A 72,089-nucleotide genomic window follows, 5' to 3' on the forward strand; every position below is an offset into this window, starting at 1 on the left:
ACCTCGCCCATGAGAGTGTCGCGGAAAATGACTGCACCCGTTTCTCACTAGTATCCGCTAAAGCGCATACCGCTCTTCTGACAGGCTGGAAAGTGGTGAAATCTCCGCGACGACGGGGTCGCGCTTATACCGGCACGGCGCCTTTCTCACATGCAGGCATTAGACCACGTACCGGTCATTTTGCGGTACAAAGCGCATGTGGGAAAAGGGCTTCTGTGTGTGTCTCTCTCTCTCTCACACACACACACACACTAGTGCTGCACGATTTGGGGGAAAGGTGCGATTAGCGAGTATGGTGGACAATATTGCGATTTGCGATTGTGATTGCGATATAATAAACAAGAGGTATCTAGGGATGTGCCGGCATGAGTTTTTGACGGTATGATAACCTTGGACAAAAATACCACGGTTTCACGTATCACACACTAAAATACATGAAATATGTTACAATTTAAAATATATTAAAACGGAATAAATAAAAGAATTTGAAATAAAATTATCTTTACAAAAAAATAAAACATTTTGAGACATTTGCCTGTCCCAAACATGTAAAAAAGAAACACCAGAAAAATAGAAACTGCACTGTGTAACAGCACATAGAAGATGGCTCAGACTAATACAATGATACACCCCGTTTTATTTATTTTGTAGCGACAGATGGCCTTAAACGCCACACTCACGTGACGCTTCTTGAGAGAGAGGCGAGGTAACGTGCATCTGCAGACTATCGAGGGACCATGAAGGCGTCATGTGACAGGCTAGTTGAAGCCTGGAGGTGCTGCTGATGGTAGCTGCGACAGTGTTTTGCTGCTATCAACCTTGTTAATCTCGCTATATTCTTCATCACAGCGGGTCATTACCCACTGTGCACTTAATCGTACACTAGTTCTGCATAAGCACCTGCAGCTCTCTCCTTATTTTACTGACGTTCTCACTAATCACACGGCTGTTTACATGCGTTTCTGAACGGCTAGCTAGTTATTAGCATAGCTCGCTGTTAGCGATCATGGATGTTCTCTCTCTCTGCCTCTCGGTAAGATGTAACCTTGCTGCGCATAACATTACTTATTTGTGGGAGTGCATGGGAGAAGTCTCCCGCTAGTGTTGATGCCCAGTGTGATGGCAGAGAAACGTGTGTTTGCTGCGTCGCGTGCAACGTTAGTTTAGAGGAGGCTCACACACACACACACACTCAAAAAGACGTGAAAAAATAATAATAATCGCACACTTTTGCCGTTATGTAATCGCACGTGCTGACATCGCGATTGCGATTAGATTAATCGTGCAGCACTAACACACACACACACACACACACGTCACACACACATTCTAACTCTCCCTATCTCTGTCTCTCTCTCTCTCTCTCACACACACACACACACACACACACACACATACACACACACACACACACATACACACACACACACACACACACACATTCTCTCTGTCTCTCTGTCTCTCTCACACACACATTATCTCTCTCTCTGTCTCTCTCACACACACAGACACACGCATTCTCTCTCTCTCTGTCTCTCTCTCTCACACACACACACACACACACACACACACACACACACGAGTTGGCAATATTACAGAATATGCTGATCTGGATACAGCCCATGTAAGCTCTATGCATACTGAGCCTCATACATGTGAATATCTCATGTTAGAACCATTCACACTGGATCATTTATTCATACATGTGAATATCTCATGTTAGAACCATTCACACTGGATCATTTATTCATACATGTGAATATCTCATGTTAGAACCATTCACACTGGATCATTTATTCATACATGTGAATATCTCATGTTAGAACCATTCACACTGGATCATTTATTCATACATGTGAATATCTCATGTTAGAACCATTCACACTGGATCATTTATTCATACATGTGAATATCTCATGTTAGAACCATTCACACTGGATCATTTATTCATACATGTGAATATCTCATGTTAGAACCATTCACACTGGATCATTTATTCATACATGTGAATATCTCATGTTAGAACCATTCACACTGGATCATTTATTCCATCACCCTGATTTCCCAGCTTTCTAGTCCAGCGTGATAATAGGTATAACTGATCCCCAAACAATTGCAATTGTGCACGACGTCCACAAGGGAGACGTGGGAATCATTGAAAGAGAGTGAAGAAAACCCTCCTTGAATGGATATATATTACATACTCTAATGTATCCCAGTGGATCAACTCATTTCCTGTACAGTGACTTGTCTCTCTTCCACCGCAGACGCTCTCTGTGTCTCAGCACTGGGCGAGGGCACACTGCTACCCGTGTGACAACGCCCCCTGCACCGGCGTGGTCTGCAACAGTCCCGACATCGTCTCCGTGGGCGAAGACGGGAGGATCGTCCTCTTCAGAGCCGACCAGGAAGGAGTGAGTCCAATCATAGGTGAGCAAGAATTATCGGCCATTAGTCGACCTGTACCGGCGCATGAAAGTTCCAGGCGTGTGACTGCTCTTCTGGAATGATTTGAAGAGTATCATTGGATGAACGTGTTTTTATCTTCGTTAGAGAACGCTGACAGCAGCACCATTCATGCCGTCACTTTCCTGCGGACGACGGAGATTCTGACGGTCAACTCCATCGGCCAACTCAAGCTGTGGGATTTCAGACAGCAGAGCAATTCAGCCTCACAGATCCTCTCCCTGTAAGATCCTCTTCACTTCTTACCAAATAAGTTGCATCCAAGTTTGTTTTTTGTTTTTTTACGTACACTGAGTCAATGTTTGTTTTGCACACCGCACTTTGAAAACGGCACAGTAGCACTGGTACTGCTCGCTAACAGGTCCAGAATTACTTCCGCATTCAGGGCGCCCAAAACTGGTGGCTCGTTAGTGCAGTGGTCAATTAAATTACATTGCGCTCAATTGAATCAGACAGGAGTAGACGATCAAATTGTCCATCGTCACATTAGTTTAGAAATCTCAGTTTAATTTGACACTGCTGATAGCTAAATGGATGTATGTGATTGTGATCAGTGTTTCCCCTAGAACATTTTTCAGGCCTGGAGGGATTTCGTAAACGTACCCTGACCGCAACGGTGGGGGCCGTCGCTGGCGACGCTAAACTTTTAGCTAACCTGTTCGCATTTATGTTGGCAATGGCATCCCAAGTATCATCATACTATTATGGGATGCGATGCGAACAGTTGTATTATGGCATGTGCGTTTCCCAGGCAACGACACACGTTGACACGTTTTGGAACAGCGCTGCACGCTGGCACAATGCTCCTAAAAGCTAAATGCTTATTGTTTTGAATGATTTGGCATCTTCTATTACTGTCAACACCAGTATTGTTGTATTGTAATAATATGCCATAAAGGTTTATTGACATTTTGGGGAGAGCAGGATTTTTTTTCTCTTTTCTTTTCCTGTAGAATGGTAGGGGAAACACTGGTGATATTGCTGCTGCTAGCAGCTCTAGGCCATCTGGCAAAACAGAGAATCACCAAACTGAGCATCCCTGACTGCATCTGAACCAGCTGTTCAGTATGAAAGACAAGACAGACCTTTGGTAACACTGCAAATAATTAAAATGTAAAACATTTTTAAAGTAATGCAAATGTCCTTTTATTTGAGTACTTTTAAATAGGCTACTTTTTTACTCTTGAGTAATTTCCTGGACTATTACTTTTACTTGTACTTGAGTTATTTTCACTAAAGTAACTAAACTTGGACATGAGTAGGATTCCACCTCTGGCTGTATTGAATCATGAGCCCCATATGGAATCGTATCGTGAAATAAGGCGATCGTCCCATAAGGCGATGGTCCCATCCCGAGTACATTTAGATGACAAGCGGTCCTCCTAATAAGTGGTTCCTCTCTGCTCTGAACAGGTACACTACATAGCCCCAGAGGGGCTGCTCTGAACAGGTACACTACATAGTCCCAGAGGGGCTGCTCTGAACAGGTACACTACATAGTCCCAGAGGTGCTGCTCTGAACAGGTACACTACATAGCCCCAGAGGGGCTGCTCTGAACAGGTACACTACATAGCCCCAGAGGTGCTGCTCTGAACAGGTACACTACATAGTCCCAGAGGTGCTGCTCCGAACAGGTACACTACATAGCCCCAGAGGGGCTAAAAATATATATATTGTGATATTTGATTTTGTCCATATTGCCCAGACCTACCTTGTTAGCGTCTTTAGCATTCGTAGCATGCATAATTTGAAAGCAAGGGGATGAAGTGATAAACACTACATTCTGAAGTGGAAAGCAGACAGATTACACAGTTTAAACATCAGGAAAACTAATGATAAATACATAATCGTGCATATCTGACCCGGATTAACACAGTGCACAGTGTGGTGCCCCTGGATGACCACACTTGAAGTGCACCCCTCCTTCCACAAAAAGTCAAATTTACTATAGAGAGGCAAAGTGACCGCTACTTCCTGCTTCAGCACTGTACCAGAGATTTTCATCCGCCATTTATTTTCACATACACATTTTGTAAAATGCGTATAAAAATAGTTGTACTTGTTCAAACCAAACAATTCAGATATATGTACAAACAGGGGAGACCATATAACATTTCACTCAGACAAAACGTAAAGAAATTGCGGATTTGAAGAAAATATTTTTTTCAATGTTTTTGTTTGTTGGTCCGAGTGAAATGTTCTACTGTATGGTCTTTCTCAATTCTAAATATAGCTGAACCGTTTGGTTTGATGAAGTAAAACTATTTTCTATAATCATTTTATGAAATGTAGGGATGTTGTCATCTGTCATATCAAATGCTGAACTACTTTAAAACTGTTTTTCTGTGATGTGTAAATGTTTTCCTTAAGGATACACCCAGCTCTGTGATTGGTGGAGTGTTGGCGTCATCCTGTATGAAATGGTTGTCGGACAGCCTCCCTTCTTAGCAACCACGCCCCTGGAAACCCAGCTGAAGGTATGTTAAACACTTCCAGTGGAAGGTTAGACAGACACATACCACACTGTCTCTCTGCCAGTGGAAGGTTAGACAGACACAGACCACACTGTCTCTCTGCCAGTGGAAGGTTAGACAGACACAGACCACACTGTCTCTCTGCCAGTGGAAGGTTAGTACCAGACTGTCTCTCTGCCAGTGGAAGGTTAGACAGACACAGACCACACTGTCTCTCTGCACATTGTCTCTAATGCTTTTGCACGTTTGGGCCCAGGTGATCAACTGGCAGAGCACGCTGCACATCCCCCCTCAAGCCAAGCTGAGCGCGGAGGCGTCGGACCTCATCGTCAAACTGTGCCGCGGCCCCGAGGACCGTCTGGGCAAGGACGGGGCGGACGAGATCAAGGCGCAGCCCTTCTTCCGCGACATCGACTTCTCCAGCGACCTGCGCCAACAGGGGGCGCCCTACGTCCCCACCATCGCCCACTGCACCGACACCTCCAACTTCGACCCCGTGGACCCAGAGAAGCTGTGGAGCAACGACAGCGAGGGCGAGGGCAACCACAACGACACGCTGAGCGGCTGGTTCCGTAACGGCAAGCACCCCGAGCACGCCTTCTACGAGTTCACCTTCCGCCGCTTCTTCGACGACAATGGCCACCCGTACAGCTGCCCCAAGCCCATCGAGTACGAGGGCTACGAGGGGGACGAGGCAGAGGACGGCCCGGGACAGGAGGAGGCCTCCAGCACCGCCACGCAGGGTCGAGACCTGGTCTACGTCTAGCGCCTCCTGGCTGCCCAGCTGCATTATGGGACGATGCAAGGGCAAGACCTGGTCTACGTCTAGCGCCTCCTGGCTGCCCAGCTGCATTATGGGACGACGCAGGGCCGAGACCTGGTCTACGTCTAGCGCCCCCTGGCCTCGAGTCTGGGGTCTAATTTATCCAACTGTGCTTAGGATCCCTACTGAGGATGAACTAAAATAATGACTAACCTATCCAGTGACTGCACGCACACCTGCAATGCAATTTCCCTGTTCAATTGATAATCAGGCTCATTTATATGAGTCATGTGGTTAATTGGCATTGACCATTTATGGTTGGATTGGGGCGGATCCACATGTTGAATGTCCCAGTTGGACTGTGATTGGTTGGTTACAGGGGGAAATTGCCTGCAGCAGGTGTTCGCACTGTCAGAATTTAGTTGACTTAAATTATTGGCCCTAAGTTGTCTTGTTTACGTTAGAACTGTTATTATATATTTTACAACACTACTTTATGCGGGGAATACCTTTGCTGACCTTTTGACACTAGATTGTGAAACACAGATTGATGGCGTGGACACTGGCAGTTACTGGACAGTCACTGGACAAGTTAGTCATAGTTTTTAGTCGGGATTCTACACACATATTGCTAAATGAGACCCCTGGAGGGGCAGGGGGTTGTTGTGGTGGTACAGCATTTGAAACCTAGCACATAGGAGAGCACGTCTTGAGGAGGCATCACTACATCTTAGGCTTTGAGAACACTGCAGCAGATGGTCACATCAACAGAGCGTTCTGTAGAGACCAGTGTGCTCTCAGAGAAGATGGAGACTATCAGGGTGCTCTCTTGGCAAAGCCCCCTTAAGCCTTTATTTATTGAAGAAAGTGTAACTGGTGATGCTAGTTTAGAGATGCCATTTGAGTCTGGGGGGTTTTGTTGTTGGAATGTTGCTTTTATCTGAAATGGTTTTAATTTATATTTGAATACGTCTGTTGCAATGGGGATTTAGTGAGGCGACTTGTAGACTATTGCAGGGATAAATGACTCTAATTATTCGTTGCTGTGCCTTTTGATCTTTTGCTGTCTTTCACCAAATATAAGAGGTTTAATAATAATCAGACTGGCATTACACAATGAGAATAGATGTAGTTGATTGGACTAGGTTTGTATTGTTTATTTTTCTAATTTATACCTAAAAATGTATTTATAAATCAAGTTGTACACAGCTGATGTAAATATTTCTCTTCCCTGTCACTCAGCAGATGTCTCTCTTAGGGCAGGCCCTGTCCTCTCTCTGCTGCTTCTGCCATTCCTTCTCTGTAGATATTTCCATGGGTGATTTGTTGTGTGCTTTCTCTGACATCTAGCCAAGCCAGAAACCTACATCACGTCTTCACAGGGACTCTACAGATGGAGCTGGTGGCTTCTTCACAACTCTCCTTGTTTCATTGTCATCCCAACTTCATGCTCGCCTCTCAACCAAAGCACTATATAGTTGTGTTCCCACTAGGGATGTAGGTACTACCGGTACTACCCCCGAACCGCGGTACTATTGCTGTAGAACAGGTTCTATACTAAGATTTAAAAAGACCCGGTACTTTTCCGACCGCTGCTATGACTGATAATGGTCAATATGAGCCTGTCTCTTTAAGAAATGCGCTGGAGTGAGTGACGTCATATCCACATGTCAAGCGGTGAGGAAAAGAGTTTGAGGAAAAAAAGCAGCTGAGCACTGAGCAGACCCGCGCACATTAAAAGCAAACTAGCAAAGTAGGCTATGGCTAAACACAAAGCCTCTCCCAGCCCAGTTAGTAGCAGCAGCTGTGCCCTTTCACAGTTTACATCTAACGTTATGTAGGCTACTTTCACGCATACTTCAGTCAGGGTTATCGACAGTCCATATTATTGCCTCTGCACGTTTCCCGACGCTACAGTGAGAAAATGCGCTCGTTAACTAACGTTAACTAACGTTACAGCGGACTCCGCTGTACTAACGTTACAGCGGACTCCGCTGTACTAACAGCGGACTCCGCAGTAACGTTAGTTAACGAGCGCTCACTGTAGCGTCGGGAAACGTGCAGAGGCAATAATATGGACTGTCGATAACCCTGACTGAAGTATGCGTGAAAGTAGCCTACATAACGTTAGATGTAAACTGTGAGTAATACTGCCTGAATGCCCCACCCATGACAAGAAGTGCTAAACTGGAAGTTGAGATTACTGAGTATAAACAATTTAGAGACATCAGCCCTGCAGAGGATCCCCTGGCATGGTGGAAGCAACACCAGACAGACCTGCCCATCTTAGCTCAGTTTGCTAGACAATATCTCTGTATTCCAGCATCAAGCTGTGCATCTGAACGTGTTTTCAGTACTTCTGGGAATATCTGCAGTCCAACAAGATCTAGACTGACCGAGGAACATGTTGACACCCTCGTTTTCTTGGCTAGGAACCTGAAGAAGACATTGGGATGGGAGGGACTGAGTGAGTAAACTGAGAGTCAGCCAAACAGTGAGTCTGTCTACCACCCATAGGAGAACTAGGGTTTAGACTGAGTAGGCTGGGGGACAGAATGGGAATATGAAGCCATGCTGCTTGTTGAAGAAAAAAAGATTTGAGTTTCTGCTGCTATAGTGTTTTATTATATTATTATTTATTTTATTTATTTTACTTATTCCCATTTCCCACTGTTCAAAAGATTTGTGTTATGTTACTGAGTGTGTACTTATTTGACAAGTAAAAGTTAGACAGAATTTAAATGCCACCAATTATTTATTTATTGTTGTTATTGGTGTTTCTCTGAGTTTTTGCTGCTATAGGCTAGTGTTTTATGGTCATTTTATTTTCACTGGCATTACTTTATTTTACTTACCGGTATTCTCACTGCTCAAAAGGTTTGTTTTGTTCAGCATTTAAATGCCACACCAATTTATTGGTGTAATTGTTCCCAAACTCTTAAAATAAAGCCAAATCTTGACATTGGACAGTTTCACTTTTTTTTTTACAAAAAGTATCGAAAAGTATCGAAAGTATCGAAATACAAATTGGTACCGGCACCGAAACAGAAATTTAGTACCGCTACAACCCTAGTTCCCACATGTGGCAGCCCTACAGCTCTACATGACATAAACACCCTGCGTTTAGGCTTCTAGTCCTGACCAGCCAAGCTTACATTGCAATGACCCGCGGAGGCTTTAGCATGCTAGTGATTAGCTCAAACTCCTTTTCCTTCCCTTATTTTTGGACCCGTTCTTCTCTTCCTGCGGCTTCCATCTTTGAGAAACTGTGTTGTGTTGTGCCTCTGCACTGAGAAAAGAAAGACCGGAGTGATGCTCTGTCACATACATGATCATATCGCGTCTGCTTGTACCTTGTGTTTAGAAAGCTCTCTGAATGTAGTTGCGTAATACAGTGACCACTGGCGTTGTGCACTGCTTTTGTGTCATGTAAAGGTGAGATCATTTGATTGTTGTGTACATGTTGTGCTCTGGGAGGATGGGTACAGGGAAGAGGGGGATCAATAAAGAATGTAAAGAACAACACCTGTTTTACATGCACACTAAGTGTGTTAGGAGTAGGTCTACCAGCTATGCATCACACCACTACATACAAGTCTTTGCTTATGGTTAGAGGAGCTGCAACGATTAATCAGTTGGCAACTATTAATTTGATTAATTAAAAAAGGGCAAAATTCTCTGACTCCAGATTCTTAAATGTGAATATTTTCCTTGTTTCTTTACTCCTCTGTGACAGTAAACTGAATATCTTTGGTTTGTGGACAAAACAAGACTTGTGAGGCCGTCATCTTGGGCTTTGGGAAACACTGATCGACATTTGTCACAATTGCTTTGTTCAGCATGTGGTTATTATCTGACTGGAACGTGAGGAAAGAGTCACAGGGAGAGTGGCTGTTATACATTGTAGTACTCACTATGCCTAGTGTTTATAAATGACTAACATTTATATATAATGATTCCTATCAAAATATCAATCAGTATAAAACAGGCAAATCTTTTGACATGCAGCAAGTGTCGATCCATACATGTAGCTAACTGTCCTTAGATTAGATTTAGATTCGGGGTGTCAGATTTATTAAGTAGTGGGTCGGATTTGTTCAACTGAGACCTCATGGGGGCTGGATTATTTTGTGCTAAAATCAATGTGACTATGGATATTTAGGCTACACCTGGATGTATTATTTGGAATCCTTCAAGAATGCCTGCTCTATAGATAGCCTACCAATCAATGAGAAATTGCATAAAGCAGAGAACTGCAACAAATGAAAGTCAAACAGCATTTTTCCTATCAATGCAACATTGACAATAATACATTTCAAGTATGAGATAATAGACAATAAGTGCCGTAGAAATGTTTCCTCTTCATACACACATCCAATAATAATTGTGTTAAGTAGCCTGTTATTCAGAATCATTCATTATAGCTACATTTGAAAGAATGCAGGCTAATAGCTGTAGCCTACTCCAGTAATTGAGAAATTGCATACTAGGCTACATTGAAAACAAAAATTAGGCTACAAAACGTAGAAAATGACTCATATTATGCATCTGTATCTTGGTTGCAGTACATTTATTTATCCAGCAGATGTCATACACCCGAGGCTTCGAGTAGTGAACCCATTTCCAACCAAATTAAATTAAACACATATTGACATCTTTCCAATCAAAACAAATCACCGATCAACAGTTTTAATGAATGCTACATATTATTATTATTATAATTATCATTATTTTTCGAAATGATATTGCCATTGGAGGCTCCTCGATTCGTCCAATCACAGTGGATCTGGTGGATGCGCGTCCAATCACATTGGCCGGATGATGCCGCAGCGGGTCATTTGAGTTTTGGACTCCTTCAGGTACAGTAGCTTACAGCAGCAGACAGCAGAAGCAAGACTCACTCAAAACGCCAAAAGCTAACGAACTACTCAACTATGGGGAAAGGAAAGGTAAGACATGTTTATTTACATTGCTTAACCCGTTAACCGTTATATTGTGCATCCCTTGCCATTGCCTGCCCTGCAGCCACCTGTTTTACCTCACTGCGGCCTGCGGGTGAAAAATTGACGTTAAGAGCAGAGCTGGAGCAGCACAGATGCATCGTTAACGTTTGTGAATTTGAGGGGGAAATCGAACGTTTTTCCAAACATGGGTCATTGAAAGTGCTGGAATGTAGGCTAGTTTACGGTTTGGCAAAGTCTTGAACGTGATTTTAACCGTCGTGTTTTCACGTTAGGATGGCTGCATTTGATATGCTCCGACCGCCTCCTCGAAAAGTGCGTTGATTTTCAGCATAATCTGTTGTTTCCGGTTAAACAGTCAGCCACTCATGTCAACCAAACAACTTTTAATAACTGAATTGAGACGATGCCGTGGTCATTTCGGTTAAACAGTCAGCCACTCGTGTCAACCAAACAACTTTTAATAACTGAATTGAGATGATGCCGTCGTCATTTCTATCGTTTCCTAGTGGCTCACGTAAGTAGGAGGCGGACCGGTGACTTCCATGCTAGTTGTGGCTCTCTTCTGGCTCATGGAAGCCGACTTTGGTGCTTAAAATCCGGGTACAGAGGACCTCGAGAGGGATCTCTCCTGGCTTTATGGAGGGGGGTGCACATCTCGGCGGTTTGTACCTGCCGAGATTTGCATCCCTGTTTTTAAGTTAAAACAGCCCCAAAATATGGTGGGGGTGCAATTCTCGGCGGGGGTGCAAAACTCGGCATGACACCTGGTCGGACTCGGAACGGAGCTGGCTTTAGTGACATCATCATCATGTCAATCATCCGGAGCCCATGATGTCAGTGTGTGACATGTAGCCTAGCTGCTAACCAGCCCCATTGAAGGCTTCATATGGAGTGCATGCAGGCGAAGTCAGTCAGTAGTTCTCAAAGTGGGGTCTGGGATCCTTGAGGCGGTTCCAGGGGGTCCCCAGCAAAAAGGGGGGGGCATTTATTTTCACTAATTCCATCCATAAAAGCTGTAAGAACCCTGAATGTAGGCTATATTTGTGCAAGAATCAATTCATTTTTTATGAGGTGTAACAACACAGTTGAGAAGTCTGCACCCCTCTCTTTTTTATAGCCTAGTCGTTGTCTGTGCTTCTGTAAAGCTGTTCTCATTTGTAACAGTAGGCTATAATGAACCTTGGTCCATGTCTCAAACTATGTCATGTCAGGTCCTTGAATTTGAGGGAATTGGGCCTGGAAAGTCCTTGAGAAGTCATTGAAGGTGTGGGAAGCCTGTATCAAGCAGTGACTGCTCAATGCATGACTTTAAGTGACTGCACTATATTTATGGATCTTATGTGCAATAATTGAATAGACATTTTCCAGCTGTATGAAGGAAATGAACCAGGGGATAATTCTCTAACCGTTGTTTTCCAGAAACCTCTCATCTTTGCACTCGGGGCCAAGTTAAAAGCCCATCGGCTGGCTGGAGGAAAGGACCTGCGCCCACGGTCCTGCCTTCTGGAAGACGATGTGGTGGTGATCCTAACAAAGGTAGGCACTGTTGTTGGATCTCAATATTAGCCTAGTAGGCCTATTAAAATGACTCATCACTTGCTGCTAGCTACTTTGAACTTTATCTCAGGTTTATATGATATCTTATTTATCATCATATTTATTCATCTTATACTGTGCAATCTTTCATTTCATAATGTGAAACTTTAGTGGCCACAAGTTTAGTGTTCGTATAGTATATAGTCTATATCTTGTTTATTTTTTCAACTTTAATTTTGTTGTCACTCTTTCACTCCTGTCTTGTAGGCCAATAATGTGTAATAACTAATTTTTAAATTGTATTTCACATATTCTGTAGTTCACACATTCTATAGGCTAATTTCACACATTCGGTGTCCCGACCCCCACTTTGGGAACCACTGTTGTAGGCTATACCTGTATATTGAGCTGCTGTAACAAGTGTGTGGGATTAATCAAGTCAATCTTATCTTATCTTATCTGATCATATCTTATCTTATCTGCTCGTATCTTATCTGATCGTATCTTATCTTATCTGATCATACCTTACCTTATCTGGTCATATGTTACCTTATCTGAGCTGATCTGATCTTATCTGATCTTATCTTATCTGATCATACCTTACCTTATCTGATCTGATCTTATCTTATCTTAGGTTCATTGGCCAACAGAGGCAGCTGCGTCCTGGCCCGGTGACAGAGCCAGTCAAGTGACAGGTGGGTAATACACATCAGTGGAGGATACCCCCCCCCCCTCTCTCTCTCTCTCTCTCTCACACACACACACACACACACACACACACACACACACACACACACACACACACACACACACACACACACACACCTCAATTACACACTCCTTTTTCTTTTCTTTTTTTATTATGCTATTACAGATACAGGCTTCATGAACAACATTGAGAGAGCCTAGCATTGATCTGCAGCTACTCATAAATATATGTGAGGCTGATTTAAGTATGATTGAACAAACACCTCCTCAGCACCGGACCCTAAAACTCAAGGACTTCTATCCGTCTCTTCTTGAAGGCATGAACACTGCTTGATGTAATGTCTCCAACAGCCGCGGGGGGAAGAAGGCTGTTCCATGTTGCTCTGGCAGAGTGGAGAAAGCTCCTTGTAGGACAATTGTAAAGTCATGTCATGTTTAACCCCTAAGTGTTTTCTCTCTCTCTCTCTCTCCACATTCTCTGCTCAACAACCAGCAGGCTCCGCCCCCCAATGCACCCATGGCTCCTCCCCCTGGCACCCTCCTCCCGAGCACCCCCGTCACCACCCGCTCCTCAAGATCCAACGGGCCAAACCAACCCTGGGTATGATGATTTAGATATTTCCAACATTTCCCATTCCCTCCCCACCTCATCACTTTCCTGCTCTCCCCTCTCTCACATTCCCCCTGCTCTCCCTCCCTTCTCCTGCTCTCTCCTCCGCTCTCTCCTATATTTCTATATTTTCTATATTTCTCTATCAATTGTTCAATGTGTTATCGTTACTACTGTAATTTGCTACTGTTGTGTCAGCTAGAATTAGCTAGACATATTTTCTGTGAAGCCCTCTGGGACATGCTTGTGAATTAGGGCTCTACAAATAAACTTGACTTGACCTTTTAACTAGCTATGTATTAAACCAACCCTGGGTATGATGATAATAGATATTTGACATTTGACCTTTTAACTAGCTATGTATTAGAGCAGGGCTTCCCAAACTTTTCACACTAAGTAGCCACTATATGTACCAAACCACGTTTGCTGACGTTTCCCGTTTTCTCCCCGCCTCCTCCCTCCCTCACACTCCCCCTGCTTCTCTACCCTGGCTCTCCCTCCCCTGCACCCTCATCTCTCCTTCTCTGTTCTCTCCTCCTCCACATTTCCTATTTTCTCCCCACCTCCCCCCTCTCCTCCCTCGCATCCCCCCGCTCTCCCTCCCTCCTCCACTCTCCTGCTTTCTCCTCTTCCCGGTGTTTCTTCCTCTTCCCCCCTTCCCCCACTACTCTAAAGCATAGTACACATTCTACTCCAAAGCATGGCACCCACTCTATCCCCTCCAATATTTCGCCACTACTTAAAGCATGGCACCTCACATTCCCCCTGCTCTTCTCCCTTCTCCTGCTCTCTCCTCTCCTCTCCCTTCATTTCTATATTTTCTATATTATCAATTGTTCAAATGTTATCTTTATTCTGTATATTCTTGTTACTGTTGTGTCAGCTAGAATTAGCTAGACATACTTTCTGTGAAGCCCTCTGAGACATGCCTGTGAATTAGGGCTATATAAATAAACTTGACTTGACTTGACTTGACTTAACCAGGCAATAGCATCAGAAAGGCTAAATAACAACATATGTCTACACACACACACACACACACACACACACACACACACACACACACACACACACACACACACACACACACACACACACACACACCATGATATGTAAAGCAATTTGGGTGCCTTGAAAAGCGCTCTATTAATAATCCAATCAATTATTTTATTCTTATTACAGTGAATAAGCCCAAGAGGACAAAAATGACAAGCAGGCCAACATGGATGCGCAAGGCCTACAACGACGCCAAGAAGATTGGAGAGATGCGGGGAGTCTGGCAGAAGAAGCGATGAGAAGATATATTATATTGTATTTAGATGTTGTTGTGTTTTTATATTTTATAAAATAAATGTTTGCATGAATTTAAAGCATTGTGTCGGTGACTCAACCTTTAACTTCATTGGGTTCTATGGCAAAGCGGTGTTTATGATTCAAAGCCAGTAATATCCGGCAGTTCTGCAGTAAATGAAATGCCATTCTGTTACAATAAGTAACTAGAATTGATAAAGGGGTAATATTCATACAGGAATATTTATTTGACCTTTTCTTTTCTTCATGGAACAGACTAAGCTAACGTTAATTTGACATTTTCTGATAACAATCAAAAGCTGGCATTGAGTAACTTGTGAACAAACACACTTGCAAGCGCCCACAACATTATAGAGAACTTCAGTTTGAAATGTTTAACAACTTCCCAACAAATGCATAACCTCATTGGCATCCATACAATTAGGAAATTGATGAGGGATGTATTTTTCCTGGCAGTTCATTTGGGGACATAGAATTCCCTACTTTCTTTCTAATGAGAGATTACTGTTCTCCTTTTTGTGTTCCTATGAGACAGTTAATTATTATTGAAAGTGATCCCTACAGATCATAAAGGATCAGTTTAGGTCTACACTAGGGGTGGGCCATTTTTTTCCCCTGAGGGCCAGACTGACTTACATCAAGTAAGCGAAGGGCCACACATTGGAGATTATACCTGCCAACACTCCTGATTTTTGCGGGAGTCTCCCTATTTTTAACCCTCTCTCCCGTTGTGATTGGTAATTTCTCGTTAAACTCTCGATATAATAGTGATGCAAATCCAATGGCTGTAGCAGATGAGATTTATTAACATAATTCTGCCTTTTATTGAGTTGATTGAGTTTTTCTTTGAGGACCTCGGGGGCCGGATTGAGATGGTCCAGGGGCCAGGTCCGGCCCTGGGGCCGCATTTTGCCCATGTGTGATCTACAGTGTTAACATCACTACTTCCTCTTCAAATGCACTTACCTTTCATGGATAAAGTTCAGAATGAGCTCCTGCAGCAACGGGCCAAATGTGACTTGGGTTTTCAATCCAAGCTATTGAAAAGCTGTCCTCATATTCCAGACTTTGAATGGTGTCTGTTAGAAATAGGAAGTAAATACCAGCCAAATAACCCGACTACATTACGTTAGTGTCCAGAATCGTTCATTTCCATCCATGTGTGCTGGGGTGTGTAACTCATTTTTGCATAATAACCTATCAATAACAACACCTACACATTTAGCGGTTTCTTTTAGTGTAAAGAATTACAGGTACATTATAAGAACATGTTTTCACCCAGGGTTATCTCAGTTACCACAGGCCTATCAAACAAATGATCAAATCTACTGTCTGTAACTGCATTAAATTGACTTCTGTGAAATCCTCTATAGTCAAGGGTAATGAAAATATTTGACCATTTAGTGATGAATACAGAAAACATGAATAGGCTACTTAATATTTAACTTGCTCCTGAAACCTGCTACCTCTTAGCCTTCACAAGTGCATCACACTGGAGAAGAAGAATCAGAAGAAGAAGAATCTGCTTTATTGGCCAAGTACATGTATGTACACATACAAGTACATGTATGCACACATACAAGTACATGTATGCACACGTACAAGTACATGTATGCACACACAAGTACATGTATGTACACACAAGTACATGTATGTACACACAAGTACATGTATGTACACACAAGTACATGTATGTACACACAAGTACATGTATGTACACACAAGTACATGTATGTACACACAAGTACATGTATGTACACACAAGTACATGTATGCACACATACAAGTACATGTATGTACACACAAGTACATGTATGCACACATACAAGTACATGTATGCACACATACAAGTACATGTATGTACACACAAGTACATGTATGCACACATACAAGTACATGTATGCACACACAAGTACATGTATGCACTAGGGATGTAGGTACTACCGGTACTACCCCCGAACCGCGGTACTATTGCTGTAGAACAGGTTCTATACTAAGATTTAAAAAGACCCGGTACTTTTCCGACCGCTGCTATGACTGATAATGGTCAATATGAGCCTGTCTCTTTAAGAAATGCGCTGGAGTGAGTGACGTCATATCCACATGTCAAGCGGTGAGGAAAAGAGTTTGAGGAAAAAAAGCAGCTGAGCACTGAGCAGACCCGCGCACATTAAAAGCAAACTAGCAAAGTAGGCTATGGCTAAACACAAAGCCTCTCCCAGCCCAGTTAGTAGCAGCAGCTGTGCCCTTTCACAGTTTACATCTAACGTTATGTAGGCTACTTTCACGCATACTTCAGTCAGGGTTATCGACAGTCCATATTATTGCCTCTGCACGTTTCCCGACGCTACAGTGAGAAAATGCGCTCGTTAACTAACGTTAACTAACGTTACAGCGGACTCCGCTGTACTAACGTTACAGCGGACTCCGCTGTACTAACAGCGGACTCCGCAGTAACGTTAGTTAACGAGCGCTCACTGTAGCGTCGGGAAACGTGCAGAGGCAATAATATGGACTGTCGATAACCCTGACTGAAGTATGCGTGAAAGTAGCCTACATAACGTTAGATGTAAACTGTGAGTAATACTGCCTGAATGCCCCACCCATGACAAGAAGTGCTAAACTGGAAGTTGAGATTACTGAGTATAAACAATTTAGAGACATCAGCCCTGCAGAGGATCCCCTGGCATGGTGGAAGCAACACCAGACAGACCTGCCCATCTTAGCTCAGTTTGCTAGACAATATCTCTGTATTCCAGCATCAAGCTGTGCATCTGAACGTGTTTTCAGTACTTCTGGGAATATCTGCAGTCCAACAAGATCTAGACTGACCGAGGAACATGTTGACACCCTCGTTTTCTTGGCTAGGAACCTGAAGAAGACATTGGGATGGGAGGGACTGAGTGAGTAAACTGAGAGTCAGCCAAACAGTGAGTCTGTCTACCACCCATAGGAGAACTAGGGTTTAGACTGAGTAGGCTGGGGGACAGAATGGGAATATGAAGCCATGCTGCTTGTTGAAGAAAAAAAGATTTGAGTTTCTGCTGCTATAGTGTTTTATTATATTATTATTTATTTTATTTATTTTACTTATTCCCATTTCCCACTGTTCAAAAGATTTGTGTTATGTTACTGAGTGTGTACTTATTTGACAAGTAAAAGTTAGACAGAATTTAAATGCCACCAATTATTTATTTATTGTTGTTATTGGTGTTTCTCTGAGTTTTTGCTGCTATAGGCTAGTGTTTTATGGTCATTTTATTTTCACTGGCATTACTTTATTTTACTTACCGGTATTCTCACTGCTCAAAAGGTTTGTTTTGTTCAGCATTTAAATGCCACACCAATTTATTGGTGTAATTGTTCCCAAACTCTTAAAATAAAGCCAAATCTTGACATTGGACAGTTTCACTTTTTTTTTTACAAAAAGTATCGAAAAGTATCGAAAGTATCGAAATACAAATTGGTACCGGCACCGAAACAGAAATTTAGTACCGCTACAACCCTAGTATGCACACATACAAGTACATGTATGCACACATACAAGGAATTGGGCTCTGGTTTTCTTTGCTCTCAAAGTATTCACATACAGAATGAAAGAAGAAAGATATGCACATGTCAAAAACAGGCAGACAAAAGGGTACATTTATTTTAGACTTTAGAAAAAAATTACAGTGCAAAGTGTCTGTCTAAATATGTATATATGAAGGGATGTACATTTATAGTAACTACTATACAATAAGTGTGGTGTAATGAGTCTATTTTAAATACATATATATGAAGGAATGTACATGTACAGTAAATGTAATGTACAGTAATGTGTCAATATGGAACATAGAATTGCAAACAAAGGCTTATACATGTTTCCAGATATTGCACGATTATATGCCGTTCACCATGAACAAAGTGGACATTGTAAAGAGGTTTAAATAGAGATGTTTCAGGAAAAAAAACGTTTTGAGTCAAAGGCTTTGAGTCAGGTATTGCACAGTTATTTCCCAGAAAAGCATACATCAAATAGAGAGCCAAAGTGAACGTCACTTCCTGCTTCAGCATGCGTACCAAGGGATTTCCTCCGCCATTTTATTTGCCATAGACATTTCATAAAATGCTTGTAAAAAATAGTTTTACTTGGTAAAACCAAACGGTTCAGCTATATTTAGAATCCGGAGAGACCATAGAACATTTCACTCGGATTAAAACAAACAAACATTGAAAAAATATTTCCTTTAAATCCGCTATTTGTTTACGTTTTGGTCTCAGTGAAATAGTCTGTGGTCTCTCCTGTTTCTAAATATAGCTGAACCGTTTGGTTTGAACAAGTAAAACTATTTTTATAAGCATTTTACGTAATGTCTATGGGAAAATAAATGTCGGATGAAAGTCTCTGGTACGCATGCTGAAGCAGGAAGTGACGTTCGCTTTGGCTCTCCACAGTGAGTGTGTGCACAGTAATTTAACACAGTAACAGTTAGTTATTCCACACTAAGCGTAAGCTAGGTGATCAAGTTGCTGGTTGAAGTGTTCATCAGAGTGATGGTTTGCGGGTAGAAGCTGTTTTTGTGTCTGGTGGTTTTGGCGTACACAGTGCTCTCTAGCGCCTGCCGGAGGAGAGGAGTTCAAACAGATCATGTCCATGGTGAGATGGGTCAGTGATGATCTTTCCTGCGCTTTTCTTGACTCTGGAGGAGTACAAGTCTGGGATGGAGGGCAGGTTGGCACCAATGATCTTCTCTGTGGTCCTGACTGTCCGTTGAAGTCTGCGCTTGTCCTGTTTGGTGGCAGAGCCAAACCAGACAGAGATGGAGTTGCAGAGAACAGACTGGATGATGGCAGTGTAGAACTGTATCAGCAGCTCCTGAGCCAGTTTGTACTTCCTGAGCTGGCGTCGGAAGTGAGCCTTCCTGATGACTGTGTCTATGTTGGCCTCCCACTTGAGGTCCTGGGAGATAGTGGTACCCAGGAACTTATAGGATTCCACCGTAGACAGTAGACACGGTGCTGTTGGATATGGTGGGGGGAAGGGGGGCAGTGCTGGAGAGCTCTTTCTGAAGTCCACTATCATCTCTACAGTTTTGAGCTTGTTCAGCTCCAGGTTGTTCTGACCGCACCAAAGGGCCAGCTGTTTAACCTCCCGAGATCTGTATGCAGACTTGTCGCCGTCTCAGATGAGGCTGATGACCGTTGTGTCATCTGCAAACTTCAGGAGTTTGACAGACGGGTCCCCTGAGGTAAAGTCATTCAACCAGGGTGAGAGCAGAGCATGCACCCCTGGGGAAGGACTTCTCAGTGCAATTTTTACACTTTGCAAAGTCATCCTGTGGGCCGGATTGGACCCTCTGGCGGGCCGGTTCTGTTCCCCGGCCGTATGTTTGACAGCCCTGACTGTATGGTAATAAACAGCTCAGTGTCTCTTCCTGCTGTTCTTCTCCCTGCTCTGTGTGACTGTCATCAGTAGGGGGCGCTCTGGGCGACTGGCCCTCTCCCCTCGGCTTGAAAAAGGACTCGTTCAGTCTCGTCTGGACCTGAAGTCAAAGAGAAATGCCAGATAAATACACTGCTGCAGTTCAGATAAATACACTGCTGCAGTTCAGATAAATACACTGCTGCAGTTCAGATAAATACACTGCTGGAGTTCAGATAAATACACTGCTGTAGTTCCTCATCAGGTACAATAGAATATAAGTGCAGTCAGATGTTTTGGAGCTTACGGTCGTTTATAGAGGGAACGGAAATTGACACTCCTTGCTTTCTCCTTGCAAGCCCTGAAGTTGTAAATGCTACCTTCAAGTGCTTCTTGCAAGCTCTGAAGTTGTAAATGCTACCTTCAAGTGCTCCTTGCAAGCTCTGAAGTTGTAAATGCTACCTTCAAGTGCTCCTCGCAGCACTTGAATTCTTCTCCAAGTGGGAAATGGTTTGCACTGAAGCGCTTACCCAAACTAAAGACGTTCTCATGTGACCTATCTGTAATTAGAGGTCATGTGACCTGTGACTAGAGGTTACCAGTGACCCAGGACGTTATCATGTGACCTGTGACTAGAGGTTACCAGTGACCCAGGACTTTATCATGTGGCCTGTGACTAGAGGTTACCAGTGACTCAGAACTTTATCCAGTGATATCTCTGTCAGTTGTACTGCTAATGAAAATGGAAAGCCATCTTGCTGTTCTATAGGACGAATCAGCGTGACGTCACTGCCACGCAAAAATACGAAACCCTGCGGCAGTTAACTGGTGTGAGTTGTGCCAAACAAACGTTAATATCTCAAAAAAGTATACATCACATCGCTTATATTTGGACATTCTGAGTGAGAGCAGAAGTAGCTCAAGAGTTTGATGTATAATGTTGTGTTAAAGTTGTGTGAACTGTCGCAGTTTTTAAATTGTAAACAACTCGTATACATGTGTAGAGCACGGCAGGAATTAATCGGGAAGTAGCACTTGGGTTCGTCAGGGGAAAAGTCTATGTGGATTTAACATGGGGATTTCACTTAAATGCATCAAATAAGGTCTGTGGTTAACAAAAGTTTATGGGCGTGACGGTCATTTGTGTTCAGCAGGATCACCTTCACACACGGGGGCCACTTTTATGACTTTTGACACTTTTACTGAAAAACACGTAAAAAAAACACTTACGTTTCAAAACAAAAGTCATAGAGACAGTCGGCATGTCTGGGAACGCCCATACAGGCTCTAGGAACGCCCACAATAGACGCTGGGTTAGCTGGTTCAGCCTGGCTGGGGGCGTGGTCAGGGTGGGGTAAATCCCCCGTTCTATCCATTCAGCAAAGTTAGAATTTAGCTGATGGCCCAGTCCAGGCAGACACGATCGGGGATTTAACCACCGCAGTAAACGCACATCTGAGCAGACGTCTTGTGTTCTGCTCTAGAACCCCCAAACCTGTAGTTTAGAGCCGCAGCACCGTCCTTTGGTGAGTCAGCCTATTGATATATGGGCGGTTTTACCCCACTCGCGCGCCAGCCGTATAACATTTTGTGGGCGTTCCCAGACATGCCGACTGTCTCTATGAGTGGCCCACGTGTCATGTGAAGATTATCTTGCTGAACACAAATTACCACACCCATAAACTTTTGTTAACCACAGACGATGCATTTAAGCGACATCGCCATTCTAAAACCGCATAGCCTTTTCCCCCTTAGAAGCAACATGGCGGCGATTTCTGGTTAAGCCTACAGAAATACCTCATCCCTGTGGTACTCTGTCTATTGCTTGTAATTCTAGCATGTGAAGTTTGACCCTAATGCCCGCTCCTTTTATTTGTTTTTTGTCAGGTTAAAAGCTTTAAAAAAAAAACACAACTTAGACCAAATAAAGACGGGAGGAAACATGTCTGTGGTCTTCTGACATCTGATTTAATCAGCTTGAACACAACTTTGCAACCATCAAGAGTCATAAAGTCAGTTTTCTACAACATACAAGATGTATCTATCTAGTCAGCTCTTCTGGTATGATGAAGTCTTCCTTTTATCTAGAGAAAGCGTGCCCTCTGCTGATCAAGTCTGAGAACAGATACTCTTGCTTCCCCCATCACTTACCTTGTAGCTGATCAGCATCAGTGAACTGGTGAAGTGGGAGTTTGACATATTGCTTTGTTGAGCAGTGGTTATCTGACTGGAAAGTGAGGAGACCGAGACAGTCACAGGGAAAGTGGGTGATATACACTGTAGTAGGCTACTCACTATCACTGTTGGGCAAGTTACTTTCAAAATGTAATATCCTACATATTACTAGTTACTTTCATTTGAAAGTAATAAGTTACTTTACAATATTATTGTCTGTGTAGAGTAACTTGTTACTTATTACACTACTTTTGCATTACTTTCACCAAAACAACAGCAGCAACAGAATGACATAGACGCCCCGGAACCATCCCGAAAAATAATTTCAACCATCTTGAAGTCAGTGTAAACAATCCAAAATTCTAAATGTTATTTTTTTCCTTTGTTATTGTCATCTATAGTGGTTATTTGCCTAAAAACACACAGTTTGATTAGGAAATGATTGTATGTTTTTTTTTATATATGCTTTGATAAAAAAAAAGTAACTCAATTTGTAACTTGAGTTACTTGACAAAGTAACTGGTATATTACTGAAATCCTATAAGTAATAAGTTATATTACTGAGTTACTGCTAAAAGTAATATATTACATGTAATATGTTACTTTTGTAATGAGTTACCCCCAACACTGCTCACTATGCCTAGTGTTATATAAACTGAGGAGACAGTGTTAATACTGGATAAATATTATAAGTAGTAATAACTAATATTTTACCAGAATCAACTTAGCCTCCTGAGGTTAGTTGCAGAGTAGAATGACTGATGAGTTTCGCGTTGAGGGGATGCAGAGTTGCCGACACATTCTTGATACAACTTCCGGTCTGAACAGTATCAGTGCTGTCCGTTTAATATTATGCTCCCCCTCTGCCCGCCTGCCCAAAGGTTCCTACTTGACTATTTCAATATCTCGCTTCTTTGACCTTTCGAGCGCAAATTGCTGCCAATAATAACGTGGAAACACTTAGTAAGAAACATATCCACGCCGCCACTGGACAGGTTGTAGCGTTAAATGTCATCAAAACAATTTGCTTCGAGAAGAAATGACGTTATTTGCAAGGGTCAGTAAAACGTGTGTTTAGAAAAAGGTGGTGGTGGCCGCTAGGCGGAGTGGAGAGCTAATTTTCGCTGTGGGAAAAGTCGAGTGGTGTGGTGGTGATTTGACTTCACTGGGCTGCCGTACTTGTGGCGAGTGGCGGCGGGTTTAGTGCTACTAGTGATGCTCATGTATGCTAAGCTAATGCTAAAAACGCCTTCTTGAAGTGAGAGAAAGTGTGTGTTTCCATGGAGGGCACAAATGCCAAATACGTGTCCCAGAAAATCAGCAAGACGAGATGGAGGCCAGTGTCGTCTGCCGCTCTGCAGCAAGCAGATGTCTTTGCTGCTGGTTCATGGGACAACGAGGTGAGCGAGTCAGGCTGGAGCCCAAAGAATCTGTCCAATTCTGACTCAATCTGCTGTTTGGCAAATGTAGCTACATGCTGTGTCAAAGTCTGAGACTGTGGGCCTCCTCCCCCCGAGGCAACGCTTGTAAAAAGGTGCCTCCCTCGCTCAATTCCTGGGTGCCTATGGGATTACGATTGTGTTATTTAGAGTCCATTTAGCATGCAGGAAGTAACACAGGTGCACGCAAAACAGTAACGAGGGCCCCGCGACTGGGTCACCAAAATGGATTGGAAGTTGGAAACCCTCATTAATGTTCTGCTGCCTTGCACCTGTGTTACTTCCTGCCGTTCAGCTAATCGAATTCAGACAGATAAGTTCTGTCTGAAGGCATTTGCTTCCGACTCTGGGAAAAACTGTCAAATTCCCTAAAACTATGATCTCTTTTACCAAATGACACACAGGCTATTCTATGTGCTCTCCCTTTGATGACTACTTTCATACACTGAGCCTTCCCTGAAACTGGGGTAGGATTTCAGTTCAATTCGGCATACATTCAATAACCAACTGCTTTCAGTAAAAGTTACACTTTTAAAATAGGCTCGCCTGTCATTCCAGAAGTGTTGCTTTGTGATTTGTGAATGCTGAATAAATATTATGTTAATGTTACCAGAAGATTCTAAATGTTTCATGAAATATCATACACAGAGTCTTCTTATGAGGTGTATACACGTTACGTTTGCTGATACACAGTTAAGTTAGTTTTCATTGTCAGTTTGGTGCAACCTCATGTAACAGTATAATGTTAGTGGAGTAGCACTGCTGGCTAAGTAAAATAGTCATCATCACCCACTTGACGTTTTCACTCAACGATAAGTCCCTGCATCTAATATTGTTTTACCATCAAAACCCCAAATCTGGTATAGCCACTACATTCCTGGTGACAAATTAGAGACTGACACAATAATATTTGGTCAATGTCATAAATCATTAGACCGAAGTCACCAAAAATATGCATTTCTCCAATACCAATAGAATAAGAAAGTCAGATTTGAGCTGACTTAAGCTCAGCTAAGGTACACCCTCCATACCCAGCTAGCTAACGCCCTTGTTTGACAGACGCTGTTAATATCAAAGACGATGGGATTCAAGCAAGACGGCCCAACTTCAACTCACTTCCTGTCATTTTGTCACGTGGGTTTTGCCCATGGTTTTCCACGGACACGCCCACTTAGGACCCTTTCGGGCAGGTCTGAGTCAATGGTTGACCACGCCCATTCAGGAGACTTGCTGCTACCATTTGTTAGAATTGGCGGCGCTTGCGGTGACCCATCTATAGTAATATAATATCTATGTTAATTAGGGATGTCAATTTTCGGTTAATTTCACTTTCGATTAACCGACGCTAATAATCGATTAACCTATCGGTTAATTCATAATTTTTTAATATTAAAAAAAAAAAAAAAAAAAAAAATTTTTTTTTTTTTGTGTGTCTATTTACTCAATGAACTCATGCCCAAACAAGGCGTGTCTATTTAGATGCTGAAATGTTAATGCTTTTTGTGTTAGAATTTCTAACACAAAAAGCATTAACAAGCATTAACAAAAAGCATCAACATTTCAACACAAATTCTTTTTGTGTTAGAATTTCTAACACAAAAAGCATTAACATTTCAGCATCTAAATAGACACGCCTTGTTTGGGCATGAGCTCATTGAGTAAATAGACCAAAAAAAAAAAAAAAAAAATTTTTTTTTAATTAATATTAACTGATAGACCGACAGCAATAACCGAACAACGACGTTAGCGACGGTTAATCGATTAACGGTTAACCGTTGACATCCCTAATGTTAATATCTCTTGCAGGACAACAAGATTTCCATTTGGTCCATCGGGGATCATGGGCTCTCTGGCATGGACGATGAATTTGAAGGCGATCTTCAGCTATTATGTGAGCACAAGCACGACGGAGATGTGCTCGATCTTCAAGTAAGACACTTATTGGAGTTGATGGAGTGAGATACTTATTGGAGTTGATGGAGTAAGATACTTCTTGGAGTTGATGGAGTGAGATTATTGGAGTTGATGGAGTAAGATACTTATTGGAGTTGATGGAGTGAGATACTTGGAGTTGATGGAGTAAGATACTTCTTGGAGTTGATGGAGTAAGATACTTCTTGGAGTTGATGGAGTAAGATACTTCTTGGAGTTGACAACATTATACTAGGTTTATTTTACTGTGCTTGGTGGCATGAAATTAGCACCTACTGCATCTATTGGTGACCTTATTTTTTTTGGGTGACAGAAAAAGAAGACTTTCTTTGATTTCTGAATTTGTCACGGTTGCATTGTTGCAGAGAAATAGTACATGTTCTATATCGGTATCGGCCTTGTTGACTGTAGTCGGCTATCGGCAAAAAAAGCGACTGTTCACCGATTGATATTTAGCCTATCAGTTGGGTCACACAATTTGTTGTTTGTTTCATAATTATATGACAGTATAACTGAATTTGTGCTCATTCAAAGATAGTGTGATGAAGGGATCACAAGACTTTAAAGCATGTCAGTTATTTGTTTATAATGAACATTTCTTTGTTTCCCTGTCAAAAAAGGCATAAAAAAAACGTTTCGGTATTGGCTATCGTTCAAATTGTTATTTTAAACATCGTTATGGGTATCAGCCCAGAATTTTGCGTCACTAATAAGCGTCACTCACACATGTGTTCGGGTGAGGCTTGTGGCAAATTAAATGTCCTTCAATCTTTCCTAGTTTCTGGACCGAGACAGAATCGTCACCGCATCATCAACTGGAGCAGTCACCATCTTCCACCATCACCAAAACAGTCAGGTACACTCATCTGCTTGCCTATAACCCTGCTCTCTCTCTCTCTCTCTCTCTCTCTTTCTCTCTCTGTGTGTGTGTGTGTGTGTCTCTCTCTCTCACACACACACACACACTCTGTCTCTCTCACACACACGACACACACATTCTCTCTCTCTGTGTGTCTCTCTCTCTCACACACACACACACTAGTGCTGCACGATTTGGGGGAAAGGTGCGATTAGCGAGTATGGTGGACAATATTGCGATTTGCGATTGTGATTGCGATATAATAAACAAGAGGTATCTAGGGATGTGCCGGCATGAGTTTTTGACGGTATGATAACCTTGGACAAAAATACCACGGTTTCACGTATCACAGACTAAAATACATGAAATATGTTACAATTTAAAATATATTAAAACGGAATAAATAAAACAATTTGAAATAAAATTATCTTGACAAAAAAATAAAAAAAATTGAGACATTTGCCTGTCCCAAACATGTAAAAAAAAAACACCAGAAAAATAGAAACTGCACTGTGTTACAGCACATAGAAGATGGCTCAGACTAATACAATGATACACCCCGTTTATTTATTTTGTAGCGACAGATGGCCTTAAACGCCACACTCACGTGACGCTTCTTGAGAGAGAGGCGAGGTAACGTGCATCTGCAGACTTTATCGAGGGACCATGAAGGCGTCATGTGACAGGCTAGTTGAAGCCTGGAGGTGCTGCTGATGGCAGCTGCGACAGTGTTTTGCTGCTATCAACCTTGTTAATCTCGCTATATTCTTCATCACAGCGGATCATTACCCACTGTGCACTTAATCGTGCACTAGTTCTGCATAAGCACCTGCAGCTCTCTCCTTATTTTACTGACGTTCTCACTAATCACACGGCTGTTTACATGCGTTTCTGAACGGCTAGCTAGTTATTAGCATAGCTCGCTGTTAACGATCACGGATGTTCTCTCTCTCTCCTTCTCGGTAAGATGTAACCTTGTTGCGCATAACATTACTTATTTGCGGGAGTGCATGGGAGAAGTCTCCCGCTAGTGTTGATGCCCAGTGTGATGGCAGAGAAACGTGTGTTTGCTGCGTCGCGTGCAACGTTAGTTTAGAGGAGGCTCACACACACACACACACTCAAAGAGACGTGAAAAAATAATAATCGCACACTTTTGCGGTTATGTAATCACACATCATGTATTCATACATTTGAATATCTCATGTTAGAACCATTCACACTGGATCATTTATTCCATCACCCTGATTTCCCAGCTTTCTAGTCCAGCGTTATAATAGGTATAACTGATCCCCAAACAATTGCAATTGTGCACGACGTCCACAAGGGAGACGTGGGAATCTTTGAAAGAGAGTGAAGAAAACCCTCCTTGAATGGATATATATATTACATACTCTAATGTATCCCAGTGGATCAACTCATTTCCTGTGCAGTGACTTGTCTCTCTTCCACCGCAGACGCTCTCTGTGTCTCAGCACTGGGCGAGGGCACACTGCTACCCGTGTGACAACGCCCCCTGCACCGGCGTGGTCTGCAACAGTCCCGACATTGTCTCCGTGGGCGAAGACGGGAGGATCGTCCTCTTCAGAGCCGACCAGGAAGGAGTGAGTCCAATCATAGGTGAGCAAGAATTAGCGGCCATTAGTCGACCTGTACCGGCGCATGAAAGTTCCAGGCGTGTGACTGCTCTTCTGGAATGATTTGAAGAGTATCATTGGATGAACGTTTTTTTTATCTTCGTTAGAGAACGCTGACAGCAGCACCATTCATGCCGTCACTTTCCTGCGGACGACGGAGATTCTGACGGTCAACTCCATCGGCCAACTCAAGCTGTGGGATTTCAGACAGCAGAGCAATTCAGCCTCACAGATCCTCTCCCTGTAAGATCATCTCACTTCTTACCAAATAAGTTGCATCCAAGTTTTTTTTTTTTTTTTTTTTTACGTACACTGAGTCAATGTTTGTTTTGCACACCGCACTTTGAAAACGGCACAGTAGCACTGGTACTGCTCGCTAACAGGTCCAGAATTACTTCCGCATTTAGGGCGCCCCAAACTGGTGGCTCGTTAGTGCAGTGGTCAATTAAATTACATTGCGCTCAATTGAATCAGACAGGAGTAGACGATCAAATTGTCCATCGTCACATTAGTTTAGAAATCTCAGTTTAATTTGACACTGCTGATAGCTAAATGGATGTATGTGATTGTGATCAGTGTTTCCCCTAGAACATTTTTCAGGCCTGGAGGGATTTCGTAAACGTACCCCGACCGGGACGGTGGGGGCCCTCGCTGGCAACGCTAAACTTTTAGCTAACCTGTTCGCATCTATGTTGGCAATGGCATCCCAAGTATCATCATAATATTATGGGATGCGATGCGAACAGTTGTATTATGGCATGTGCGTTTCCCAGGCAACGACACACGTTGACACGTTTTGGAACAGCGTCGCACGCTGGCACAATGCTCCTAAAAGCTAAATGCTTATTGTTTTGAATGATTTGGCATCTTCTATTACTGTCAACACCAGTATTGTTGTATTGTAATAATATGCCATAAAGGTTTATTGACATTTTGGGGAGAGCAGGATTTTTTTTCTCTTTTCTTTTCCTGTAGAATGGTAGGGGAAACACTGGTGATATTGCTGCTGCTAGCAGCTCTAGGCCATCTGGCAAAACAGAGAATCACCAAACTGAGCATCCCTGACTGCATCTGAACCAGCTGTTCAGTATGAAAGACAAGACAGAACTTTGGTAACGCTGCAAATAATTAAAATGTAAAACATTTTTAAAGTAATGCAAATGTCCTTTTATTTGAGTACTTTTAAATAGGCTACTTTTTTACTCTTGAGTAATTTCCTGGACTATTACTTTTACTTGTACTTGAGTTATTTTTCACTAAAGTAACTAAACTTGGACATGAGTACTGAGTAGGATTCCACCTCTGGCTGTATTGAATCATGAACCCCATTTGGAATCGTATGGTGAAATAAGGCGATGGTCCCATAAGGCGATCGTCCCATCCCGAGTACATTTAGATGACAAGCGGTCCTAATAAGTGGTTCCTCTCTGCTCTGAACAGGTACACTACATAGTCCCAGAGGTGCTGCTCTGAACAAGTACACTACATAGTCCCAGAGGTGCTGCTCTGAACAGGTACACTACATAGCCCCAGAGGTGCTGCTCTGAACAGCTACACTACATAGCCCCAGAGGTGCTGCTCTGAACAGGTACACTACATAGCCCCAGAGGTGCTGCTCCGAACAGGTACACTACATAGTCCCAGAGGTGCTGCTCTGAACAGGTACACTACATAGCCCCAGAGGTGCTGCTCTGAACAGGTACACTACATAGCCCCAGAGGGGCTGCTCTGAACAGGTACACTACATAGCCCCAGAGGTGCTGCTCCGAACAGGTACACTACATAGCCCTAGAGGCGCTGCTCTGAACAGGTACACTACATAGCCCCAGAGGTGCTGCTCCGAACAGGTACACTACATAGCCCCAGAGGTGCTGCTCTGAACAGGTACACTACATAGTCCCAGAGGTGCTGCTCCGAACAGGTACACTACATAGCCCCAGAGGGGCTGCTCTGAACAGGTACACTACATAGTCCCAGAGGAGCTAAAAATATATATATTGTGATATTTGATTTTGTCCATATTGCCCAGACCTACCTTGTGAGCGTCTTTAGCATTCGTAGCATGCATAATTTGAAAGCAAGGGGATGAAGTGATAAACACTACATTCTGAAGTGGAAAGCAGACAGATTACACAGTTCAAACATCAGGAAAACTAATGATAAATACATAATCGTGCATATCTGACCCGGATGAACACAGTGCACAGTGTGGTGCCCCTGGAGGACCACACTTGAAGTGCATCCCTCCTTCCACAAAAAGTCAAATTTACTATAGACCAAATCACCGTGACGTCACCATGTAAACAAATTTACTTCCGGGTACCACTTGGGAAAGGCGGCAGGTTTAAATGTGCGTGTTGTCATATAAATGCTGTCAAACCCTCTCGTTGTTTTCGGCCGACTACTTTCAATTTAAATGGTTAAACGGTTGGTAAACATGCTTGTCCGACGTATCTAGCCTTTCTTCTGTGTTTGTTTTATGTAGTGTTAGCTAGCTAATAAAGTTTGTTTGTCTGTCAAACTCGCTGTTTTTTTACGTTACAGACAGAGTAACCTCGCGTCACCAGGCTCTTCTCGGCGAGAAAGAGCCTGGTACAGACAGAGCTACTGACGCCACGTCAATTTAATTTAGCTTCAAGTCTACTCTAGTCTGGTCCAACAGGTAAATTAGCTAGTCTGGTCTCCACTAACGTTAGTGAAAGTGTTGTTATGAATGATATTAAACAACAACACAACACGGACAAACCATTTTTGTCTTCTTTGTCTGTTTTTGTCTTCAACATGTCAGTTTGTGCCGTCCACCGCCATTATAATGTGTGGACCTCAGGGGTACCTGGAAGTAAATGTAAACATCCCGCTGATTTGGTCTATAGAGAGGCAAAGTGAACGCTACTTCCTGCTTCAGCACTGTACCAGAGATTTTCATCCGCCATTTATTTTCACATACACATTTTGTAAAATGCGTATAAAAATAGTTTTACTTGTTCAAACCAAACAATTCAGATATATTTAGAAACAGGGGAGACCATATAACATTTCACTCAGACAAAACGTAAAGAAATTGCGGATTTGAAGAAAATATTTTTTTCAATGTTTTTTTTTGTTGGTCCGAGTGAAATGTTCTACTGTATGGTCTTTCTCAATTCTAAATATAGCTGAACCGTTTGGTTTGATGAAGTAAAACTATTTTCTATAATCATTTTACGAAATGTAGGGATGTTGTCATCTGTCATATCAAATGCTGAACTACTTTAAAACTGTTTTTCTGTGATGTGTAAATGTTTTCCTTAAGGATACACCCAGCTCTGTGATTGGTGGAGTGTTGGCGTCATCCTGTATGAAATGGTTGTCGGACAGCCTCCCTTCTTAGCAACCACGCCTCTGGAAACCCAGCTGAAGGTATGTTAAACACTTCCAGTGGAAGGTTAGACAGGCACATACCACACTGTCTCTCTGCCAGTGGAAGGTTAGACAGACACAGACCACACTGTCTCTCTGCCAGTGGAAGGTTAGACAGGCACAGACCACACTGTCTCTCTGCCAGTGGAAGGTTAGACAGGCACAGACCACACTGTCTCTGCCAGTGGAAGGTTAGACAGACATAGACCACACTGTCTCTCTGCCAGTGGAAGGTTAGACAGGCACAGACCACACTGTCTCTCTGCCAGTGGAAGGTTAGACAGACACATACCACACTGTCTCTCTGCCAGTGGAAGGTTAGACAGGCACAGACCACACTGTCTCTCTGCCAGTGGAAGGTTAGACAGTAGGGATGCACGATATTTATCGGCCGATATGGCCATTTTGCGTTATTTATTATTCCAATAATGAAATTTTAGCCGATAAATAGCCCCCAATAATACGGCGCCAACTTGGCTTTGTTTTGCATTGGAAGCGGGCTAGCTAGTTCAGCAGGCAGCGGTCCTCAAGCTTGTTGTGACCAAACATCCCCCCATTTAAAGCACTTCATACTCCCAGAGCTGGCGTAAACCATAGAGAACCTCATGCATTACCCGAAATGAAACGTCCAGCGTTTGTGTCTTAACTCCAAAAGCAACCCGCTAACGTGAAGCTAACATAGCTAGCTGCTGGGCAGTCATGATCTACCAATAATAAGGAAAACAAATGTGCACATTTACATAAAAACACACCAGTCAACATCACATAGTGTCTTTTCTTTCATCTAGAGGAGCATTTTTCAGTCAAAAGTGAAACGACACAGATATGATGGCTTATAGTGAGGCTTTCCATGCCTCACTATAGAACTGGCCTCAATGCAAAATTCAGACAGCTCATATGTTGCCAGTAACGTCATGCCAATAAGAGTCTAAATTACTATGCCTTTTGTGTTTTATCTGCAGACTAAGCAGCTTTAGGCTTTCGGTTCTATAAAAGCCTTTTATTTTTTGTATTGACTATTGAGTGATACACTTTACTAAAACAATCATATTATATCAGAAGTGTTGTTTGTGTTCATAATAGTGATGTCAGATTTGGTTAGGTCAGAGCTATGGAATATTAAATCATCCATCTTTGCTCACTACATCTGCCCTTTCTTTCTTCTTCTTTTTTACCCCAGGTGTGCATAAAATACAGGTTAAGAACTTATTTTTTTAAATACAAAAATGTGAAATAATTATCTGTTTAACGTATCGGTTATCGGCCAGGAGATTATTTATCGGTTATCGTATCGGCTGTAAAAATCCATATCGTGCATCCCTATTAGACAGGCACATACCAGACTGTCTCTCTGCCAGTGGAAGGTTAGACAGACACATACCACACTGTCTCTCTGCCAGTGGAAGGTTAGACAGACACAGACCACACTGTCTCTCTGCACATTGTCTCTAATGCTTTTGCACGTTTGGGCCCAGGTGATCAACTGGCAGAGCACGCTGCACATCCCCCCTCAAGCCAAGCTGAGCGCGGAGGCGTCGGACCTCATCGTCAAACTGTGCCGCGGCCCCGAGGACCGCCTGGGCAAGGACGGGGCGGACGAGATCAAGGCGCAGCCCTTCTTCCGCGACATCGACTTCTCCAGCGACCTGCGCCAACAGGGGGCGCCCTACGTCCCCACCATCGCCCACTGCACCGACACCTCCAACTTCGACCCCGTGGACCCAGAGAAGCTGTGGAGCAACGACAGCGAGGGCGAGGGCAACCACAACGACACGCTGAGCGGCTGGTTCCGTAACGGCAAGCACCCCGAGCACGCCTTCTACGAGTTCACCTTCCGCCGCTTCTTCGACGACAACGGCCACCCATACAGCTGCCCCAAGCCCATCGAGTACGAGGGCTACGAGGGGGACGAGGCAGAGGACGGCCCGGGACAGGAGGAGGCCTCCAGCACCACCACGCAGGGTCGAGACCTGGTCTACGTCTAGTGCCTCCTGGCTGCCCAGCTGCATTATGGGACCACGCAGGGTCGAGACCTGGTCTACGTCTAGCACCTCCTGGCTGCCCAGCTGCATTATGGGACGATGCAAGGGCCGAGACCTGGTCTACGTCTAGCGCCTCCTGGCTGCCCAGCTGCATTATGGGACCACGCAGGGCCAAGACCTGGTCTACGTCTAGCGCCTCCTGGCTGCCCAGCTGCATTATGGGACCACGCAGGGCCAAGACCTGGTCTACGTCTAGCGCCTCCTGGCTGCCCAGCTGCATTATGGGACGATGCAAGGGCCGAGACCTGGTCTACGTCTAGCGCCCCCTGGCCTGGAGTCTGGGGTCTAATTTATCCAACTGTGCTTAGGAACCCTACTGAGGATGAACTAAAAGAATGACTAACCTATCCAGTGACTGCGCGCACACCTGCAATGCAATTTCCCTGTTCAATTGATAATCAGGCTCATTTATATGAGTCATGTGGTTAATTGGCATTGACCATTTATGGTTGGATTGGGGCGGATCCACATGTGGAATGTCCCAGTTGGACTGTGATTGGTTGGTTACAGGGGGAAATTGCCTGCAGCAGGTGTTCACACTGTCAGAATTTAGTTGACTTAAATTATTGGCCCTAAGTTGTCTTGTTTACGTTAGAACTGTTATTATATATTTTACAATACTACTTTATGCGGGGAATACCTTTGCTGACCTTTTGACACTAGATTGTGAAACACAGATTGATGGCGTGGACACTGGACAGTTACTGGACAGTCACTGGACAAGTTAGTCATAGTTTTTAGTCGGGATTCTAGGCACATATTGCTAAATGAGACCCCTGGAGGGGCAGGGGGTTGTTGTGGTGGTACAGCATTTGAAACCTAGCACATAGGAGAGCACGTCTTGAGGAGGCATCACTACATCTTAGGCTTTGAGAACACTGCAGCAGATGGTCACATCAACAGAGCGTTCTGTAGAGACCAGTGTGCTCTCAGAGAAGACGGAGACTATCAGGGTGCTCTCTTTGACAACTTATGGCAAAGCCCCCTTAAGCCTTTATTTATTGAAGAAAGTGTAACTGGTGATGCTAGTTTAGAGATGCTGTTTGAGTCTGGGGGGTTTTGTTGTTTGAATGTTGCTTTTATCTGAAATGGTTTTAATTTATATTTGAATACGTCTGTTGCAATGGGGATTTAGTGAGGCGACTTGTAGACTATTGCAGGGATAAATGACTCTAATTATTCGTTGCTGTGCCTTTTGATCTTTTGCTGTCTGTTGGAGAAAAAATTATAGCTTATTGGGAAATGCCAATGGAACTTATATTTTTCTCCAACACTGTCTTTCACCAAATATAAGAGGTTTAATAATAATCAGACTGGCATTACACAATGAGAATAGATGTAGTTGATTGGACTAGGTTTGTATTGTTTATTTTTCTAATTTATACCTAAAAGTGTATTTATAAATCAAGTTGTACACAGCTGATGTAAATATTTCTCTTCCCTGTCACTCAGCAGATGTCTCTCTCTCTCTCTTAGGGCAGGCTCTGTCCTCTCTCTGCTGCTTCTGCCATTCCTTCTCTGTAGATATTTCCATGGGTGATTTGTTGTGTGCTTTCTCTGACATCTAGCCAAGCCAGAAACCTACATCACGTCTTCACAGGGACTCTACAGATGGAGCTGGTGGCTTCTTCACAACTCTCCTTGTTTCATTGTCATCCCAACTTCATGCTCGCCTCTCAACCAAAGCACTATATAGTTGTGTTCCCACATGTGGCAGCCCTACAGCTCTACATGACATAAACACCCTGCGTTTAGGCTTCTAGTCCTGACCAGCCACGCTTACATTGCAATGACCCGCGGAGGCTTTAGCATGCTAGTGATTAGCTCAAACTCCTTTTCCTTCCCTTATTTTTGGACCCGTTCTTCTCTTCCTGCAGCTTCCATCTTTGGAGAAACTGTGTTGTGTTGTGCCTCTGCACTGAGAAAAGAAAGACCGGAGTGATGCTCTGTCACATACATGATCATATCGCGTCTGCTTGTACCTTGTGTTTAGAAAGCTCTCTGAATGTAGTTGCGTAATACAGTGACCACTGGCGTTGTGCACTGCTTTTGTCTCATGTAAAGGTGAGATCATTTGATTGTTGTGTACATGTTGTGCTCTGGGAGGATGGGTACAGGGAAGAGGGGGATCAATAAAGAATGTAAAGAACAACACCTGTTTTACATGCACACTAAGTGTGTTAGGAGTAGGTCTACCAGCTATGCATCACACCACTACATACAAGTCTTTGCTTATGGTTAGAGGAGCTGCAACGATTAATCAGTTGGCAACTATTAATTTGATTAATTAAAAAAGGGCAAAATTCTCTGACTCCAGATTCTTAAATGTGAATATTTTCCTTGTTTCTTTACTCCTCTGTGACAGTAAACTGAATATCTTTGGTTTGTGGACAAAACAAGACTTGTGAGGCCGTCATCTTGGCCTTTGGGAAACACTGATCCACATTTGTCACAATTGCTTTGTTCAGCATGTGGTTATTATCTGACTGGAACGTGAGGAAAGAGTCACAGGGAGAGTGGCTGTTATACATTGTAGTACTCACTATGCCTAGTGTTTATAAATGACTAACATTTATATATAATGATTCCTATCAAAATATCAATCAGTATAAAACAGGCAAATCTTTTGACATGCAGCAAGTGTCGATCCATACATGTAGCTAACTGTCCAGATTAGATTTAGATTCGGGGTGTCAGATTTATTAAGTAGTGGGTCGGATTTGTTCAACTGAGACCTCATGGGGGCTGGATTATTTTGTGCTAAAATCAGTTTGACTACGTGGATATTTAGGCTACACCTGGATGTATTATTTGGAATCCTTCAAGAATGCCTGCTCTATAGATAGCCTACCAATCAATGAGAAATTGCATAAAGCAGAGAACTGCAACAAATGAAAGTCAAACAGCATTTTAACTATCAATGCAACATTGACAAGAATACATTTCAAGTATGAGATAATAGACAATAAGTGCCATAGAAATGTTTCCTCTTCATACACACATCCAATAATAATTGTGTTAAGTAGCCTGTTATTCAGAATCATTCATTATAGCTACATTTGAAAGAATGCAGGCTAATAGCTGTAGCCTACTCCAGTAATTGAGAAATTGCATACTAGGCTACATTGAAAACAACAATTAGGCTACAAAACGTAGAAAATGACTCATATTATGCATCTGTATCTTGGTTGCAGTACATTTATTTATCCAGCAGATGTCATACACCCGAGGCTTCGAGTAGTGAACCCATTTCCAACCAAATTAAATTAAACACATATTGACATCTTTCCAATCAAAACAAATCACCGATCAACAGTTTTAATGAATGCTACATATTATTATTATAATTATCATTATTTTTCGAAATGATATTGCCGTTCGAGGCTCCTCGATTCGTCCAATCACAGTGGATCTGGTGGATGCGCGTCCAATCACATTGGCCGGATGATGCCGCAGCGGGTCATTTGAGTTTTGGACTCCTTCAGGTACAGTAGCTTACAGCAGCAGACAGCAGAAGCAAGACTCACTCAAAACGCCAAAAGCTAACGAACTACTCAACTATGGGGAAAGGAAAAGTAAGACATGTTTATTTACATTGCTTAACTGTTAACCGTTATATTGTTAACGTTTGTGAATTTGAGGGGGAAATCGAACGTTTTTCCAAACATGGGTCATTGAAAGTGCTGGAATGTAGGCTAGTTTACGGTTTGGCAAAGTCTTGAACGTGATTTTAACCGTCGTGTTTTAGGGTTAGGGTTAGGATGGCTGCATTTGATATGCTCCGCCTCCTCGAAAAGTGCGTTGATTTTCAGCATAATCTGTTGTTTCCGGTTAAACAGTCAGCCACTCATGTCAACCAAACAACTTTTAATAACTGAATTGAGATGATGCCGTCGTCATTTCTATCGTTTCCTAGTGGCTCACGTAAAAACGCAGAGCCGTTAGCTCTGCGTAGGAGGCGGACCGGTGACTTCCATGCTAGTTGGGGCTCTCTTCTGGCTCATGGAAGCCGACTTTGGTGCTTAAAATCCGGGTACAGAGGACCTCGAGAGGGATCTCTCCTGGCTTTATGGAGGGGGGTGCACATCTCGGCGGTTTGTACCTGCCGAGATTTGCATCCCTGTTTTTAAGTTAAAACAGCCCCAAAATATGGTGGGGGTGCAATTCTCGGCGGGGGTGCAAAACTCGGCATGACACCGGGTCGGACTCGGAACGGAGCTGGCTTTAGTGACATCATCATCATGTCAATCATCCGGAGCCCATGATGTCAGTGTGTGACATGTAGCCTAGCTGCTAACCAGCCCCATTGAAGGCTTCATAGGAGTGCATGCAGGCGAAGTCAGTCAGTAGTTCTCAAAGTGGGGTCTGGGATCCTTGAGGCGGTTCCAGGGGGTCCCCAGCAAAAAGGGGGGCCATTTATTTTCACTAATTCCATCCATAAAAGCTGTAAGAACCCTGAATGTAGGCTATATTTGTGCAAGAATCAATTCATTTTTTATGAGGTGTAACAACACAGTTGAGAAGTCTGCACCCCTCTCTTTTTTATAGCCTATAGTCGTTGTCTGTGCTTCTGTAAAGCTGTTCTCATTTGTAACAGTAGGCTATAATGAACCTTGGTCCATGTCTCAAACTATGTCATGTCAGGTCCTTGAATTTGAGGGAATTGGGCCTGGAAAGTCCTTGAGAAGTCATTGAAGGTGTGGGAAGCCTGTATCAAGCAGTGACTGCTCAATGCATGACTTTAAGTGACTGCACTATATTTATGGATCTTATGTGCAGCAATGTCAGGAGGCGGCTTTTAGAATTGAATAGACATTTTCCAGCTGTATGAAGGAAATGAACCAGGGGATAATTCTCTAACCGTTGTTTTCCAGAAACCTCTCATCTTTGCATTGGGGGCCAAGTTAAAAGCCCATCGGCTGGCTGGAGGAGAAGACCTGCGCCCACGGTCCTGCCTTCTGGAAGACGATGTGGTGGTGATCCTAACAAAGGTAGGCACTGTTGTTGGATCTCAATATGAGCCTAGTAGGCCTATTAAAATGACTCATCACTTGCTGCTAGCTACTTTGAACTTTATCTCAGGTTTATATGATATCTTATTTATCATCATATTTATTCATCTTATACTGTGCAATCTTTCATTTCATAATGTGAAACTTTAGTGGTCACAAGTTTAGTGTTCATATAGTATATAGTCTATATCTTGTTTATTTTTTCAACTTTAATTTTGTTGTCACTCTTTCACTCCTGTCTTGTAGGCCAATAATGTGTAATAACTAATTTTTAAATTGTATTTCACATATTCTGTAGTTCACACATTCTATAGGCTAATTTCACACATTCGGTGTCCCGACCCCCACTTTGGGAACCACTGTTGTAGGCTATACCTGTATATTGAGCTGCTGTAACAAGTGTGTGGGATTAATCAAGTCAATCTTATCTTATCTTATCTGATCATATCTTATCTTATCTGCTCGTATCTTATCTGATCGTATCTTATCTTATCTGATCATACCTTACCTTATCTGGTCATATGTTACCTTATCTGATCTGATCTTATCTGATCTTATCTTATCTTATCTTATCTGATCATACCTTACCTTATCTGGTCATATGTTACCTTATCTGATCTGATCTGATCTTATCTGATCTTATCTGATCATACCTTACCTTATCTGATCTGATCTGATCTTATCTTAGGTTCATTGGCCAACAGAGGCAGCTGCGTCCTGGCCCGGTGACAGAGCCAGTCAAGTGACAGGTGGGTAATACACATCAGTGGAGGATACCCCCCCCCCCCTCTCTCTCTCTCTCTCTCTCTCTCACACACACACACACACATACACACACACACACACACACACACACACACACACACACACACACACACACACCTCAATTACACACTCCTTTTTCTTTTCTTTTTTTATTATGCTATTACAGATACAGGCTTCATGAACAACATTGAGAGAGCCTAGCATTGATCTGCAGCTACTCATAAATATATGTGAGGCTGATTTAAGTATGATTGAACAAACACCTCCTCAGCACCGGACCCTAAAACTCAAGGACTTCTATCCGTCTCTTCTTGAAGGCATGAACACTGCTTGATGTAATGTCTCCAACAGCCGCGGGGGGAAGAAGGCTGTTCCATGTTGCTCTGGCAGAGTGGAGAAAGCTCCTTGTAGGACAATTGTAAAGTCATGTCATGTTTAACCCCTAAGTGTTTTCTCTCTCTCTCTCTTTCCACATTCTCTGCTCAACAACCAGCAGGCTCCGCCCCCCAACACACCCATGGCTCCTCCCCCTGGCACCCTCCTCCCGAGCAGCCCCGTCACCACCCGCTCCTCCAGATCCAACGGGCCAAACCAACCCTGGGTATGATGATTTAGATATTTCCAACATTTCCCATTCCCTCCCCACCTCATCACTTTCCTGCTCTCCCCTCTCTCACATTCCCCCTGCTCTCCCTCCCTTCTCCTGCTCTCTCCTCCGCTCTCTCCTATATTTCTATATTTTCTATATTTCTCTATCAATTGTTCAATGTGTTATCGTTACTACTGTAATTTGCTACTGTTGTGTCAGCTAGAATTAGCTAGACATATTTTCTGTGAAGCCCTCTGGGACATGCTTGTGAATTAGGGCTCTACAAATAAACTTGACTTGACCTTTTAACTAGCTATGTATTAAACCAAACTGGGGTATGATGATAATAGATATTTGACATTTGACCTTTTAACTAGCTATGTATTAGAGCAGGGCTTCCCAAACTTTTCACACTAAGTAGCCACTATATGTACCAAACCACGTTTGCTGACTTAACCAGGCAATAGCATCAGAAAGGCTAAATAACAACATATGTCTACACACACACACACACACACACACACACACACACACACACACACACACACACACACACACACACACCATGATATGTAAAGCAATTTGGGTGCCTTGAAAAGCGCTCTATTAATAATCCAATCAATTATTTTATTCTTATTACAGTGAATAAGCCCAAGAGGACGAAAATGACAAGCAGGCCGACATGGATGCGCAAAGCCTACAACGACGCCAAGAAGATTGGAGAGATGCGGGGAGTCTGGCAGAAGAAGCGATGAGAAGATATATTATATTGTATTTAGATGTTGTTGTGTTTTTATATTTTATAAAATAAATGTTTGCATGAATTTAAAGCATTGTGTCGGTGACTCAACCTTTAACTTCATTGGGTTCTATGGCAAAGCAGTGTTTATGATTCAAAGCCAGTAATATCCGGCGGTTCTGCAGTAAATGAAATGCCATTCTGTTACAATAAGTAACTAGAATTGATAAAGGGGTAATATTCATACAGGAATATTTATTTGACCTTTTCTTTTCTTCATGGAACAGACTAAGCTAACGTTAATTTGACATTTTCTGATAACAATCAAAAGCTGGCATTGAGTAACTTGTGAACAAACACACTTGCAAGCGCCCACAACATTATAGAGAACTTCAGTTTGAAATGTTTAACAACTTCCCAACAAATGCATAACCTCATTGGCATCCATACAATTAGGAAATTGATGAGGGATGTATTTTTCCTGGCAGTTCATTTGGGGACATAGAAGTTCCCTACTTTCTTTCTAATAGGAGATTACTGTCTCCTTTTTGTGTTCCTATGAGACAGTTCATTCTTATTGAAAGTGATCCCTACAGATCATAAAGGATCAGTTTAGGTCTACACCAGGGGTGGGCCATTCTTTTTTCCTGAGGGCCAGACTGACTTACATCAAGTAAGTGAAGGGCCACACATTGGAGATTATACCTGCCAACACTCCTGATTTTCGCGGGAGTCTCCCTATTTTTAACCCTCTCTCCCGTTGTGATTAATAATTTCTCGTTAAACTCTCGATATAATAGTGATGCAAATCCAATGGCTGTAGCAGATGAGACTTATTAACATAATTCTGCCTTTTATTGAGTTGATTGAGTTTTTGTTTTTCTTTGAGGACCTCGGGGGCCGGATTGAGATGGTCCGGGGGCTGCATTTTGCCCATGTGTGATCTACAGTGTTAACATCACTACTTCCTCTTCAAATGCACTTACCTTTCATGGATAAAGTTCAGAATGAGCTCCTGCAGCAACGGGCCAAATGTGACTTGGGTTTTCAAGCCAAGCTATTGAAAAGCTGTCCTCATATTTCAGACTTTGAATGGTTTCTGTTAGAAATAGGAAGTAAATACCAGCCAAATAACCAGACTACAGTAGGTTAGTGTCCAGAATCGTTCATTTCCATCCATGTGTGCTGGAGTGTGTAACTCATTTTAGTTCACGGGCCATATCCAGTGGTTCCCAACCTTTTTTGTCTTATGTACCCCTTGAGCTGTTTTTCCATGACAATAGTACCCCTCACTCATGCGTGTTGATGATTACATACAAGTAAATCTATACAAAATATATGTTTTACTGAACTGCCGGTGTTTGGGCTTTTTAGTTGTTTTTTTTTGCCATTATCAGTAGCAGAACAGTGTAGCAGTTGACACTTGCTAGCAGAACTAGTTGCGGCACACACATCACATTTTAACAATGGGCTTATGAAATGACTTGGAATATATATATATATTTATTTATCATTTTGGAGGTAAATTGTATTCCCCAATCATTCCAAGTACCCCCTGCAAGCTGCTCAAGTACCCCTAGGGGTACACGTACCCCTGGTTGGGAATCACTGCATGCAACCCAATGCATAATAACCTATCAATAACAACACCTACACATTTAGCTGTTTCTTTTAGTGTAAAGAATTACAGGTATGAGAACACGTTTTCACACAGGGTTATCTCAGTTACCAAGAAGAAAGAAGAAAGATATGCACATGTCAAAAACAGGCAGACAAAAGGGTACATTTATTTTAGACTTTAGAAAAAAATTACAGTGCAAAGTGTCTGTCTAAATATGTATATATGAAGGGATGTACATTTATAGTAACTACTATACAATAAGTGTGGTGTAATGAGTCTATTTTAAATACATATATATGAAGGAATGTACATGTACAGTAAATGTAATGTACAGTAATGTGTCAATATGGCACATAGAATTGCAAACAAAGGCTTATACATGTTTCCAGATATTGCACGATTATATGCCGTTCACCATGAACAAAGTGGACATTGTAAAGAAGTTTAAATAGAGATGTTTCAGGAAAAAAAACGTTTTGAGTCAAAGGCTTTGAGTCAGGTATTGCAGATATTTCCCAGAAAAGCATACATCAAATAGAGAGCCAAAGTGAACGTCACTTCCTGCTTCAGCATGCGTACCAAGGGATTTCCTCCACCATTTTATTTGCCATAGACATTTCATAAAATGCTTATAAAAATAGTTTTACTTGGTAAAACCAAACGGTTCAGCTATATTTAGAATCCGGAGAGACCATAGAACATTTCACTCGGATTAAAACAAACATTGAACAAATATTTCCTTTAAATCCGCTATTTGTTTACGTTTTGGTCTTAGTGAAATATTCTGTGGTCTCTCCTGTTTCTAAATATAGCTGAACCGTTTGGTTTGAACAAGTAAAACTATTTTTATAAGCATTTTACGTAATGTCTATGGGAAAATAAATGTCGGATGAAAGTCTCTGGTACGCATGCTGAAGCAGCAAGTGGCGTTCGCTTTGGCTCTCCACAGTGAGTGTGTGCACAGTAATTTAACACAGTAACAGTTAGTTATTCCACACTAAGCGTAAGCTAGGTGATCAAGTTGCTGGTTTAAGTGTTCATCAGAGTGATGGTTTGTGGGTAGAAGCTGTTTCTGTGTCTGGTGGTTTTGGCGTACACAGTGCTCTCTAGCGCCTGCCGGAGGAGAGGAGTTCAAACAGATCATGTCCATGGTGAGATGGGTCAGTGATGATCTTTCCTGTGCTTTTCTTGACTCTGGAGGAGTACAAGTCTGGGATGGAGGGCAGGTTGGCACCAATGATCTTCTCTGTGGTCCTGACTGTCCGTTGAAGTCTGCGCTTGTCCTGTTTGGTGGCCGACCCAAACCAGACAGAGATGGAGTTGCAGAGTACATACAGACTGGATGGGTCCGCTGAGGTAAAGTCATTTGTGTTGAGGAGGAAGAACCAGGGTGAGAGCAGAGCACGCACCCCTGGGGAAGGACTTCTCAGTGCAATTTCTACACTTTGCAAAGTCATCCTGTGGGCCGGATTGGACCCTCTGGCGGGCCGGTTCTGTTCCCCGGCCGTATGTTTGACAGCCCTGACTGTATGGTAATAAACAGCTCAGTGTCTCTTCCTGCTGTTCTTCTCCCTGCTCTGTGTGACTGTCATCAGTAGGGGGCGCTCTGGGCGACTGGCCCTCTCCCCTCGGCTTGAAAAAGGACTCGTTCAGTCTCGTCTGGACCTGAAGTCAAAGAGAAATGCCAGATAAATACACTGCTGTAGTTCAGATAAATACACTGCTGCAGTTCAGATAAATACACTGCTGCAGTTCAGATAAATACACTGCTGTAGTTCAGATAAATACACTGCTGTAGTTCAGATAAATACACTGCTGTAGTTCAGATAAATACACTGCTGTAGTTCAGATGAATACACTGCTGTAGTTCAGATAAATACACTGCTGTAGTTCCTCAACAGGTACAATAGAATATAAGTGCAGTCAGATGTTTTGGAGCTTACGGTCGTTTATAGAGGGAACGGAAATTGACACTCCCTGCTTTCTCCTTGCAAGCTCTGAAGTTGTAAATGCTACCTTCAAGTGCTCCTTGCAGCACTTGAATTTTTCTCCAAGTGGGAAATGGTTTGCACTGAAGCGCTTACCCAAACTAAAGACGTTCTCATGTGACCTATCTGTAATTAGAGGTCATGTGACCTGTGACTAGAGGTTACCAGTGACCCAGGACTTTATCATGTGACCTGTGACTAGACATTACCAGTGACCCAGAACTTTATCATGTGACCTGTGACTAGAGGTTACCAGTGACCCAGGACTTTATCATGTGACCTGTGACTAGAGGTTACCAGTGACCCAGGACTTTATCATGTGACCTGTGACTAGAGGTTACCAGTGACCCAGAACTTTATCATGTGACCTGTGACTAGAGGTTACCAGTGGCCCAGGACTTTATAATGTGACCTGTGACTAGAGGTTACCAGTGACCAAGGACTTTATCATGTGACCTGTGACTAGAGGTTACCAGTGACCCAGGACTTTATCATGTGACCTGTGACTAGAGGTTACCAGTGACCCAGGACTTTATCATGTGACCTGTGACTAGACGTTACCAGTGACCCAGAACTTTATCATGTGACCTGTGACTAGAGGTTTCCAGTGACCCAGAACTTTATCATGTGACCTGTGACTAGAGGTTACCAGTGACCCAGGACTTTATCATGTGACCTGTGACTAGAGGTTACCAGTGACCCAGGACTTTATCATGTGACTTGTGACTAGAGGTTACCAGTGACCCAGGACTTTATCATGTGACTTGTGACTAGAGGTTACCAGTGACCCAGGACTTTATCATGTGACCTGTGACTAGAGGTTACCAGTGACCCAGAACCTTATCATGTGACCTGTGACTAGAGGTTACCAGTGACCCAGGACTTTATCATGTGACCTGTGACTAGAGGTTACCAGTGACCCAGAACTTTATCATGTGACCTGTGACTAGAGGTTACCAGTGACCCAGAACTTTATCATGTGACCTGTGACTAGAGGTTACCAGTGACCCAGAACTTTATCATGTGACCTGTGACTAGAGGTTACCAGTGACCCAGAACTTTATCATGTGACCTGTGACTAGAGGTTACCAGTGACCCAGAACTTTATCATGTGACCTGTGACTAGAGGTTACCAGTGACCCAGGACTTTATCATGTGACCTGTGACTAGAGGTTACCAGTGACCCAGAACTTTATCATGTGACCTGTGACTAGAGGTTACCAGTGACCCAGAACTTTATCATGTGACCTGTGACTAGAGGTTACCAGTGACCCAGAACTTTATCATGTGACCTGTGACTAGAGGTTACCAGTGACCCAGGACTTTATCATGTGACCTGTGACTAGAGGTTACCAGTGACCCAGGACTTTATCATGTGACCTGTGACTAGAGGTTACCAGTGACCCAGAACTTTATCATGTGACCTGTGACTAGAGGTTACCAGTGACCCAGGACTTTATCATGTGACCTGTGACTAGAGGTTACCAGTGACCCAGGACTTTATCATGTGACCTGTGACTAGAGGTTACCAGTGACCCAGAACTTTATCATGTGACCTGTGACTAGAGGTTACCAGTGACCCAGAACTTTATCATGTGACCTGTGACTAGAGGTTACCAGTGACCCAGAACTTTATCATGTGACCTGTGACTAGAGGTTACCAGTGACCCAGAACTTTATCATGTGACCTGTGACTAGAGGTTACCAGTGACCCAGGACTTTATCATGTGACCTGTGACTAGAGGTTACCAGTGACCCAGAACTTTATCATGTGACCTGTGACTAGAGGTTACCAGTGACCCAGAACTTTATCATGTGACCTGTGACTAGAGGTTACCAGTGACCCAGAACTTTATCATGTGACCTGTGACTAGAGGTTACCAGTGACCCAGAACTTTATCATTTGACCTGTGACTAGAGGTTACCAGTGACCCAGGACTTTATCATGTGACCTGTGACTAGAGGTTACCAGTGACCCAGAACTTTATCATGTGACCTGTGACTAGAGGTTACCAGTGACCCAGAACTTTATCATGTGACCTGTGACTAGAGGTTACCAGTGACCCATAACTTTATCATGTGACCTGTGACTAGAGGTTACCAGTGACCCAGAACTTTATCATGTGACCTGTGACTAGAGGTTACCAGTGACCCAGAACTTTATCATGTGACCTGTGACTAGAGGTTACCAGTGACCCAGAACTTTATCCAGTGATATCTCTGTCAGTTATACTGCTAATGAAAATGGAAAGCCATCTTGTTGTTCTATAGGACGAATCAGAGTGACGTCACTGCCACCCAAAAATACGTAACCTTGCGGCAGTTAACTAGTGTGAGTTGTGCCAAACAAACGTTAATATCTCAGAAAAGTATACATCACATAGCTTATATTTGGACATTCTGAGTGAGAGCAGAATTAGCTCAAGAGTTTGATGTACAATATCTGCATGTCGTGTTAAAGTTGTGTGAACTGTCGCAGTTTTTAAATTGTAAACAACTCGTATACATGTGTAGAGCATAGCAGGAATGAGTCAGGAAGTAGCACTTGGGTTCGTCTATGGGGATTTAACATGGGGATTTCACTTAAATGCATCAAATAAGGTCTGTGGATAACAAAAGTTTATGGGCGTGGTCATTTGTGTTCAGCAGGATCATCTTCACACACGGGGGCCACTTTTATGACTTGAAACTTTTACTGAAAAACACGTAAAAAAAACACATTTACGTTTCAAAACAAAAGTCATAGAGACAGTCGGCATGTCTGGGAACGCCCATACAGGCTCTAGGAACGCCCACGATAGACGCTGGGTTAGCTGGTTCAGCCTGGCTGGGGGCGTGGTCATGGTGGGGTAAATCCCCCGTTCTATCCATTCAGCAAAGTTAGAATTTAGCTGATAGCCCAGTCCAGGCAGACATGATCGGGGATTTAACCACCGCACTAAACGCACATCTGAGCAGACGTCTTGTGTTCTGCTCTAGAACCCCCAAACCTGTAGTTTAGAGCCGCAGCACCGTCCTTTGGTGAGTCAGCCTATTGATATATGGGTGGTTTTACCCCACTCGCGCGCCAGCCGTATAACATTTTGTGGGCGTTCCCAGACATGCCGACTGTCTCTATAAGTGGCCCACGCGTCATGTGAAGATTATCTTGCTGAACACAAATGACCACACCCATAAACTTTTGTTAACCACAGACGATGCATTTAAGCGACATCGCCATTCTAAAACCGCATAGCCTTTTCCCCCTTAGAACCAACATGGCGGTGATTTCTGGTTAAGCCTACAGAAATATGTCATCCCTGTGGTACTCTGTCTATTGCTTGTAATTCTAGCATGTGAAGTTTGACCCTAATGCCCGCTCCTTTTATTTGTGTTTTTGTCAGGTTAAAAGCTTTAAAAAAAAACACAACTTAGACCAAATAAAGACGGGAGGAAACATGTCTGTGGTCTTCTGACATCTGATTTAATCAGCTTGAACACAACTTTGCAACCATCAAGAGTCATAAAGTCAGTTCTACAACATACAAGATGTACCTATCCTGTATCTATCTAGTCAGCTCTTCTGGAATGATGAAGTCTTCCTTTTATCTAGAGAAAGCGAGCCCTCTGCTGGTCAAGTCTGAGAACAGATACTCTTGCTTCCCCCATCACTTACCTTGTAGCTGATCAGCATCAGTGAACTGGTGAAGTGGGAGTTTGACATATTGCTTTGTTGAGCAGTGGTTATCTGACTGGAAAGTGAGGAGACCGAGACAGTCACAGGGAAAGTGGGTGATATACACTGTAGTAGGCTACTCACTATCACTGTTGGGCAAGTTACTTTCAAAATGTAATATCCTACATATTACTAGTTACTTTCATTTGAAAGTAATGTTACTTTACAATATTATTGTCTGTGTAGAGTAACTCGTTACTTATTACACTACTTTTGCATTACTTTGACCAAAACAACAGCAGCAACAGAATGACATAGACGCCCCGGAACCATCCTGAAAAATAATTTCAACCATCTTGAAGTCAGTGTAAAGTTTAAACAATCCACAATTCTAAATGTTATTCTTTTTCTTTGTTATTGTCATCTATAGTGGTTATTTGCCTAAAAACACAGTTTGATTAGGAAATGATTGTATCTTTTTTTTTATATATGCTTTGATAAAAAAAAATGTAACTCAATTTGTAACTTCAGTTACTTGACAAAGTAACTGGTATATTACTGAAATCCTATAAGTAATAAGTTATATTACTGAGTTACTGCTAAAAGTAATATATTACATGTAATATGTTACTTTTGTAATGAGTTACCCCCAACACTGCTCACTATGCCTAGTGTTATATAAACTGAGGAGACAGTGTTAATACTGGATAAATATTATAAGTAGTAACTAATCTTTTACCAGAATCAACTTAGCCTCCTGAGGTTAGTTGCAGAGTAGAATGACTGATGAGTCTCGCGTTGAGGGGATGCAGAGTTGCCGACACACATTCTTGATACAACTTCCGGTCTGAACAATATCAGTGCTGTCCGTTTAATATTATGCTCCCCCTTCGCCCGCCTGCCCAAAGGTTCCTACTTAAATATTTCAATATCTCGCTTCTTTGACCTTTCGAGCGCAAATTGTTGCTGCCAATAATAACGTGGACACACTTAGTAAGAAACATATCCACGCCGCCACTGGACAGGTTGTAAAGTTAAATGTCATCAAAACAATTTGCTTCGAGAAGAAATTACGTTATTTGCAAGGGTCAGTAAAACGTGTGTTTAGAAAAAGGTGGTGGTGGCCGCTAGGCGGAGTGGAGAGCTAATTTTCGCTGTGGGAAAAGTCGAGTGGTGTGTGGTGGTGATTTGACTGGGCTGCCGTACCTGTGTAGTGGCGGCGGGTTTAGTGCTACTAGTGATACTCATGTATGCTAAGCTAATGCTAAAAACGCCTTCTTAAAGTGAGAGAAAGTGTGTGTTTCCATGGAGGGCACAAATGCCAAATACGTGTCCCAGAAAATCAGCAAGACGAGATGGAGGCCAGTGTCGTCTGCCGCTCTGCAGCAAGCAGATGTCTTTGCTGCTGGTTCATGGGACAACGCTGTGTCAAAGTCTGAGACTGTGGGCCTCCCCCCCCAGACAACGCTTGTAAAAAGGTGCCTCCCTCGTTCAATTCCTGGATGCCTATGGCATTACGATTGTGTTATTTTGATCCCATTTAGCAGGAAGTAACACAGGTGCAAGCAAAACAGTAACGAGGGCCCCGCGACTGGGTCACCAAAATGGATTGGAAGTTGGAAACCCTCAGTAATGTTCTGCTGCCTTGCACCTGTGTTACTTCCTGCCGTTCAGCTAATAAGCTAATTCAGACAGATAATAAGTTCTGTCTGAAGGCATGTATCCGACTCTGGGAAAAACTGTCAAATTCCCTAAAACTATCTCTTTTACCAAATGACACACAGTTAGGCTATGCTATGTGCTCTCCTTTTGATGACTACTTTTCACTTTCATTCACTGAGCCTCCCCTGAAACTGCTTGGAGGCTCGCCTCCCACTTTGAAACCCCCTGGTGTAGAACATGTTAGGATTGAGTAAAAGTTACACTTTTAAAATAGGCTCGCCTGTCATTCCAGAAGTGTTGCTTTGTGATTCGTGAATGCTGAATAAATATTATGTTAATGTTACTAGAAGATTCTGTTTCATGAAATATCATAAACAGAGTCTTCTTATGAGGTGTACGTTACGTTTGCTGATACACAGTTAAGTTAGTTTTCATTGTCAGTTTGATGCAACCTCATGTAACAGTATAATGTTAGTGGAGTAGCACTGCTGGCTAAGTAAAATAGTCATCATCAACCACTTGACGTTTTCACTCAACGATAAGTCCCTGCATCTAATATTGTTTTACCATCAAAATCCCAAATCTGGTATAGCCACTACATTCCTGGTGACAAAGTAGAGACTGACACAATAATATTTGGTCAATGTCATAAATCATTAGACCGAAGTCACCAAAAATATACATTTCTCCAATACCAATAGAATAACAAAGTCAAATTTGAGCTGACTTAAGTTCAGCTAAGGTACACCCTCCATACCCAGCTAGCTGACGGACGCTGTTAATATCAAAGACGATGGGATTCAAGCAAGACGGCCCAACTTCAACTCACTTCCTGTCATTTTGTCACGTGGGTTTTGCCCATGGTTTTCCACGGACACGCCCACTTAGGACCCTTTCGGGCAGGTCTGAGTCAATGGTTGACCACGCCCATTCAGGAGACTTGCTGCTACCATTTGTTAGAATTGGCGGCGCTTGCGGTGACCCATCTATAGTAATATAACATCTATGTTAATATCTCTTGCAGGACAACAAGATTTCCATTTGGTCCATCGGGGATCATGGGCTTTCTGGCATGGACGATGAATTTGAAGGCGATCTTCAGCTATTATGTGAGCACAAGCACGACGGAGATGTGCTCGATCTTCAAGTAAGATACTTATTGGAGTTGATGGAGTGAGATACTTATTGGAGTTGATGGAGTCAGATACTTATTGGAGTTGATGGAGTAAGATACTTCTTGGAGTTGACAACATTATACTAGGTTTCTTTAACTGTGCTTGGTGGCATGAAATTAGCACCTACTGCATTTATTGGTGACCTTATTTTTATTTGGTGACAGAAAAAGAAGACTTTCTTTGATTTCTGAATTTGTCACGGTTGCATTGTTGCAGAGAAATAGTACGTGTTGTATATCGGTCGTATATCGGTATCGGCCTTGTTGACTGTAGTCGGCTATCGGCAAAAAAAGCGACTGTTCACCGATTGATATTTAGCCTATGAGTTGGGTCACACAATTTGTTGTTTGTTTCATAATTATATGACAGTATGACTGAATTTGTGCTAATTCAAAGATAGTGTGATGATGAAGGGATCACAAGACTTTAAAGCATGTCAGTTATTTGTTTATAATGAAGATTTCTTTGTTTCCCTGTCAAAAAAGGCGTAAAAAAAGGTATCAGTATCTGCTATCGTTCAAATTGTTATTTTAAACATCGTTATGGGTATCAGCCCAGAATTTTGCGTCACTAATAAGCGTCACTCACACATGTGTTTGGGTGAGGCTTGTGGCAAATTAAATGTCCTTCGATCTTTCCTAGTTTCTGGACCGAGACAGAATCGTCACCGCATCGTCAACTGGAGCAGTCACCATCTTCCACCATCACCAAAACAGTCAGGTACTCTCATCTGCTTGCCTATAACCCTGCTCTCTCTCTCTCTCTCTCTCTCTCTCTGTGTGTGTGTGTCTCTCTCTCACACACACACACTCTCTGTCTCTCTCACACACACGACACACACATTCTCTCTCTCTCTGTGTGTGTCTCTCTCTCTCACACACACACACACACTAGTGCTGCACGATTTGGGGGAAAGGTGCGATTAGCGAGTATGGTGGACAATATTGCGATTTGCCATTGTGATTGCGATATAATAAACAAGAGGTATCTAGGGATGTGCCGGCATGAGTTTTTGACGGTATGATAACCTTGGACAAAAATACCACGGTTTCACGTATCACAGACTAAAATACATGAAATATGTTACAATTTAAAATATATTAAAACGGAATAAATAGAACAATTTGAAATAAAATTATCTTTACAAAAAAATAAAAATAAAATTGAGACATTTGCCTGTCCCAAAACATGTAAAAAAGAAACACCAGAAAACTAGAAACTGCACTGTGTTACAGCACATAGAAGATGGCTCAGACTAATACAATGATACACCCCGTTTATTTATTTTGTAGCGACAGATGGCCTTAAACGCCACACTCACGTGACGCTTCTTGAGAGAGAGGCGAGGTAACGTGCATCTGCAGACTTTATTGAGGGACCATGAAGGCGTCATGTGACAGGCTAGTTGAAGCCTGGAGGTGCTGCTGATGGTAGCTGCGACAGTGTTTTGCTGCTATCAACCTTGTTAATCTCGCTATATTCTTCATCACAGCGGGTTATTACCCACTGTGCACTTAATCGTGCACTAGTTCTGCATAAGCACCTGCAGCTCTCTCCTTATTTTACTGACGTTCTCACTAATCACACGGCTGTTTACATGCGTTTCTGAACGGCTAGCTAGTTATTAGCATAGCTCGCTGTTAACACATTGAGTGCCAAGGACGTCTGTGGACGTTCTAAAAAAAAGTAACGAGGAGTGCCAAGGACGTCTGTGGACGTCCTAAAATCATAATTCATATTATTCCATAATTCTGCTGTTTAAGGTCGTACCTAGCCAGTGAGCATGAATCCCTTCAAGGGATCACACGGCGCCACCTTAAACATCGTCACAGGAGCTGCTCCACCCACCTCAGATCCTTTACTTTGTACAGGAGACAGCGGAGAAAGCCGTGATCAAAGTGGAAACCGATGCATGCTTTCTGCCAGAGCCGTATATATTGCTCTGTCTACAGCGGAGTGGGCTCGGCTGCATCCGCGCTCACAACTGAGCTCTTATGCTTCTATCTATCTCCACACGATTTCCTAGAAAGCCAGCATCCGAAGCCGAACGGCCAAGCCTTTTCGTTCAGTCGCGTTTGCCAGCGCGCATCATTTCCTTGATGGGCGCTGGGATCTGTCCGGGGCAAAAACGGAGTCGAGAAAACAAACTCTGTGCGTGTGGGAGGAGCCCGCAGCTCAGAGGTGGAGGGGGGGGGGGGGGGGGGGAGGGGTGTGTGGCACACAGGCTGCACAGAAACCACACCACACGCCACCACATCAGAAAACACCAGCCAGAGTCAGTGAATGTGCTCGAAATTAGAGTGCAAAAGGTATTCATAAAAGGGACTATATCTTGGAAAGTAAAAAAAAACGACAGAAAACCCTTGAAAGTGCACTTTTTTGAGAGGCTGTCATTTCATAATGGAACTGTCTAGAAACAAAATTTCTTCTTTGGAAGAAGCAGGAGTGTTCAATGTTTCATTAAAGTCCAGCCCCGTTAATATAGCCATAATAGAAAAAATTCTATAGCTGTTTTCAACTGAATGGAAGTGAATCTGGCACAGGCTCCAGACAATTTTACTGAAGCGCTGTGGCACTCAATGTGTTAACGATCATGGATGTTCTCTCTCTCTGCTTCTCGGTAAGATGTAACCTTGCTGCGCATAACATTACTTATTTGCGGGAGTGCATGGGAGAAGTCTCCCGCTAGTGTTGATGCCCAGTGTGATGGCAGAGAAATGTGTGTTTGCTGCGTCGCGTGCAACGTTAGTTTAGAGGAGGCTCACACACACACACACACTCACTCACTCAAAGAGACGTGAAAAAATAATAATAATATATAGTTATAATAATAACTTTTGCCGTTATGTAATCGCACGTGCTGACATCGCGATTGCGATTAGATTAATCGTGCAGCACTAACACACACACACACACACACACACACACACACATTCTATCTCTTCCTATCTCTCCCTATCTCTGTCTCTCTCTCTCACACACACACACACACACACACACACACACACACACACACACACACACACACACACATTCTCTCTGTCTCTCTGTCTCTCTCACACACACATTCTCTCTCTCTCTCTCTGTCTCTCTCACACCCACCCACACACACACACACACACACACACACACGAGTTGGCAATATTACAGAATATGCTGATCTGGATACAGCCCATGTAAGCTCTATGCATACTGAGCCTCATACATGTGAATATCTCATGTTAGAACCATTCACACTGGATCATTTATTCATACATGTGAATATCTCATGTTAGAACCATTCACACTGGATCATTTATTCATACATGTGAATATCTCATGTTAGAACCATTCACACTGGATCATTTATTCATACATGTGAATATCTCATGTTAGAACCATTCACACTGGATCATTTATTCATACATGTGAATATCTCATGTTAGAACCATTCACACTGGATCATTTATTCATACATGTGAATATCTCATGTTAGAACCATTCACACTGGATCATTTATTCATACATGTGAATATCTCATGTTAGAACCATTCACACTGGATCATTTATTCATACATGTGAATATCTCATGTTAGAACCATTCACACTGGATCATTTATTCATACATGTGAATATCTCATGTTAGAACCATTCACACTGGATCATTTATTCATACATGTGAATATCTCATGTTAGAACCATTCACACTGGATCATTTATTCCATCACCCTGATTTCCCAGCTTTCTAGTCCAGCGTGATAATAAAGTATAACTGATCCCCAAACAATTGTAATTGTGCACGACGTCCACAAGGGAGACGTGGGAATCTTTGAAAGAGAGTGAAGAAAACCCTCCTTGAATGGATATACTGTATTACATACTCTAATGTATCCCAGTGGATCAACTCATTTCCTGTGCAGTGACCTGTCTCTCTTCCTGCAGACGCTCTCTGTGTCTCAGCACTGGGCGAGGGCACACTGCTACCCGTGTGACAACGCCCCCTGCACCGGCGTGGTCTGCAACAGTCCCGACATCGTCTCCGTGGGCGAAGACGGGAGGATCGTCCTCTTCAGAGCCGACCAGGAAGGAGTGAGTCCAATCATAGGTGAGCAAGAATTATCGGCTATTAGTCGACCTGGGAAAGTTGTGAAACATGAAAGTTCCAGGCGTGTGACTGCTCTTCTGGAATGAATGATTTGAAGAGTATCATTGGATGAACGTGTTTTTATCTTCGTTAGAGAACGCTGACAGCAGCACCATTCATGCCGTCACTTTCCTGCGGACGACGGAGATTCTGACGGTCAACTCCATCGGCCAACTCAAGCTGTGGGATTTCAGACAGCAGAGCAATTCAGCCTCACAGATCCTCTCCCTGTAAGATCCTCTCACTTCTTACCAAATAAGTTGCATCCAAGTTTGTTTTTTGTTTTTTTAACGTACACTGAGTCAATGTTTGTTTTGCACACCGCACTTTGAAAACGGCACAGTAGCACTGGTACTGCTCGCTAACAGGTCCAGAATTACTTCCGCATTCAGGGCGCCCCAAACTGGTGGCTCGTTAGTGCAGTGGTCAATTAAATTACATTGCGCTCAATTGAAGACAGACAGGAGTAGACGATCAAATTGTCCATCGTCACATTAGTTTAGAAATCTCAGTTTAATTTGACACTGCTGATAGCTAAATGGATGTATGTGATTGTGATCAGTGTTTCCCCTAGAACATTTTTCAGGCCTGGAGGGATTTCGTAAACGTACCCTGACCGCAACGGTGGGGGCCCTCGCTGGCGACGCTAAACTTTTAGCTAACCTGTTCGCATCTATGTTGGCAATGGCATCCCAAGTATCATCATACTATTATGGGATGCGATGCGAACAGTTGTATTATGGCATGTGCGTTTCCCAGGCAACGACACACGTTGACACGTTTTGGAACAGCGCTGCACGCTGGCACAATGCTCCTAAAAGCAAAATGCTTATTGTTTTGAATGATTTGGCATCTTCTATTACTGTCAACACCAGTATTGTTGTATTGTAATAATATGCCATAAAGGTTTATTGACATTTTGGGGAGAGCAGGATTTTTTTTCTCTTTTCTTTTCCTGTAGAATGTTAGGGGAAACACTGGTGATATTGCTGCTGCTAGCAGCTCTAGGCCATCTGGCAAAACAGAGAATCACCAAACTGAGCATCCCTGACTGCATCTGAACCAGCTGTTCAGTATGAAAGACAAGACAGACCTTTGGTAACGCTGCAAATAATTAAAATGTAAAACATTTTTAAAGTAATGCAAATGTCCTTTTATTTGAGTACTTTTAAATAGGCTACTTTTTTACTCTTGAGTAATTTCCTGGACTATTACTTTTACTTGTACTTGAGTTATTTTCACTAAAGTAACTAAACTTGGACATGAGTAGGATTCCACCTCTGGCTGTATTGAATCATGAGCCCCATATGGAATCGTGTCGTGAAATAAGGCGATCGTCCCATAAGGCGATGGTCCCATCCCGAGTACATTTAGATGACAAGCGGTCCTAATAAGTGGTTCCTCTCTGCTCTGAACAGGTACACTACATAGCCCCAGAGGGGCTGCTCTGAACAGGTACACTACATAGCCCCAGAGGGGCTGCTCTGAACAGGTACACTACATAGCCCCAGAGGTGCTGCTCCGAACAGGTACACTACATAGCCCCAGAGGGGCTGCTCTGAACAGGTACACTACATAGTCCCAGAGGTGCTGCTCCGAACAGGTACACTACATAGCCCCAGAGGTGCTGCTCTGAACAGGTACACTACATAGCCACAGAGGGGCTGCTCTGAACAGGTACACTACATAGTCCCAGAGGTGCTGCTCTGAACAGGTACACTACATAGCCCCAGAGGTGCTAAAAATATATATATTGTGATATTTGATTTTGTCCATATTGCCCAGACCTACCTTGTTAGTGTCTTTAGCATTCGTAGCATGCATAATTTGAAAGCAAGGGGATGAAGTGATAAACACTACATTCTGAAGTGGAAAGCAGACAGATTACACAGTTTAAACATCAGGAAAACTAATGATAAATACATAATCGTGCATATCTGACCCGGATTAACACAGTGCACAGTGTGGTGCCCCTGGATGACCACACTTGAAGTGCACCCCTCCTTCCACAAAAAGTCAAATTTACTATAGAGAGGCAAAGTGACCGCTACTTCCTGCTTCAGCACTGTACCAGAGATTTTCATCCGCCATTTATTTTCACATACACATTTTGTAAAATGCGTATAAAAATAGTTGTACTTGTTCAAACCAAACAATTCAGATATATTTACAAACAGGGGAGACCATATAACATTTCACTCAGACAAAACGTAAAGAAATTGCGGATTTGAAGAAAATATCTTTTTCAATGTTTTTTTTTGTTGGTCCAAGTGAAATGTTCTATGGTCTTTTCCAATTCTAAATATAGCTGAACCGTTTGGTTTGATGAAGTAAAACTATTTTCTATAATCATTTTACGAAATGTAGGGATGTTGTCATCTGTCATATCAAATGCTGAACTACTTTAAAACTGATTTTCTGTGATGTGTAAATGTTTTCCTTAAGGATACACCCAGCTCTGTGATTGGTGGAGTGTTGGCGTCATCCTGTATGAAATGGTTGTCGGACAGCCTCCCTTTTTGGCAACCACGCCCCTGGAAACCCAGCTGAAGGTATGTTAAACACTTCCAGTGGAAGGTTAGACAGACACATACCACACTGTCTCTCTGCCAGTGGAAGGTTAGACAGACACATACCACACTGTCTCTCTGCCAGTGGAAGGTTAGACAGACACATACCACACTGTCTCTCTGCCAGTGGAAGGTTAGACAGACACATACCACACTGTCTCTGCCAGTGGAAGGTTAGACAGACACATACCACACTGTCTCTCTGCCAGTGGAAGGTTAGACAGACACATACCACACTGTCTCTCTGCCAGTGGAAGGTTAGACAGACACATACCACACTGTCTCTCTGCCAGTGGAAGGTTAGACAGGCACATACCACACTGTCTCTCTGCCAGTGGAAGGTTAGACAGACACAGACCACACTGTCTCTGCCAGTGGAAGGTTAGACAGGCACAGACCACACTGTCTCTGCCAGTGGAAGGTTAGACAGGCACATACCACACTGTCTCTCTGCCAGTGGAAGGTTAGACAGGCACAGACCACACTGTCTCTGCCAGTGGAAGGTTAGACAGACACAGACCACACTGTCTCTCTGCCAGTGGAAGGTTAGACAGACACAGACCACACTGTCTCTCTGCCAGTGGAAGGTTAGACAGGCACAGACCACACTGTCTCTCTGCCAGTGGAAGGTTAGACAGGCACATACCACACTGTCTCTCTGCCAGTGGAAGGTTAGACAGGCACATACCACACTGTCTCTCTGCCAGTGGAAGGTTAGACAGACACATACCACACTGTCCCTCTGCCAGTGGAAGGTTAGACAGACACAGACCACACTGTCTCTGCCAGTGGAAGGTTAGACAGACACAGACCACACTGTCTCTGCCAGTGGAAGGTTAGACGGGCACATACCACACTGTCTCTCTGCCAGTGGAAGGTTAGACAGACACATACCACACTGTCTCTCTGCCAGTGGAAGGTTAGACAGACACAGACCACACTGTCTCTCTGCCAGTGGAAGGTTAGACAGACACAGACCACACTGTCTCTCTGCCAGTGGAAGGTTAGACAGACACATACCACACTGTCTCTCTGCCAGTGGAAGGTTAGACAGACACAGACCACACTGTCTCTCTGCCAGTGGAAGGTTAGACAGACACAGACCACACTGTCTCTCTGCCAGTGGAAGGTTAGACAGACACAGACCACACTGTCTCTCTGCCAGTGGAAGGTTAGACAGGCACAGACCACACTGCCAGTGGAAGGTTAGACAGACACATACCACACTGTCTCTGTCAGTGGAAGGTTAGACAGGCACAGACCACACTGTCTCTGTCAGTGGAAGGTTAGACAGACACAGACCACACTGTCTCTCTGCACATTGTCTCTAATGCTTTTGCACGTTTGGGCCCAGGTGATCAACTGGCAGAGCACGCTGCACATCCCCCCTCAAGCCAAGCTGAGCGCGGAGGCGTCGGACCTCATCGTCAAACTGTGCCGCGGCCCCGAGGACCGTCTGGGCAAGGACGGGGCGGACGAGATCAAGGCGCAGCCCTTCTTCCGCGACATCGACTTCTCCAGCGACCTGCGCCAACAGGGGGCGCCCTACGTCCCCACCATCGCCCACTGCACCGACACCTCCAACTTCAAACCCGTGGACCCAGAGAAGCTGTGGAGCAACGACAGCGAGGGCGAGGGCAACCACAACGACACGCTGAGCGGCTGGTTCCGTAACGGCAAGCACCCCGAGCACGCCTTCTACGAGTTCACCTTCCGCCGCTTCTTCGACGACAACGGCCACCCGTACAGCTGCCCCAAGCCCATCGAGTACGAGGGCTACGAGGGGGACGAGGCAGAGGACGGCCCGGGACAGGAGGAGGCCTCCAGCACCACCACGCAGGGTCGAGACCTGGTCTACGTCTAGCGCCTCCTGGCTGCCCAGCTGCATTATGGGACCACGCAGGGTCGAGACCTGGTCTACGTCTAGCACCTCCTGGCTGCCCAGCTGCATTATGGGACCACGCAGGGCCGAGACCTGGTCTACGTCTAGCGCCTCCTGGCTGCCCAGCTGCATTATGGGACCACGCAGGGCCGAGACCTGGTCTACGTCTAGCGCCCCCTGGCCTGGAGTCTGGGGTCTAATTTATCCAACTGTGCTTAGGAACCCTACTGAGGATGAACTAAAAGAATGACTAACCTATCCAGTGACTGTGCGCACACCTGCAATGCAATTTCCCTGTTCAATTGATAATCAGGCTCATTTATATGAGTCATGTGGTTAATTGGCATTGACCATTTATGGTTGGATTGGGGCGGATCCACATGTGGAATGTCCCAGTTGGACTGTGATTGGTTGGTTACAGGGGGAAATTGCCTGCAGCAGGTGTTCGCACTGTCAGAATTTAGTTGACTTAAATTATTGGCCCTAAGTTGTCTTGTTTACGTTAGAACTGTTATTATATATTTTACAACACTACTTTATGCGGGGAATACCTTTGCTGACCTTTTGACAATAGATTGTGAAACACAGATTGATGGCGTGGACACTGGACAGTTACTGGACAGTCACTGGACAAGTTAGTCATAGTTTTTAGTCGGGATTCTAGGCACATATTGCTAAATGAGACCCCTGGAGGGGCAGGGGGTTGTTGTGGTGGTACAGCATTTGAAACCTAGCACATAGGAGAGCACGTCTTGAGGAGGCATCACTACATCTTAGGCTTTGAGAACACTGCAGCAGATGGTCACATCAACAGAGCGTTCTGTAGAGACCAGTGTGATCTCAGAGAAGACGGAGACTATCAGGGTGCTCTCTTTGACAACTTATGGCAAAGCCCCCTTAAGCCTTTATTTATTGAAGAAAGTGTAACTGGTGATGCTAGTTTAGAGATGCTGTTTGAGTCTGGGGGGTTTTGTTGTTGGAATGTTGCTTTTATCTGAAATGGTTTTAATTTATATTTGAATACGTCTGTTGCAATGGGGATTTAGTGAGGCGACTTGTAGACTATTGCAGGGATAAATGACTCTTAATTATTCGTTGCTGTGCCTTTTGATCTTTTGCTGTCTTTCACCAAATATAAGAGGTTTAATAATAATCAGACTGGCATTACACAATGAGAATAGATGTAGTTGATTGGACTAGGTTTGTATTGTTTATTTTTCTAATTTATACCTAAAAATGTATTTATAAATCAAGTTGTACACAGCTGATGTAAATAGTTCTCTTCCCTGTCACTCAGCAGATGTCTCTCTCTCTCTTAGGGCAGGCTCTGTCCTCTCTCTGCTGCTTCTGCCATTCCTTCTCTGTAGATATTTCCATGGGTGATTTGTTGTGTGCTTTCTCTGACATCTAGCCAAGCCAGAAACCTACATCACGTCTTCACAGGGACTCTACAGATGGAGCTGGTGGCTTCTTCACAACTCTCCTTGTTTCATTGTCATCCCAACGTCATGCTCGCCTCTCAACCAAAGCACTATATAGTTGTGTTCCCACATGTGGCAGCCCTACAGCTCTACATGACACAAACACCCTGCGTTTAGGCTTCTAGTCCTGACCAGCCACGCTTACATTGCAATGACCCGCGGAGGCTTTAGCATGCTAGTGATTAGCTCAAACTCCTTTTCCTTCCCTTATTTTTGGACCCGTTCTTCTCTTCCTGCGGCTTCCATCTTTGAGAAACTGTGTTGTGTTGTGCCTCTGCACTGAGAAAAGAAAGACCGGAGTGATGCTCTGTCACATACATGATCATATCGCGTCTGCTTGTACCTTGTGTTTAGAAAGCTCTCTGAATGTAGTTGCGTAATACAGTGACCACTGGTGTGCACTGCTTTTGTGTCATGTAAAGGTGAGATCATTTGATTGTTGTGTACATGTTGTGCTCTGGGAGGATGGGTACAGGGAAGAGGGGGATCAATAAAGAATGTAAAGAACAACACCTGTTTTACATGCACACTAAGCGTGTTCTGAGTAGGTCTACCAGCTATGCATCACACCACTACATACAAGTCTTTGCTTATGGTTAGAGGAGCTGCAACGATTAATCAGTTGGCAACTATTAATTTGATTAATTAAAAAAGGGCAAAATTCTCTGACTCCAGATTCTTAAATGTGAATATTTTCCTTGTTTCTTTACTCCTCTGTGACAGTAAACTGAATATATTTGGTTTGTGGACAAAACAAGACTTGTGAGGCCGTCATCTTGGCCTTTGGGAAACACTGATCGACATTTGTCACAATTGCTTTGTTCAGCATGTGGTTATTATCTGACTGGAACGTGAGGAAAGAGTCACAGGGAGAGTGGCTGTTATACATTGTAGTACTCACTATGCCTAGTGTTTATAAATGACTAACATTTATATATAATGATTCCTATCAAAATATCAATCAGTATAAAACAGGCAAATCTTTTGACATGCAGCAAGTGTCGATCCATACATGTAGCTAACTGTCCTTAGATTTAGATTTGGGGTGTCAGATTTATTAAGTAGTGGGTCGGCTTTGTTCAACTGAGACCTCATGGGGGCTGGATTATTTTGTGCTAAAATCAATGTGACTATGTGGATATTTAGGCTACACCTGGATGTATTATTTGGAATCCTTCAAGAATGCCTGCTCTATAGATAGCCTACCAATCAATGAGAAATTGCATAAAGCAGAGAACTGCAACAAATGAAAGTCAAACAGCATTTTTCCTATCAATGCAACATTGACAATAATACATTTCAAGTATGAGATAATAGACAATAAGTGCCATAGAAATGTTTCCTCTTCATACACACATCCAATAATAATTGTGTTAAGTAGCCTGTTATTCAGAATCATTCATTATAGCTACATTTGAAAGAATGCAGGCTAATAGCTGTAGCCTACTCCAGTAATTGAGAAATTGCATACTAGGCTACATTGAAAACAAAAATTAGGCTACAAAACGTAGAAAATGACTCATATTATGCATCTGTATCTTGGTTGCAGTACATTTATTTATCCAGCAGATGTCATACACCCGAGGCTTCGAGTAGTGAAGCCATTTCCAACCAAATTAAATTAAACACATATTGACATCTTTCCAATCAAAACAAATCACCGATCAACAGTTTTAATGAATGCTACATATTATTATTATAATTATCATTATTTTTCGAAATGATATTGCCATTCGAGGCTCCTCGATTCGTCCAATCACAGTGGATCTGGTGGATGCGCGTCCAATCACATTGGCCGGATGATGCCGCAGCGGGTCATTTGAGTTTTGGACTCCTTCAGGTACAGTAGCTTACAGCAGCAGACAGCAGAAGCAAGACTCACTCAAAACGCCAAAAGCTAACGAACTACTCAACTATGGGGAAAGGAAAAGTAAGACATGTTTATTTACATTGCTTAACCCGTTAACCGTTATATTGTGCATCCCTTGCCATTGCCTGCCTGCCCTGCAGCCACCTGTTTTACCTCACTGCGGCCTGCGGGTGAAAAATTGACGTTAAGAGCAGAGCTGGAGCAGCACAGATGCATCGTTAACTTGTGAATTTGAGGGGGAAATCGAACGTTTTTCCAAACATGGGTCATTGAAAGTGCTGGAATGTAGGCTAGTTTACGGTTTGGCAAAGTCTTGAACGTGATTTTAACCGTCGTGTTTTCACGTTAGGATGGCTGCATTTGATATGCTCCGCCTCCTCGAAAAGTGCGTTGATTTTCAGCATAATCTGTTGTTTCCGGTTAAACAGTCAGCCACTCATGTCAACCAAACAACTTTTAATAACTGAATTGAGACGATGCCGTGGTCATTTCGGTTAAACAGTCAGCCACTCGTGTCAACCAAACAACTTTTAATAACTGAATTGAGATGATGCCGTCGTCATTTATATCGTTTCCTAGTGGCTCACGTAAAAACGCAGAGCCGTCAGCTCTGCGTAGGAGGCGGACCGGTGACTTCCATGCTAGTTGGGGCTCTCTTCTGGCTCATGGAAGCCGACTTTGGTGCTTAAAATCCGGGTACAGAGGACCTCGAGAGGGATCTCTCCTGGCTTTATGGAGGGGGGTGCACATCTCGGCGGTTTGTACCTGCCGAGATTTGCATCCCTGTTTTTAAGTTAAAACAGCCCCAAAATATGGTGGGGGTGCAATTCTCGGCGGGGGTGCAAAACTCGGCATGACACCGGGTCGGACTCGGAACGGAGCTGGCTTTAGTGACATCATCATCATGTCAATCATCCGGAGCCCATGATGTCAGTGTGTGACATGTAGCCTAGCTGCTAACCAGCCCCATTGAAGGCTTCACATGGAGTGCATGCAGGCGAAGTCAGTCAGTAGTTCTCAAAGTGGGGTCTGGGATCCTTGAGGCGGTTCCAGGGGGTCCCCAGCAAAAAGGGGGGCCATTTATTTTCACTAATTCCATCCATAAAAGCTGTAAGAACCCTGAATGTAGGCTATATTTGTGCAAGAATCAATTCATTTTTTATGAGGTGTAACAACACAGTTGAGAAGTCTGCACCCCTCTCTTTTTTATAGCCTATAGTCGTTGTCTGTGCTTCTGTAAAGCTGTTCTCATTTGTAACAGTAGGCTATAATGAACCTTGGTCCATGTCTCAAACTATGTCATGTCAGGTCCTTGAATTTGAGGGAATTGGGCCTGGAAAGTCCTTGAGAAGTCATTGAAGGTGTGGGAAGCCTGTATCAAGCAGTGACTGCTCAATGCATGACTTTAAGTGACTGCACTATATTTATGGATCTTATGTGCAGCAATGTCAGGAGGCGGCTTTTAGAATTGAATAGACATTTTCCAGCTGTATGAAGGAAATGAACCAGGGGATAATTCTCTAACCGTTGTTTTCCAGAAACCTCTCATCTTTGCATTGGGGGCCAGGTTGAAAGCCCATCGGCTGGCTGGAGGAGAAGACCTGCGCCCACGGTCCTGCCTTCTGGAAGACGATGTGGTGGTGATCCTAACAAAGGTAGGCACTGTTGTTGGATCTCAATATGAGCCTAGTAGGCCTATTAAAATGACTCATCACTTGCTGCTAGCTACTTTGAACTTTATCTCAGGTTTATATGATGTCTTATTTATCATCATATTTATTCATCTTATACTGTGCAATCTTTCATTTCATAATGTGAAACTTTAGTGGCCACAAGTTTAGTGTTCATATAGTATATAGTCTATATCTTGTTTATTTTTTCAACTTTAATTTTGTTGTCACTCTTTCACTCCTGTCTTGTAGGCCAATAATGTGTAATAACTAATTTTTAAATTGTATTTCACATATTCTGTAGTTCACACATTCTATAGGCTAATTTCACACAATCGGTGTCCCGACCCCCACTTTGGGAACCACTGTTGTAGGCTATACCTGTATATTGAGCTGCTGTAACAAGTGTGTGGGATTAATCAAGTCAATCTTATCTTATCTGATCATATCTTATCTTATCTGCTCGTATCTTATCTGATCGTATCTTATCTTATCTGATCATACCTTACCTTATCTGGTCATATGTTACCTTATCTGATCATATCTTATCTTATCTGATTATACCTTACCTTATCTGGTCATATGTTACCTGATCTGATCTGATCTTATCTGATCTTATCTTATCTTATCTTATCTGATCATACCTTACCTTATCTGGTCATATGTTACCTTATCTGATCTGATCTGATCTTATCTTATCTTATCTTATCTGATCATACCTTACCTTATCTGATCTAATCTGATCTTATCTTAGGTTCATTGGCCAACAGAGGCAGCTGCGTCCTGGCCCGGTGACAGAGCCAGTCAAGTGACAGGTGGGTAATACACATCAGTGGAGGATACCCCCCCCCCCCCTCTCTCTCTCTCTCTCTCACACACACACACACACACCTCAATTACACACTCCTTTTTCTTTTCTTTTTTTATTATGCTATTACAGATACAGGCTTCATGAACAACATTGAGAGAGTCTAGCATTGATCTGCAGCTACTCATAAATATATGTGAGGCTGATTTAAGTATGATTGAACAAACACCTCCTCAGCACCGGACCCTAAAACTCAAGGACTTCTATCCGTCTCTTCTTGAAGGCATGAACACTGCTTGATGTAATGTCTCCAACAGCCGCGGGGGGAAGAAGGCTGTTCCATGTTGCTCTGGCAGAGTGGAGAAAGCTCCTTGTAGGACAATTGTAAAGTCATGTCATGTTTAACCCCTAAGTGTTTTCTCTCTCTCTCTCTCTCCACATTCTCTGCTCAACAACCAGCAGGCTCCGCCCCCCAACGCACCCATGGCTCCTCCCCCTGGCACCCTCCTCCCGAGCAGCCCCGTCACCACCCGCTCCTCCAGATCCAACGGGCCAAACCAACCCTGGGTATGATGATTTAGATATTTCCAACATTTCCCATTCCCTCCCCACCTCATCACTTTCCTGCTCTCCCCTCTCTCACGTTCCCCCTGCTCTCCCTCCCTTCTCCTGCTCTCTCCGCCGCTCTCTCCTATATTTCTATATTTTCTATATTTCTCTATCAATTGTTCAATGTGTTATGGTTACTACTGTAATTTGCTACTGTTGTGTCAGCTAGAATTAGCTAGACATATTTTCTGTGAAGCCCTCTGGGACATGCTTGTGAATTAGGGCTCTACAAATAAACTTGACTTGACCTTTTAACTAGCTATGTATTAAACCAACCCTGGGTATGATGATAATAGATATTTGACATTTGACCTTTTAACTAGCTATGTATTAGAGCAGGGCTTCCCAAACTTTTCACACTAAGTAGCCACTATATGTACCAAACCACGTTTGCTGACGTTTCCCGTTTTCTCCCCGCCTCCTCCCTCCCTCACACTCCCCCTGCTTCTCTACCCTGGCTCTCCCTCCCCTGCACCCTCATCTCTCCTTCTCTGTTCTCTCCTCCTCCACATTTCCTATTTTCTCCCCACCTCCCCCCTCTCCTCCCTCGCATCCCCCCGCTCTCCCTCCCTCCTCCACTCTCCTGCTTTCTCCTCTTCCCGGTGTTTCTTCCTCTTTCCCCCTTCCCCCACTACTCTAAAGCATAGTACACATTCTACTCCAAAGCATGGCACCCACTCTATCCCCTCCAATATTTCGCCACTACTTAAAGCATGGCACCTCACATTCCCCCTGCTCTTCTCCCTTCTCCTGCTCTCTCCTCTGCTCTCCCTTCATTTCTATATTTTCTATATTATCAATTGTTCAAATGTTATCTTTATTCTGTATATTCTTGTTACTGTTGTGTCAGCTAGAATTAGCTAGACATACTTTCTGTGAAGCCCTCTGAGACATGCCTGTGAATTAGGGCTATATAAATAAACTTGACTTGACTTGACTTAACCAGGCAATAGCATCAGAAAGGCTAAATAACAACATACACACACAAACACACACACACACACACACACACACACACACACACACACACACACACACACACACACACACACAGACACACACACACCATGATATGTAAAGCAATTTGGGTGCCTTGAAAAGCGCTCTATTAATAATCCAATCAATTATTTTATTCTTATTACAGTGAATAAGCCCAAGAGGACGAAAATGACAAGCAGGCCGACATGGATGCGCAAGGCCTACAACGACGCCAAGAAGATTGGAGAGATGCGGGGAGTCTGGCAGAAGAAGCGATGAGAAGATATATTATATTGTATTGTATTTAGATGTTGTTGTGTTTTTATATTTTATAAAATAAATGTTTGCATGAATTTAAAGCATTGTGTCGGTGACTCAACCTTTAACTTCATTGGGTTCTATGGCAAAGCGGTGTTTATGATTCAAAGCCAGTAATATCCGGCGGTTCTGCAGTAAATGAAATGCCATTCTGTTACAATAAGTAACTAGAATTGATAAAGGAGTCATATTCATACAGAAATATTTATTTTACCTTTTCTTTTCTTCCTGGAACAGACTAAGCTAAAGTTAATTTGACATTTTCTGATAACAATCAAAAGCTGGCATTGAGTAACTTGTGAACAAACACACTTGCAAGCGCCCACAACATTATAGAGAACTTCAGTTTGAAATGTTTAACAACTTCCCAACAAATGCATAACCTCATTGGCATCCATACAATTAGGAAATTGATGAGGGATGTATTTTTCCTGGCAGTTCATTTGGGGACATAGAAGTTCCCTACTTTCTTTCTAATGAGAGATTACTGTCTCCTTTTTGTGTTCCTATGAGACGGTTCATTCTTATTGAAAGTGATCCCTACAGATCATAAAGGATCAGTTTAGGTCTACACCAGGGGTGGGCCACTTTTTCCCCCTGATGGCCAGACTGACTTACATCAAGTAAGCGAAGGGCCACACATTGGAGATTATACCTGCCAACACTCCTGATTTTCGCGGGAGTCTCCCTATTTTTAACCTTCTCTCCCGTTGTGATTGGTAATTTCTCGTTAAACTCTCGATATAATAGTGATGCAAATCCAATGGCTGTAGCAGATGAGACTTATTAACATAATTCTGCCTTTTATTGAGTTTTTCTTTGAGGACCTCGGGGGCTGGATTGAGATGGTCGGGGGGCCAGGTCCGGCCCTGGGGCTGCATTTTGCCCATGTGTGATCTACAGTGTTAACATCACTACTTCCTCTTCAAATGCACTTACCTTTCATGGATAAAGTTCAGAATGAGCTCCTGCAGCAACGGGCCAAATGTGACTTGGGTTTTAAATCCAAGCTATTGAAAAGCTGTCCTCATATTCCAGACTTTGAATGGTTTCTGTTAGAAATAGGAAGTAAATACCAGCCAAATAACCCGACTACATTACATTAGTGTCCAGAATCGTTCATTTCCATCCCTGTGTGTGCTGGGGTGTGTAACTCATTTTTGCATAATAACCTATCAATAACAACACCTACACATTTAGCTGTTTCTTTTAGTGTAAAGAATTACAGGTACATTATAAGAACATGTTTTCACACAGGGTTATCTCAGTTACCACAGGCCTATCAAACAAATGGTCAAATCTACTGTCTGTAACTGCATTAAATTGACTTCTGTGAAATCCTCTATAGTCAAGGGTAATGAAAATATTTGACCATTTAGTGATGAATACAGAAAACATGAATAGGCTACTTAATATTTAAGTTGCTCCTGAAACCTGCTACCTCTTAGCCTTCACAAGTGCATCAAATTGGAGAAGTAGAAGAATCATAAGAAGAAGAAGAAGAATTGCAAGATTATATGCTGTTCAACATGAACAAAGTGGACATTGTAAAGAAGTTTAAATAGAGATGTTTCAGAAAAAAAACATTATATGTCGTTCAATGTGAAGGAGGCTTTGAGTCAGGTATTGCAGTTATTTCCCAGAAAAGCATACATCAAATAGAGAGCCAAAGTGAACGTCACTTCCTGCTTCAGCATGCGTACCAAGGGATTTCCTCCGCCGTTTTATTTTCCATAGACATTTCATAAAATGCTTATAAAAATAGTTTTACTTGGTAAAACCAAACGGTTCAGCTATATTTAGAATCCGGAGAGACCATAGAACATTTCACTCGGATTAAAACAAACATTGAAAAGATATTTCCTTTAAATCTGCTATTTGTTTACGTTTTGGTCTTAGTGAAATATTCTGTGGTCTCTCCTGTTTCTAAATATAGCTGAACCGTTTGGTTTGAACAAGTAAAACTATTTTTATAAGCATTTTACGTAATGTCTATGGGAAAATAAATGTCGGATGAAAGTCTCTGGTACGCATGCTGAAGCAGCAAGTGACGTTCGCTTTGGCTCTCCACAGTGAGTGTGTGCACAGTAATTTAACACAGTAACAGTTAGTTATTCCACACTAAGCGTAAGCTAGGTGATCAAGTTGCTGGTTTAAGTGTTCATCAGAGTGATGGTTTGTGGGTAGAAGCTGTTTTTGTGTCTGGTGGTTTTGGCGTACACAGTGCTCTCTAGCGCCTGCCGGAGGAGAGGAGTTCAAACAGATCATGTCCATGGTGAGATGGGTCAGTGATGATCTTTCCTGCGCTTTTCTTGACTCTGGAGGAGTACAAGTCTGGGATGGAGGGCAGGTTGGCACCAATGATCTTCTCTGTGGTCCTGACTGTCCGTTGAAGTCTGCGCTTGTCCTGTTTGGTGGCAGAGCCAAACCAGACAGACTGGATGATGGCAGTGTAGAACTGTATCAGCAGCTCCTGAGCCAGTTTGTACTTCCTGAGCTGGCGTCGGAAGTGAGCCTTCCTGATGACGGTGTCTATGGTTGGCCTCCCACTTGAGGTCCTGGGAGATAGTGGTACCCATGAACTTATAGGATTCCACCATAGACAGTAGACATGGTGCTGTTGGATATGGTGAGGGGGGGGGGTGGGGGGGGGGGCAGTGCTGGAGAGCTCTTTCTGAAGTCCACTATCATCTCTACAGTTTTGAGCTTGTTCAGCTCCAGGTTGTTCTGACCGCACCAAAGGGCCAGCTGTTTAACCTCCCGAGATCTGTATGCAGACTTGTCGCCGTCTCAGATGAGGCTGATGACCGTTGTATCATCTGCAAACTTCAGGAGTTTGACAGACGGGTCCCCTGAGGTAAAGTCATTTGTGTTGAGGAGGAAGAACCAGGGTGAGAGCAGAGCATGCACCCCTGGGGAAGGACTTCTCAGTGCAATTTTTACACTTTGCAAAGTCATCCTGTGGGCCGGATTGGACCCTCTGGCGGGCCGGTTCTGTTCCCCGGCCGTATGTTTGACAGCCCTGACTGTATGGTAATAAACAGCTCAGTGTCTCTTCCTGCTGTTCTTCTCCCTGCTCTGTGTGACTGTCATCAGTAGGGGGCGCTCTGGGCGACTGGCCCTCTCCCCTCGGCTTGAAAAAGGACTCGTTCAGTCTCGTCTGGACCTGAAGTCAAAGAGAAATGCCAGATAAATACACTGCTGTAGTTCAGATAAATAGACTGCTGTAGTTCAGATAAATACACTGCTGTAGTTCAGATAAATACACTGCTGTAGTTCCTCAACAGGTACAATAGAATATAAGTGCAGTCAGATGTTTTGGAGCTTACGGTCGTTTATAGAGGGAACGGAAATTGACACTCCTTGCTTTCTCCTTGCGAGCTCTGAAGTTGTAAATGCTACCTTCAAGTGCTCCTCGCAGCACTTGAATTTTTCCCCAAGTGAGAAATGGTATGCACTGAAGAGCTTACCCAAACTAAAGATGTTCTCATGTGACCTATCTGTAATTAGAGGTCATGTGACCTGTGACTAGAGGTTACCAGTGACCCAGGACTTTATCATGTGACCTGTGACTAGAGGTTACCAGTGACCCAGGACTTTATCATGTGACCTGTGACTAGAGGTTACCAGTGACCCAGGACTTTATCATGTGGCCTGTGACTAGAGGTTACCAGTGACCCAGAACTTTATCATGTGACCTGTGACTAGAGGTTACCAGTGACCCAGGACTTTATCATGTGACCTGTGACTAGAGGTTACCAGTGACTCGGAACTTTATCCAGTGATATCTCTGTCAGTTGTACTGCTAATGAAAATGGAAAGCCATCTTGCTGTTCTATAGGACGAATCAGCGTGATGTCACTGCCACCCAAAAATACAAAGCCCTGCGGCAGTTAACTGGTGTGAGTTGTGCCAAACAAACGTTAATATCTCAAAAAAGTATACATCACATCGCTTATATTTTGACATTCTGAGTGAGAGCAGAATTAGCTCAAGAGTTTGATGTATAATGTTGTGTTAAAGTTGTGTGAACTGTCGCAGTTTTTAAATTGTAAACAACTCGTATACATGTGTAGAGCACGGCAGTAATGAGTCAGGAAGTAGCACTTGGGTTCGTCAGGGGAAAAGTCTATGGGGATTTAACATGGGGATTTCACTTAAATGCATCAAATAAGGTCTGTGGTTAACAAAAGTTTATGGGCGTGGTCATTTGTGTTCAGCAAGATCAACTTCACACACGTGGGCCACTTTTATGACTTGAAACTTTTACTGAAAAACACGTAAAAAAAACACATTTACGTTTCAAAACAAAAGTCATAGAGACAGTCTGCATGTCTGGGAACGCCCATACAGGCTCTAGGAACGCCCACGATAGACGCTGGGTTAGCTGGTTCAGCCTGGCTGGGGGCGTGGTCAGGGTGGGGTAAATCCCCCGTTCTATCCATTCAGCAAAGTTAGAATTTAGCTGATAGCCCAGTCCAGGCAGACATGATCGGGGATTTAACCACCGCACTAAACGCACATCTGAGCAGACGTCTTGTGTTCTGCTCTAGAACCCCCAAACCTGTAGTTTAGAGCCGCAGCACCGTCCTTTGGTGAGTCAGCCTATTGATATATGGGTGGTTTTACCCCACTCGCGCGCCAGCCATATAACATTTTGTGGGCGTTCCCAGACATGCCGACTGTCTCTATAAGTGGCCCACGCGTCATGTGAAGATTATCTTGCTGAACACAAATGACCACACCCATAAACTTTTGTTAACCACAGACGATGCATTTAAGCGACATCCCCATTCTAAAACCGCATAGCCTTTTCCCCCTTAGAAGCAACATGGCGGTGATTTCTGGTTAAGC

General features: G+C 43.2%; 4 protein-coding genes across 5 annotated transcripts in view; all 4 read left to right on the plus strand.

The window, feature by feature from the left end:
* Positions 1-5,237, plus strand: part of LOC310778369 (nucleoporin Nup43-like) — a gene marked incomplete at its 5' end in the record, with an annotated part of 11,040 nt that extends 5,803 nt beyond the window's left edge. For both annotated transcript variants that reach the window (XM_083638771.1, XM_083638772.1), the window contains 4 exons: positions 2,268-2,430; positions 2,554-2,689; positions 4,838-4,944; positions 5,198-5,237. In XM_083638771.1, the coding sequence (XP_083494897.1) occupies positions 2,268-2,430; positions 2,554-2,689; positions 4,838-4,856 (318 nt within the window). In that variant the 3' untranslated portion in view covers positions 4,857-4,944; positions 5,198-5,237. The remainder of the gene's footprint in view (positions 1-2,267; positions 2,431-2,553; positions 2,690-4,837; positions 4,945-5,197) is intronic.
* Positions 5,238-23,692: 18,455 nt separating this feature from the next.
* LOC310778370 (nucleoporin Nup43-like) lies at positions 23,693-28,526 on the plus strand (the record flags this gene model as incomplete). Its single annotated transcript, XM_083638773.1, has 5 exons — positions 23,693-23,812; positions 25,658-25,780; positions 26,562-26,639; positions 28,100-28,262; positions 28,387-28,526. 5 exons carry the CDS (start codon positions 23,693-23,695, stop codon positions 28,524-28,526), a joined length of 624 nt encoding a protein of 207 aa, XP_083494899.1.
* LOC310778371 (serine/threonine-protein kinase LATS1-like) lies at positions 28,408-35,812 on the plus strand. The gene is made up of 3 exons (XM_083638774.1): positions 28,408-28,522; positions 31,572-31,678; positions 33,154-35,812. Exons 2-3 carry the CDS (start codon positions 31,622-31,624, stop codon positions 33,661-33,663), a joined length of 567 nt encoding a protein of 188 aa, XP_083494900.1. The 5' UTR covers positions 28,408-28,522; positions 31,572-31,621; the 3' UTR covers positions 33,664-35,812.
* LOC310778031 (nucleoporin Nup43-like) lies at positions 33,816-57,559 on the plus strand (the record flags this gene model as incomplete). Its single annotated transcript, XM_083638346.1, has 8 exons — positions 33,816-33,968; positions 38,595-38,711; positions 39,991-40,098; positions 50,776-50,898; positions 51,569-51,646; positions 54,848-55,010; positions 55,144-55,279; positions 57,495-57,559. 8 exons carry the CDS (start codon positions 33,816-33,818, stop codon positions 57,511-57,513), a joined length of 897 nt encoding a protein of 298 aa, XP_083494472.1. The 3' UTR covers positions 57,514-57,559.
* Positions 57,560-72,089: the final 14,530 nt, after the last annotated feature.

This window comes from Poromitra crassiceps, assembly GCF_964638095.1.
Source record: "Poromitra crassiceps genome assembly, chromosome: 6".
NCBI lineage: Eukaryota > Metazoa > Chordata > Actinopteri > Beryciformes > Melamphaidae > Poromitra > Poromitra crassiceps.

What these genes read in the sequence shown, in the direction of transcription:
- LOC310778371 (XM_083638774.1), top strand. Translation starts at nt 31,622, where the DNA reads ATGGTTGTCGGACAGCCTCCCTTCTTAGCAACCACGCCTCTGGAAACC. An exon ending in CTCTGGAAACCCAGCTGAAG is followed by an intron (nt 31,679 to 33,153) that starts GTATGTTAAACA and finishes GTTTGGGCCCAG; the next exon opens with GTGATCAACTGGCAGAGCAC.